This window comes from Hemitrygon akajei, chromosome 1 (genome assembly GCF_048418815.1).
Source record: "Hemitrygon akajei chromosome 1, sHemAka1.3, whole genome shotgun sequence".
In the NCBI taxonomy this organism is placed as follows: Eukaryota; Metazoa; Chordata; class Chondrichthyes; order Myliobatiformes; family Dasyatidae; genus Hemitrygon; species Hemitrygon akajei.
In genome coordinates, this window is record NC_133124.1 from 43,470,805 (window position 1) to 43,542,893 (window position 72,089).

Here is a 72,089-nt window from a genome sequence, read left to right on the forward strand (position 1 = left end):
GCCCCTCTAATCAAGCCTTAGTTACCAGTGTTTGGCCCAAACATTTCCAATCCATGTACCTGTCCAATAATCTTTTAAAAATTATTATAGTACCTGCTTCAACCTCTTTAGCTGATTCCACATAGATATCACCCTTTGTGTAAAAAATATCATCCCTCAAGTTTCTCTTAAATGTTTTTCTTCTTACCTTAAACCTAATGCTCTCTAATTCTTCATTTTCCAACTCTGGGAAAGATTCTGAATGCATTCACTCTATCAATGCCCCAAAGGCATTTATACACATTTATAAGGTCATTTCTTCATGTCCTGCACTCAAATAGAACATAGAACACAGAAGAGTACCACACAAGAACAAGGACCTCTTCCCCCTTTCTACCTATGTCATTGGTGTCAATGTGCAACACAACCTCACTCTCCCCCTTGAGAATATTCTACAGCCGCTCTGAGACATCCTGTACCTGAGCACCTGGCTCCGCTTCCCCAGCCAGAGAACTCCCTGTCTGTTCTCCCAACTATTTAGTCTCCTATCACTATCACTCTGCCTGCTGTTAACCTTCCTTGATGAGCCTCAGATGAGCTGCTGCTGCTGCGCCCCTCCCCCCACCCCCCCACCCTGCCTGCAGTATCCAAAGGATAATAGCCACAGGGAAAGCTTGCACTGACTGCTTATTCCCCTTACTTTTCCTATTGATAACTCAACTACTATCTAAAGCCCCAAAGTCTTTGGGGAATTAAAGTCCCAGCCTCCAAATTCAAAGTAAATTTATTACCAAAGAACGTATATGTCACCAAATGCCCACCTGAGATTCATCTTCTTTCAGGTATATGCAGTAAAACAAAGAAATATAATGGAATCACAACCAAAATCTACATACAAAGGTGACAAAGTAGCCAATATGCAAAAGAAGACAAACTGCAAATACAAAATAATAAATAAATAAATAATGCCAAGAACATGGAGTTGCAGAGTTTTCAGTGATTAGTTCTGTGTTATGGTGCATGAAGTTGTCAACACTGGTTCAGGAGTCTGATTATTGAAGGGTAATAGCTGTTCCTGAACCTGGTGGTATGGGACCTAAGGCTCCTGTACCTTCTTCCTGATGATAGCAGTGAGAATAGAGCATGGCCTGGATGGTGGGATCTTTGATGATGGATGTTGCTTTCTTGTAACAGTACTCTTTATAGACTTCTCAATGGTGGGAAGAGCTTTTCTTGTGATGAACTGGGCTGTATCCATCATTTTTTGTAGGCTTTTCCTTTCTTAGCCAATGGTGTTTCCATACCAGCCATGACACAACCAGTCAGGATGCTCTCCTCTATACAACTATAGAAGTTTGTCAAAGTTTTAGATGATATGCCAATCTGTGCAAGCTTCTAAGAAAGTAGAGGTGTTGGCGTCCCCTCTTTAAAATGGCACTTACATGCTGATTCCTCTGATATGTTAACACCCAGGAATTTAAAGTTAAGTTAACCCTCTCCACTTCCAATCCCCTAATCAGCACTGGCTCATGGACTTCAAAATTCTTCCTCTTGTAATGAACAATCAGCTCTTTGGTTGACGTTGAGTGAGAGGTCATTGTTGTGGCACCACTTAACCAAGTTCTTCTGTCCAATTTCCTCCCATAATTCAGTTCCTCAGGTCTGGTGCCAGCATCCTTGTAAAAATTTTCTGCACTCTTTTCAGTTTACTAGCATCTTTCCTATAGAAATGTGAACAAAGCTGGACACAGCACTCCAAGTGTGGCCTCACCAGCATGCTATATAATCACACCATCACCTCTCAACTATTAAACTCAATGTCTTGACTTAGGAAGGCCAACATGACAATAGCCCTCTACACTATCCTGTTTACCTGGGACTCCAGTTGCTGTGAACCATGTACTTCTACACCAAGGTCTATCTCTTCTACAATACTACCCAGTGCTCTGCCATTCACTGACATAGTCCTACCTGGATTTGACTTTCCAAAATACAACACCTTATGCTTATCTGAATTAAACATAATTTGCCTCATCCCACCTACCCAGCTGATCAAAGTTCAAAATAAATTTATTATCAAAGTACATAAATGTCACCATATAAATCTCTGAAATTTGCTTATTTGTGGGCATAAACAGTAAATCCAAGAAACAGAAAAAGTCAATGAAAGACTGCACCCAACAGGACAGATAGACAACTAATGAGCAAAGGACAATGAAATGTGCAAATACAAAAGAGAGCAAAAAAAGCAATAAATATCAAGAACATAAAATGAAATGTCCTTGAAAGTGATCCATAGGTTGTGAAAACAGTTCAGCAATGGGGTGAGTGAAGTTATCCCCTCTGCTTCAAGAGCCTGATGGTTGAGGTATAATTATTCCTGAAACTAGTTAAGAACAAAATCACAATGTTTGATAATATTCTTCATTGTTCATGATACTACAGTTTCAGAGTCATCTACTAAACTTACTAACCATGCCTTGTATTTCTTAAATAGATTACTGATACAGATGACAACCAACAGTCTGATCCAGCGATCACCTGTGATGCTACCAGTCGTGGTTCTCCAGTCCAAGAAACAATCTTCCACCATCCCCTTTGGTTTTTATCATGTTGTTTACACTGGATGTCAGTCAAAGACTTTGGTACCCATGTACAAAAATTATTGGCAACAAAAAAAATTAAAGTTATTTAGCAGCTTTTTTTAATATTAGAATACTAAAACATCTACACATGCTTAAAACAATGACATTTAAGTTATTCAAATTAAACCAAATTTTTTTTAAAAACTAATTTTTATTTTACCATTTACTCCACAGCCATTCTATCTCATCAATGTCAATAGGCCTACAACTAATCTGGTAAATGTTCAGCAGACTAACCGTACGGAATCTTTGAGGATCGTTGCCTTTCCTCACTGGTCACTAGGGCAGCACAGGTGCTCTAACATCAGCATTTGGCTGTAAGGAATGCTGGACTTACACTTGCACTCAGGAATCTGGAGCCTCTGACATTTAAGACCTTAAGACATAGGAGCAGATTTAGGCCATTCGACCCATTGAGACTGCTCCACCATTCCATTCTGGTTAACTAACCCTCTCAACCCATTTTCCGGCCTTCTCTCATAATCTTTGACACCCTGATTAATCAAAAACCTGTCAACCTTTGCTTTAAATATACACTATGAGTTGGCCTCCACAACCATCTGTGGTAATGAATTCCATAGATTCAATACCCTTTGGCTAAAGAAATTCTTCCTCATCCCTGTTCTAAATGTATATCATTTTATTCTGCAGTTGGGCCTTCTGGTCCTAGAGACCACCACTATAGGAAAAATCTTCTCCACATCCACTTTATCTAGGCCATTCAATATCTGATAGGTGAAATCAATAATTGGGTCATAGCTGTCAGAACTGAATGGTCTTTCAATGGAGGTTGATAAAAATGAGAACTGTTTATGTCAAAAGAATATTCTAAAACTCTGATTATTATTTCTTAAAATTGAATAAATGCTTTTAGACATTTTCAGCACTCTCTATAAAGCAGCAGCAATGAATATGGTATTCAATATGTAGTAAGATGTAGATAACAGTAAGATCTTTATAATCAGTTTAGAATAGATACTATACATTCTACATAGTCTATCAAAATTTTGTGACATGTGCAGCAACATTGTTAAAAAAACATTGTTCTAGTAATGGTTAATGTGGTGAATAACATGACAGGAAGTTGTTTAATCATGTGTATTAAATATTTTATTTTAATTGAGAGAACTTCTTTGGGGTAGAGTTGGATGTGGTACTAAGAACAGAGAATACACACCTATATTTGCTGTTACCAGAGAGTTGAAACAGGAGATAGGATGTGAAACCACTGTTTCATTCTTCTTTGAGAACAGTTTCCTGGACTGAATGGATAGACTTTGCCTTCAAATTGTAGTTGTAACTCAGTGGTGTCAAGGGCTACTGGTGACTCTTATATCAGCTGTTGCCAAGAATGGCAGATAGGTTGTAAAATCAGTTTTATTGGATGGTATTAACTCTTCTTGTCACTAATACTACAATAAAACAATTTCATTGCATAATGACTGGAATCATATAGTATTAAACCAGTGTTATGCAACAAATATATAGGATTCAAATCTCAAACAGTATACACACACACACACACACACGCAAGTATATAGGATTGCTTTGTTCTCGCAGAACAACTTCTGATGTATACTTGGGTTTCTGTGGACAGGAAATACTGAGAATCAGGTAACATTGCTGCCCAGAAGCTGGGGTTTTTTTTTATGTGCACTAGAACTTAGAACACAGAACACAGAACATGGGACCTTTGGTCCATGATGTTGTGCCAACTTTTTAAACTACTCTAAAATCCATTTAACCCTTCCCACCTATATAGCCTTCCATTTTTCTATTATCCCTGTGTCTTCTAACAGTTTCCTAAATGTTCCTAATGCATTTGCCTCTACTACCACCCCTGGTAGGGCATTCCACCACCCTGTGTAAAAAAAAGCTTATCCTTAATATGGCCCCCAATACTTTCCTCCAATCATCTTAAAATTATGCCCCTTTGTATTAGGCATTTCTGCCTTGGAAAAATCCACTCGATACATGCTTCTTATCATCTTTTGCACCTGTTTGGTATATCACTAAACTTGTTGTTTTTTTCTCTTGAATACATTTGTCCAACTCAAATAAATTATAAAAGTGTAACACACTCTAAGGTTTCACTGCTAATGTAATGGTTTCTCTGTAGCAGCTATGTTTGGGTAATGACTAGAGATAACGGGGCTTTGGAATGAGGGCTATCCAATGAGAGGGATGTTGTTCGTTCTTGTGGGTCTGGGAGCAGGGATTTTGCGGTCTTGTGCCGGAGAGAGATGAGGAGAGAAGATGTGAATGGAGAGAGTTGGTAGACCGCCGGATGGAATGGACTTGCAGTGAGGGTCCGGGGGTTGGCTACGCTCGGAGGTCAATGGGAAACTAATGGACTGAACCATGAGCTCCAACGTTGCCCATTAAACTGTTTCATGAGAATGGGCCCTTTTTTTTCTTTTTGTTTCTTTTCTAACCATATTGTCAAATTAAGAATTATAAAAAGCTCAATGGTTTAAGCGCATATTGTGGACTGTTTGTTATTTTGTGGTACTGATTTGTAACAGGGGACACATCGTGCAGCATCCACCCAAACAAGTTTTCCTATGTTTGGCCAGGCTGAGGGCTGTCTTTCCCTAGATTAAGCCGCCAGCCCAACCGAGAGTTACAAAAGCAACAAGCTGAAGCATAACTTTCTTGATCTTATATTCAGTCCCCTGATTAATGAAGGCCACTATCCTATTTATCTCCTAAATAATCTTATCTATCAGCTGCCACATTTATGGATCTTTGGACTTATTCTCTCCAGCCTCTGAACTGAATTTTCTGCACTTCTAAGCAAGCTTATTTCATCAGTTTTCCAGCTGTGACAATGGATCACTCATCTAAAATGTTAACTCTTTTTCATCTGGCTGCTGTCTGCCCTGATTAATCCCAAAAATTTCCTTTTTATCCAGTTTTCAAGCATCTGCGTTTTATTATTCTTCAAGCAGAATCATAACGTTTCTCATATCTTCTTAAGACTTAGAAAGTGGTCATTCAGCATGTTAAGACTATGATGACTTAGTGCCATGCCTCCACTTTTTCTCTGTAACCTATTGCGTGTGTGCCCGTCAATTCCCTGCTGATTGCCTGTCACACACCTACACCAGAACAATTACAATAATCAAATAATCTACTAGCACGTCTTTATGACATGGGAGCAAATAAAACCACCCATGGTGTCACAGGGAGAATCTACAAGCTCAATACAGATTCTAAACACAGGATCAAAGGTTGAGTATGTTAGGACTTTATTCCCTGGAGCATAGAAGAATGAGGGAAGATTTGATAGAGGTGTATAAAATTATGATGGGTATAGATAGAGTGAATGCAAGCAGGCTTTTTCCACTGAGGCTAAGGGAGAAAAAAACCAGAGGACATGGGTTTAGGGTGAAAAGGGAAAAGTTTAAAGGGGACATTAGGGGGAGCTTCTTCACATAGAGAGTAGTAGGAGTGTGTAACAAGCTGCCAGTTGAAGTGGTGAATGCAGGCTCACTTTTAACATTTAAGAAAAACTTGGACAGGTACATGGATGAGAGGGGGTATGGAGGGATATGGTCTAGGTGCAGGTCAGTGGGACTGGGCAGAAAAATGGTTCGGCACAGCCAAGAAGGGCCAACAGGCCTGTTTCTGTGCTGAAATGTTCTATGGTTTCTATGGTTCTATGGACCAACTTAGCCTATAAGGCAAAAGCACAACCAGTTGCAATACTGTTCTAGCCAATTAAGTTACCAAAGGAATGGACATGTGGCAACTTGGAAATCTGAAATAAAAACAGGAAAAGTTGCCAGTCTTGCTTGTTTGGGTTTGTTGAAATTTGTATTGAGTATGGGACCCATAAGTGTCTCATTTGGAAGAAGTGGTTCATAAGTGTTTAATTTTGCTAGAATCACTGATTACACAACACTTTTACTAAGAGGTAATTAAAGAGGTAATGCAGCAGTTCTAGTGGATGTCCTGAGATACTGAGAAATTCAAGATTCACCAGGATTGCTCACAATTAAAAATAAGAGCAAATCTGCAGAGCTGGAGACAAAGTTACACACACAAAATGCTGGAAGAACTCAGCGGGCCTGGCAGCATCTGTGGAAACGAGTAAACCGTCGATGTTCTGGGCCAAGGCCCTCGATCAGGACTGGAATGAAGCCACAATAACAAAGTAGGAGGGCAAGGAGTATCAACTAGCATTGGATAGATGAAACCAGATGAAATGGACGATGGGTGGCTGGGGAAGAGGGGATGAAGCGAGAAGCTAGGGGGTGATGGGTGGAAGAGGTAAAAGACTGAAGAAGGAATCCGATTATTTATTTAGAGATACAGCATGGAGTAGGCCCTTCAAGCCCAGCAACACTAGAACTCCAATAAACCCTGACCTAATCAAGGGACAATTTACAATGACCAATTAACCTACCTGGTAGGTCCTTTGGCTGTGGGAGGAAACTGGAGCACCTGGGAAAACCCACACATTCCACAAGACTCCGTATAGAACAGTTCTGGAATTGAACTCCAAATTATGGAACGCTACGCCGCTGTGACACCCTGATAAGAGAGTGGACCATGGGAGAAAGGGAAGGGGGCGGGTGCAGAAGGAGATGGTGAGCGGAGAAGCAGTAACAGGGGAGCCACTATGGGGAATGGAGGTAGAAGAGTAAAGGAGGGGGAGAAATTTCCAGATGTTAAAAAAATCGATATCATGCCCTCAGGTTGGAGGCTACCCAGACAAGATGTAGGTGTTGCTTCTCCAACCTGCCAATGGAACTACATATATGTAGATGTTCAGCTGTGATTTTTGTATAGTTCCTTTGAATTCCGTCCTGCTTTACAACTCATACCGAAGTAAGGACGTTTTGATTTGAGTCCATGTTGGAGGAAAAAACTTGGCAAAGTCACTTTATCGCTCATAAAGGAAGGAAATTTTCATGCAACCAGCTCCACAGATGCAATTTTGAAAGCTAACGCTAGAGGTATATTTTCACCACCACAGCATGAAGCCGCAAAATGCATCTCCGAAACCTATAGATGGCATTACTTGATTACAAGCAAGAACTGGAATTGCAGGTTCAACAAGCAGTGGCTTGCAAAGCTAGGAATGCGTTTGAAGCGCATATAATTAACAAGTGCTTACGTGTTTTGACCAAAGGTCGCTTGTAAGCCTGACCAGGGTGTTCCGTGTGGAGGAAGAGTGGATTAGTTGCGTGTCTACGACTGAGCAGAATGAACTTTTTCCTGGAGACGCTCTACACGCTCGTGCTCTGGCTGTATTTCAGTCTGGAATTCCTGGTGAAGCTCGTCCTGCCGGCACGGAAGAAGAATGTGAGCGGGGAGATTGTGCTGATCACGGGCGCGGGCAACGGCATCGGGCGCCTTGTGGCCCTCGAGTTTGCCCGTCTGCAAACGGTGCTCGTCCTCTGGGACATCGACGAGGAGGGCAACCAGGAAACGGCGCGGTTGGCCCGAGAGCGGGGAGCCTCCAGGGTCCATACCTACTCGTGTGACTGCAGCAAGAGGATATCCGTGTACGAAGTAGCTGCCAAGGTCAGGGAAATGCATCCCCTCCGAGAACCAAGAATAAAAAGTTGTCTTGTTTCCCGGAGGTGATTGAGCGTGCTGGGTTTTTTTTCAGAGAAGGTGATGTAAGTTGGGCCTTTCATACAATGAATCACTAAAGAAAATTGACACTGGGTAGATGGGGTGGTAATATGAATAAATATTTACTGAACAACAAAGAAAATGTTGGAAGCAATCAGCATGTCGGTTAGAGTATGTAATTAGGGGAAACGGTGTTAATGTTTCAGCTCTATAAGAAAATCTGACTGCACAGCCCCGGGCCTGGAAGATTAATGTTTCTCCTGCTGCAGAATTTTCAGTAAGTGTTGTCACATGTGGCATCAAGAAGGGACAGCTTATCTCTATTGTGAAGATGGTGAAGCTAATGCCTTGCTTTTTCTTTGTATAACAATAGTTTATTTTAGAGAAGTATTTGAAAAGTAGATTGGTAGGCTTGTAATGAACCCCTGCTAGGCTTTGTGGCTTGTGTTTTATAAACCAGAGGTACTGGAGAGGATACAGAACACAAGAAACAGATAAAATGAATACAAAATACTGGAAATATTCATCAAGTCAGTCAGTGTGTGTGGAAAGACACTTAGTTAATGTTTCAGGTCGAACTTCCTTCATCAGAACTGGGAAAGTGAGAAAACAAATTCCTGTTCTGTTGTGGATGGGTGGGGGTACTGATAAATAGAATTAGGAGAATTTCTCTGCGAGTGTGATGCCAGGGTTGCCATAGTGATAGAATAATAATAACAACTTATTTATAGAGCACTTTTCATACAAACAATGCAGTTCAAAGTGTTTTACAAGAGGATAAAGTAGAAATATAAAAAAGTGACAAAACGATGTTAGTTAAAAGCAAGGTTAAGTAAATATGTTTCGAGCTGGCGTTTATAAGTGTCAGCTGAGTCTGTATCTCCTGTGTATTGAGTTCCACAGTTTAGGAGTGTAGTTTTTTTTAATAAAATGCTGATCTGCCAGTCTTCAATTGAGGAAGACTGTTTAAATTTAAGTTACAGGTGGAAGAAGACCTGAGAGCTTGAGTAGAATCATAAAGCAAGAGCAATTCTGTGATGTATCCTGGACCCAGGCCATACGGAGCTTTAAACACAAGTAAAAGTTGATTCTGAAAGATACAGGAAGCTATTGCAGAGTAGCTGTGATGTGAATGATATGCTCCCTCATCCTGGATTTTGTTAAAAATCTAACCATGGCATTCTGAATAATTTGTCAATAGATTGCTTTGGAAGGCCAGTTACAGAGTGCATTGCAGTAAGCTAGTCTATTTGATATAAAGACATGAATTGGTTTTTCGGCATCTTTATATGACAGAAATAGAGATACTTTTGCAATATTTCTCAAGTGTAGAAATGCTGCTGTGATCACTTTCTTTATGTGCATTTTAAAATTCAAATCTGAATCAAATTTCACATCCAGGCTTGTACTTATGACTTACACAAGGACAGCCAAGTTCTCAAGTTTTATAAAGAAATTGGTCTTTTGGCTTGGGATCCAAGTAAAAGTATTTCAGTTTTATCTTAATTTTAGAAAATTATTGCTCATCCATTTGTCTATTACAGCAATAGCAGATGTTGGAGGAGATAGGATGTTATCATCGTCAGGCTCAACCAAGACATACAGTTGTGTGTCATAACTAGAAATCAGGTTTATGCTCTATAATGATGTCTCCTAAGGGTAGCATGTTTAAGGAGAAGAGTAGGAGACCTTTCTGAGATATGAGCAAAACCAATTAAGGGCACTACTACAGAGACCAACCCAGATCTCATGGCGATCTAGGAGAATATGTCTCAATTGTGTCGAAGGAAGAAATCTGATCTTGGAAGATCAGAGCTGAGGCCCTATTGGCATTGGTGCTGAGCCTGAGGCCACTGACAATTTTGGTAAGCGCTGTCTGCATGCTGCGGTTTGCTCTAAATTCTGACTGAATTTTTTCAAGAATATTGTTCTCTTTCAGAAAGTTGTTCAGTTGCTACATTAAATAGAGAAATCAAGCAAAAAGAGGCATGTTACTTTAGTGAAAAGTATTACCACTTAAAAAAGAAGGCAGAGAGGAGTTGGTCTAATACAGGATTTCAAAATTTTGGAAGAGTAAACATGAGTCACTTGTGAGTATGGGCAGCTCAAAATTGAATGATATCAAGAGCAATGTTTTTACCTGTTAAGTCCATGGGCACCTGAGAAATAGTCAGGTTTTCAGCTCAAGTCAGTTTAATTCTATATTATTGGGTTGTTTTTGGTTTTCTAGATTTTAAGTTACTCTACAGAATGAATATTTTCCCACTAGGACCATATCCTTCCATGCAGCATGCAGTGAAGTGCTTGTTTAATTTTTTTATATATATATATGTGTGTGTGTATGTATAGGAACAGATAGAGTGTAGGAACAGATGTATGGGAGAAGGAAGAAAAAGAAGACAGTAAAGTTCTTTGTACTGTTAGAGATAAACAGAAAGGAAGGGGTGGAGAATTTCTTAAATGCGTTTATTTTAATGCTAGGAGCATTGTAAGAAAGGGGGATGAGCTTAGAGCATGGATTGATACCGGGAAATATGATGTTGTAGCTATTAGTGAAACATGGTTGCAGGAGGGGTGTGATTGGCAACTAAATATTCCTAGATTTCATTGCTTCAGGTGTGATAGAATCGGAGGGACAAGAGGGGGGAGGTGTTGTGTTGCTTGTCAGAGAAAATATTACAGCGGTGCTCTGGCAGGATAGATTAGAGGGCTCGTCTAGGGAGATTATTTGTGTAGAATTGAGGAATGGGAAAGGTGAAGTAACACTTAAAGGGGTGTATTATAGACCACCTAATGGGGAGCAAGAATTGGAGGAGCAAATTTGTAAGGAGATAGCAGATATTTGTAGTAAGCACAGGATTGTGATTGTGGGAGATTTTAATTTTCCACACATAGACTGGGAAGCCCATACTGTAAAAGGGATGGATGGTTTGGAGTTTGTAAAATGTGTGCAGGATAGTTTTTTGCAGCAATATGTAGAGATACTGACTAGAGAAGGGGCAGTGTTGGATCTTCTGTTAGGGAATGAAATAGGTCAGGTGACTGAGGTATGTGTTGGGGAGCATTTCGGGTTCAGTGATCACAATGCCATTAGTTTCAATATAATTATGGAGAAGGATAGGACTGGACCCAGGGTTGAGAATTTTGATTGGAGAAAGGCTAACTTTGAGGAGATGCGAAAGGATTTAGAAGGAGTGGATTGGGACAATTTGTTTTATGGGAAGGATGTAATAGAAAAATGGCAGTCATTTAAAGGTGAAATTTGAGGGTACAGAATCTTTATGTTCCTATTAGGTTGAAAGGAAAGGTTAGAAGTTTGAGAGAGCCATGGTTTTCAAGGGATATTGGAAACTTGATTAGGAAAACGAGAGATATCTACAATAAACATAGGCAACACGGAGTAAATGAGGTGCTCGAGGAATATAAAGAATGTAAGAAGAATCTTAAGAAAGAAATCAGAAAGGCTAAAAGAAGATACGAGGTTGCTTTGGCAAGTAAGGTGAAAATAAATCAAAAGGGTTTCTACAGTTATATTAATAGCAAATGGATAGTGAGGGATAAAATTGGTCCCTTAGAGAATCAGAGTGGACAGCTATGTGTGGAGCCGAAAGAGATGGGGGAAATTTTGAACAATTTCTTTTCTTCGGTATTCACTAAGGAGAAGGATATTGGATTGTGTAAGGTAAGGGAAACAAGTTGGGAAGTTATGGCAACTGTGACAGTTAAAAAGGAGGAAGTACTGGTGCTTTTAAGGAATATAAAAGTGGATAAGTCTCCGGGTCCTGACAGGATATTCCCTAGGACCTTGAGGGAAGTTAGTGTGGAAATAGCAGGGGCTCTGACAGAAATATTTCAAATGTCATTAGAAACGGGGATGGTGCCGGAGGATTGGCATATTGCTCATGTGGTTCCATTGTTTAAAAAGGGTTCTAAGAGTAAACCTAGCAATTATCGGCCTGTAAGTTTGACATCAGTGGTGGGTAAATTAATGGAAAGTATTCTTAGAGATGGTATATATAATTATCTGGATAGACAGGGTCTGATTAGAAGCAGTCAACATGGATTTGTGCGTGGAAGTTTGTGTTTGACAAATCTTATTGAATTTTTTGAAGAGGTTACGAGGAAAGTTGACGAGGGTAAAACAGTGGATGTTGTCTATATGGACTTCAGTAAGGCCTTTGACAAGGTTCCGCATGGAAGGTTAGTTAGAAAGGTTCAATCATTAGGTATTAACATTGAAGTAGTAAAATGGATTCAACAGTGGCTGGATGGGAGATGCCAGAGAGTAGTGGTGGATAACTGTTTGTCAGGTTGGAGGTCAGTGACAAGTGGTGTGCCTCAGGGATCTGTACTGGGTCCAGTGTTGTTTGTCATATACATTAATGATCTGGATGATGGGGTGGTAAATTGGATTAGTAAGTATGCAGATGATACTAAGGTAGGTGGCATTGTGGATAATGAAGTAGGTTTTCAAAGTCTGCAGAGAGATTTAGGCCAGTTAGAAGAGTGGGCTGAACGATGGCAGATGGAGTTTAATGCTGATATGTGAGGTGCTACATTTTGGTAGGAATAATTCAAATAGGACATACATGGTAAATGGTAGGGCATTGAAGAATGCAGTAGAACAGAGTGATCTAGGAATAATGGTGCATAGTTCCCTGAAGGTGGAATCTCATGTGGATAGGGTGGTGAAGAAAGCTTTTGGTATGTTGGCCTTTATAAATCAGAGCATTAAGTATAGGAGTTGGGATGTAATGTTAAAATTGTACAAGGCATTGGTAAGGCTGAATTTGGAGTATTGTGTATAGTTCCGGTCACCGAATTATAGGAAAGATGTCAACAAAATAAGGAGAGTACAGAGAAGATTTACTAGAATGTTACCTGGGTTTCAGCATCTAAGTTACAGGGAAAGATTGAAAAAGTTCAGTCTTTATTATTTGGAGCGTAGAAGGTTGAGGGGGGACTTGATAGAGGTATTTAAAATTATGAGGGGGATAGATAGAGTTGATGTGGATAGGCTTTTTCCATTGAGAGTAGGGGAGATTCAAACAAGAGGACATGAGTTGAGAGTTAGGGGGCAAAAGTTTAAGGGTAACACGAGGGGGAATTTCTTTACTCAGAGAGTGGTAGCTGTGTGGAATGAGCTTCCAGTAGAGCGATAGAGGCAGGTTCAGTATTGTCATTTAAAGCAAAATTGGATAGGTATATGGACAGGGTTTGATAATCCATCCACAATTAATGTTTGGTAACTAGGGAGGTGTAAAGCAATAAATGTGGATTAGCAACCCACTGAAAACTCATTTCACGTCAGTGGTTTTTCAGGGCTCCTGAATAGTAAATGGATTGGGAAAGTGTTGATTTCTGAAGATTTCACTGGAGTATGTTGCAAAATGCTACTTTTCTTAGAGCAAGAGGGGTCTTTGACAACAACTTCCAAGTTTTCATATGAGCAGTACAGTGCAAAGACAATTACAGTGCAAAACAATAAATAAATTACAAAATAAATAATGCAAAAAGTTAGGCATAATGGGGTAGAGTTCATGGATCTTTCAGAAATCTGATGATGAAGGCCAAGAAGCTATTGTTGAATGTAGGTCTTCTCTTTCCTGTACCTCCTCTCTGAAAGTAATTAGGAGAAGAGGGTTTGTCCAGAATGGTGAGATTCTATGGTTGATGCCAATGTCTTGAGACACCCTCTCTTGGTAATGTCTTTGGTGGCAGGAAAGATTGTGCCTGAGATGGAACCAGCTGAGTCTACAACATTTGTAATCTTGTATATTGGAGTTTCTATACCAGTCAGAATGTCCTGCATCATATATCTGTTGAAATTAACAAATTACCAAATCTCCTTAAACTCTTAGCAATGTAGAGCTGCCCATGTACCATCAATGTGTTGAGCTTTGGCAAGATGCTTGATGAAGTTACCAAGCAGGAACTTAAAGCTGCTCACTGTCTCGACCCTGACTTCTCAATGAGGACTAGTGCAGGTTCTCCTGACTTCTCTTTCCTGAGTCCACAATCAAATCTTTAGTATTGCTGACTTCGCAAGGTTCTTGTGTCTCATTCATGTACACTGTCTCGTTGCCCTCTGGGATTTTGAGATCCTTAGCAGTTGCATTCATTTAAAAATAACACTGTTTTTGCTAAATTCATACTGGAAAATCTCATGTCACAAATTTGTCATTTCTAAATGTTGTGACACTTTGCCTCATGTTTGCTCCCCTACTTGCCTTTTTTAATCAGATTTGACTAGAAGATGCCATACTTGTTAGAAGTAGCGAGTGCAGGGTGGGAGCCATTTGTAAACTCAAGTTTCATAAAATAATTCCGTTGTATGTTGGAGTGGCCAGACTTGAGCATAGGCTAAAAGTCCTGAGTCTCTTGGAGTCATTTAGTTGATCGTAGAACTTGAACCTAGGAAGTTAGAGTGAAAGATATAACAAATGTAGACAGGATGGTAGCTAAGGCAATGGAATACTTCTCCTCTAAGATATGGAATTGTAGGGTACCTAACAATCTCTGTGATGATGATATCTGCAGGAAGTGCACAAACTTCATCTCCTGACTGGCAAAGCCAAGGAACTGGAGCTGGTGTAGTTAGGACCATCCAAGAGACCGAAAACTTCATAGATGAGAATTATACTGAGGTAGCCACATGGAGAGTGCAGGTTTCAAGTAGTAGATGGGTGACCACCAGGAGAAGTAAGTAAAGTAGACAGATGGTGCCGGGTTCTTCTTAGGCCATTCTCCTCAGCATCAGATTTACACCTTTGCCTACTGCTGGGAGTGGTGCATGGAAGGGTGAAGTCAGGTGCTGTGATAATGATAGGAGATTCAATAGTTAGGGAAACAGACAACAGATTCTGTGGCCACAGAGAAGACACCAGGGTGGTGTGTTGCCTCTCAGGTGCTAGAGTAAAGGATGTCTCAGGGTGGCTGCAAAATATTCTCAGGAGAGGATGAGCAGCCAGAGGTCATGGTGCAGATTGGTACTGATGACAGGACTAGAAATGGGGAAGAGCTCCTGCACAGTGTGTATAGGAAGTTAGGGAAGAGGCTGAAGGGCAAGACCTCCAAGGTAATAACTCCCAATGCCACATGCTAGTCATGGCAGCAATACGATGATAGTACAGATGAATGGCTGAGGATTTGGTGCAGGGGGCAGGGCTTCATATTTCTGGTTCATTGGGATCTCTTCTGGGGAAGGCATGTCCTGGACAAAAAGGATGGGTGACACCTGAACCTAAAGGAACCAATATTCTTGCAGGCAGATTTGCTAGAGCTGTTCAGATTCGGAAGAGATTTAAAATAATTTGCTGGGGGATGGGAACTGGAGTGATAGGGCTGAAGATGGGCATTTGGTGTACAGTGTGCAGTGAGACTGAGGAAGGACAAGAAGATGATGAGGCAAAATTGCAGTCTGGGACGAGGTGAAGTATAACCTGTCAAAATCGAAAAGGGTGATGAATATAGGACTAAAGGTTTTGTATTTGAATGCACGCAGTATGTGGAATAAGATAGATGATCTTGTAGTGCTGTTAGAGATTGGCAGGTATTACATTGTGGGCATCACTGAGTCATGTCTGAAAGAAGATCATAGTTGGGACACTTGCAGGGATGACGGCAGAACAGCAATGGCTGGAGTTTCTGGGACCATTTCAGAAGGTGCAGGATGGATACATCCCAAAGATGAAGAAATATTCTACAGGGAGGATGAGGCAACCGTGGCTGACAAATGAAGTCAAAGACAGCATAATTCTTTGAGGAAATAGCAGGCAGGATAGACAAGTGATAATGGATGTTGTTTACCTGGATTTTCAGAAGGCCTTTAACAAGATGCCACATTTGAGGCTGCTTAGCAAGTTAAGAGTCCATGGGATGATGGGGAAGATACTGGCATGGATGAAGGTTGGCTGACTGGCATATGGCAAAGAGTGGGAATAGAGTGGGTTTTTGCTTGTTGGCTGTTGGTGACTAGTGCTGCTCCACAGGAGTCGGTATTGGGACCACTTCTTTTCATATTGTATGTCAATCATATTGTATGGGTGATGAAATTAATGGTTTGTGGACAACAGGTGCTGGAGCAGTTAGTATTGAGGAAGCAGGGAGCCTGCTGAAGGACTAAGACAGATTGGGAGAGTATGCAAAGAAGTGACAGATGGAATATAGTGCAGGGAAATGTATTGCCATCCATGTTGATAGAAAGAATAAAGGCATAGATTATTTTCTATACTGGGAGAAAATTCAAAAATCTGAGGTGCAAAGGGACTTTGGAGTCCTTGTGCAGGATTCCTTACAAGTTAACTTGCAGATTGAGTCAATGGTAAGAAAGGCAAATGCAAGCGTTCATTTTGAGAGTACTGGAATATAAGAGCAAGGATGTAATGGTGAGGGTTTATAAGGCTTTGCTCACACTGCACTTGGATTACTGTGAGCAGTTTTGTGCTCCTTATCTAAGAAGAAATTTTTATTTTATTTAGAGATGCAGAGTAGATCCTTCTGGCCCTTTGAGCATCACCACCCTGCAACCCTTGAATAATCCAATTTAACCATAATCTAATCACGGGACAATTTACAGGACTGTGGGAGGAAACTGGAAGACTCAAAGAAAAGCCACAGATTCCACAGGGAGGATGTACAGAGAGGCTTCTCACAGAGGACACCGGGATTGAACTCCAAACCCCTACACTCAATAGCACTCATCACGAAAACTGCTACACTATCAGACAAAAGATCTGCTGCCATTGAAAGGTAGTCCAGAGGAGGGTCACAAGAATGATTTCAGGAATGCAAGGGTTAGTATATGAGGAGTTTTTGATGGCTTTGGGCCTGTACTCACTGGAGTTTAGAAGAATGACAGGGGATCTCATTGAAACCTATCGAATATTTAAAGGTCTAGATAATGAGTTTGAAGAGGGTGTTTCTTATAGTGGGTGAATCTAGGACCATAGGGCAAAGCCTCAGTATAGAGGGGTGTCCATTTAGAACAGAGGTGAGGAATTCTTTTAGCCAAAGGGTGGTGGATCGGTGGAATTCGTTGCCATAGATGGCTGTGGAGGCCGAGTCATTGAATATATTTAAAGCAAAAGATAAGTTCTTGATGGATTAGAGTGTCCAAGGTTACAGAAAGAAGGCAGGAGAATGGGGTTGAAAGGGAAAATAAATCAGCCATGATTGAATGGCAGAGCAGATTCAACTGGCTGATAGGCCTAATTCTGCTCCTATGTCTCATGGTCTTAAGTAATCAATGATCTCATTTTACAGATTTCAAATGTGTATCTGTTACTTTTTCTAATGAGCTTGCACATAACATAATGATCTGGAGAAAAAAAGTTAGCTTGGTTTTCATATTTTAGCTTACTGATTTCAAATAAGGTAGATAATGATCAGCGAAAAATATATTTAATGTATTAACCACTTCAGAAATCACAAATGAGTTAAGCTTACCAAGTTAATTTTCAAAGCAACAGAAGAACAACTTGCACTTTTGTGCGAACGTTGAAGTCTTCAAACCTCCAAGTTAGTTCTTTTGCTAATATTTATTTATTTTCCACAGGTGAAGCGGGAAGTTGGAGATGTTAGTATTCTGATAAACAATGCAGGCATTGTTACTGGAAAGAAATTCCTTGATTCATCAGATGATTTATTGGAAAAAACCATGGCCGTGAACATACTTGCTCACTTTTGGGTAAGCAATCTTTAATGCGTATTATATGGAATTACAAAAGTTGACTGACCTACAGTAAAAGTTGTCCAAGAATAATGAGTTAGTCAAAAGGTTAAAATTAAAATTAATTTAATTTTAATTTTAACCTTTTGGCTAGCTCAATTCTGGGATAACTTTTATTTATTTAATACTAATGAGGAAGGATATGACCTCCACATTTCATTATGGGTAACCCAAAGGAGCCTCTTGCATTAAACCTTTTCATGCATGTGGACTAGAGGGGGAAATCCTGTATTTGCAGTATCCGTATAGATAGATCTCTGTACCTGGTTAACTAAGGTTCTAATTACATTGTATAAGCATTCTGAGTTATATTAATATCATGCAAATTACATTGCTGTCAGCTGTCTTTAAAAATCATTATTAATCTTTCTGTAGACCAGTTTCTAGATTCCAAAACCTTCCACATTTTTTAAAATGTTCCGTCTCTCATTTCCCTTAAATATTCCAAATTTAGATGGGCAACCTCTTCCATTGAAAATCATACGCTAATCAAAAAACACATTTCATGCAATCATATTTTTTTTTTAAAGTCAATCAATTTCAAAGATGTCATTTAAACAAATGTATCTTAGAAGTGTTCATGGGTCATGTTATGTTTTGGAACTCAAACAAAAAATAATTGAAAGCAAAATGAGCTGGGAGATAAAAGTGTGAATTTTGTTTTTTTACTTTAAGCAAGGTGTGCACTTACCATATGGTGGCCTGTGACATGTGCCATTTATGTACTTTTACAGATAACCCACAATGCATTACGTAAACAACAAAGAAGGCATAATCAAACAATATGGTTACAATATTGCTCAAATAATACTAAAATATTAAGTGCAGAACACTTCTCCTTACTTGGCTATAAACTCCAACTCAATATAGAATGCATCTCAACCAGTATACAGTATATAATACAACTACTATATAGACATCCACAGCATAGTTGATTTTATTTAGATAGATAGATAGATACTTTATTCATCCCCATTGGGAAATTCAACTTTTTTTTCCAATGTCCCATACACTTGTTGTAGCAAAACTAATTACATACAAAACTTAAGTCAGTAAAAAATATGATATGCATCTAAATCACTATCTCAAAAAGCATTAATAATAGCTTTTAAAAAGTTCTTAAGTCCTGGCGGTTGAATTGTAAAGCCTAATGGCATTGGGGAGTATTGACCTCTTCATCCTGTCTGAGGAGCAGTGCATCGATAGTAACCTGTCGCTGAAACTGCTTCTCTGTCTCTGGATGGTGCTATGTAGAGGATGTTCAGAGTTTTCCATAATTGACCGTAGCCTACTCAGCGCCCTTCCCTCAGCTACCGATGTTAAAATCTCCAGTACTTTGCCCACGACAGAGCCCGCCTTCCTTACCAGCTTATTAAGACGTGAGGCGTCCCTCTTCTTAATGCTTCCTCCCCAACACGCCACCACAAAGAAGAGGGCGCTCTCCACAACTGACCTATAGAACATCTTCCCATTCAGGCCTAAAGATTTAATCACTGTGACAGCTTTCTTGTGGGATAACGAGGGGGTCACTCTGCCTGGCAGGTGACATTTGTGGCTGTGAAAACAATCTCCGGTTCTAGGGCCTTCTCAAGGTGGTTGTAGGAGTTGGCTCTGAGACCGCATGAAGTGGTTCTGACAGCTCTTCTCCTTTTCTTGGTTTTTCTCTCTGGGTGTACTTTGTTTCCTCGCTCCTCTTACAATTCCTATTATGGTTCCGATCCTGCTCATGCTCTCGTTTTTTTTTCTTTCTCATGTTCCTTCTCTCTTTCATGCCTTGGTCTTTCTTTTTCTTTAAAGATTGTACATCTTAATCCTAGGAAGTTGCATTTAGTTCACTTAAGTAATCTCTTAATTAATCCTTCTATTGTTACCTTTACAATCTGATCTCTCCTCTTGTTTCTTGATCCAAAATATCATCTGACAAATCATCTGTTTTCGTATCTCCATTTGACTCCTTTCTTTTTGGTCTTCCATGCATCCAGCTGGGTTTTGGTCTTTGCATCTACTTTTACAGGCAGCTTTTTGTGTCCCACTTGAAGTTCATGCAATATCCTGAATGCACACAGAGATATTCTGGTTCTTTATATAAAAGCCGAGTACTTGCAACTTTCCTGAAGATCTTTGAGCTCTCTTCCAGCTTAAAAACAAGCTACATTTTGGAAGTAACAGCCTAATGAACGTATCAGAAGCTTTTCAGATATGTTGCTGACAAAAGCTGTTGTAGTCGGACCACTGTTTTCATCACTTTCGGGATTCCCCCGAGCAGTATGGTCCGTTCTTGGTCCTATATTCTTTCCAGCCAGAGGCACAGAGGTTAGCACCAGCACCTGTTTGCCCTCTGTTAGGCAACAGCTCATGGTGTACAGCACAGAGACAGCTGTGGCATCATCCAGTACCTTTCTGACTTCACTTTCAGTTGACTGTATTACAGAGGGTGTACAGGCAAATGGTGCATCGATGGCCAATTAAGTTGTAATAGTTTCAGCTACTCACAACCACACAATGCTGGCTATCCTGCTCAGTGTGGCTTCTTGGTTTTTGTATCTCACTGTTATAAATGTCATTTCCACAGGAATGATCTTTTCTCCCGTTTGGATATCTACAGACTACAGTTCAGTATCTGAAAAGCCATTCAAACTCATTTTGTGAAATGATTGAAATAGCCAAGCCAGTGTCCAGTTCCTTTAAATTAATTTGCCTTTCACTTCTGGTGTAAGCCAAATTGCTTGTCTCTTGTTAGTGTTCACATTGTAAGTCTCAAGACTATCCAATCCTACATCACTATCAACATTCAGACTTTTCATCAAGAGCATGTAGATTAAGCCTCTTTTTGAAATTGCAACTTGACTTTTTATCTTTATCTCCTCCCTGTGCAGCCCATTTGTTCTTGACTGCCTGACATGCTCTTTGTATGTGTCCTACTTTGCTGCATTTGCTGCAACTTTTGTCTTTAAACCTGCATTGCCCTGGTGTATGTGAGCCCCCTGCCACAATGTTAACACAGTTTGTTCAGCCAATCCGGTTTCTAAAAGAGATACTGCAGTTTTGTTCACACTCACTTTCAGTCCTGACTGCAATTCAATTGCATCTCTGTTTGCTGTTTCCATTGATAAAGCTATTTCAATTGTCCTTTTAAATATAACCTGTGCTCCAGATAGGAGCTATTTATGAATGCTTTCTTGTAAAATTCCACAAGCTAAATGCTCTCTCTGTGCATCATTAAGCTCATCATTGAACTGGCAGTGCACAATTAATCTCTTCAATACAGCTACATACATTGAAATGGACTCTCCTTCCTTTTGATTCATAGAACGTACATAGTACAGCACTGGAACAGGTCATTTGGCTCACATTGTTGTGCCAAACTAACTAAAAAGCAAATGAAAAACACCCAGACACTAAACCCTTCTATGTACACCACAAGGAAATAACGGATAAACTGAATAAGTATTTTGTATCAGTCTTCACTTTGGAAAACATGAACAATTTGGTGGAAGTTCCAGAGTGTTAGGGGACAGAAGTGTGTGAAGTTGCCAGTACTAGGGAGAAGTGCTTGGAAAACTGAAAGGTCTGAAGGTAGATAAGTCACCTGGACCAGATGGTGTATGCCCTAGTGTTCTGAAAGAGGTGGCTAAAGAGATTATAGAGGTATTAGTAATGATCTTTCAGGATCATTTCTGGAAAACTGGAAAACTGCAAATGTCAAATGTCACTCCACTCTTCAAAAAGGGAGAGAAGCAGAAGAAAGGAAATTATAGTCCAGTTAGCCTGACCTCAGTAGTTTGGAAGATATTGGAGTCAATTGTTAAGGATGTGGTTTCGGGGTACTTGGGGGCACATGATAAATTAGGCCAAAGTCAGCATGGTTTCCTCATGGAAAATCTTGCCTGCCAGATCTGTTGGAATTCTTTGAAGAAATAATAAGCAGGATAGACAAAGGAGAATCTGTTGATGTTGTGTACTTGGATTTTCAGAAGGCCTTTGACAAGATACCACACATGAGACTATGTAATAAGTTAACAGCCTACAGTATTGCAGAAAAGATTCTAGCTTAGCTAAAGCAGTGGCTGATTGGCAGGAGGCAAAGAATGGGAATAAAGGAACCATTTTTGTTTGGCTGCCAGTGACTAGTGAAGATCCACAGGGGTCTGTGTTGGGACCGCTTCTTTTTACATTAAATGTCAATGATTTGGATAATGGAATTGATGGCTTTGGTGTGAAGTTTGCAGACAATACAAAGATAGGTGGAGGACCAGGTAGTTTTAAGGAAGTAGAGAAGCCTTGGATTAGCAGAAAGGACGAAGAAGTACCAGATAGAATATAGTGTCAAGAAGTCTATGGTCATGCACTTTAGAAGAAATGAAAGGGGTGACTGTTTTCTAAATGGTGAGAAATTCAGAAATCTGAGGCACAAAGATACTTGGGAGACCTTGTGCAGGATTCACTGAAGGTTAATTTGCAGGTTGAGTTTGTAGTGAGGAAGGCAAATGTGATGTTAGCATTCATTTTAAGAGGACTCGAATATAAAAGCAAGAATGTAATGTTGAAACTTTATAAAGCACTGATGAGGCCTCACTTGGAGTATTGTGAGCAAGTTTGTGTCCCTTATCTTAGAAAGGAAATGCTGACACTGGTAGGGTTCCACGGAGGTTCACGAAAATTATTCCTGGATTGAACGGCTTGTCATATGACTCTGGGCCTGTATTCAGAAGACTATCTTAATTGAAACCTATCGAATTGTGAAAGGCCTTGATAGAGTGGATGTGGGGAGGATGTATCCTATAATGGAAGAGTCTAAGGCCTCAGAATAGAGGGATGTCCTTTAGAACTGAAATGAGGAATTTCCTTAGCCAGAGAATGTTGTGCCTGTGGAATTCATTGTCACAGGCAGCCATGGAGGCCAAGTCTTTATGTACTGTATATTTAAGGCAGAGGTTGATATATTCTTGATTGTTCAGGGCATGAAAGGATACAGGGAGAGGCAGGAGATTGGGGCTGAGAGGAAAAAATGAACCAGCTGTGATGAAATAGCAGAGCAGACTTGATGGGCCAAATGGTCTAATTCTGCTCCTATATTTTATGCCTTATTTCCGTATACCTCCATCTTCCTTACATCCATGTGCATATCCTAACATCTCTTAAACTCCTCTAATGATTCTGCTTTTAAAACCTAAAACATTTTGCAATCAATAATGGTTTCAGTTCTAAATGTTTCTGCATGACTTTCACGATATCAGCAAAGCTCACTTCAGCTGGGTTGGTTGGACCAGTTAAATTTCTAAGCAAACTGTATGCCTTTAAGCCCAATGCACTCAGCAAAACTGGCACTCATTTCTCATTGCCTATTTCATTTTCTTTAAAATATTCAATTAACCCAGTATAAATGAGCCAGTTATCCATTACATAATTGAGTGCATCTATTTTTTCGAATGTAGTTAGCCTTTTCCACTTACTTTTATTTATGATTATAATGATCTGCTACTCCTGTTTAGGAACCCATGAATTCTCCCACTTGCTTTTTCTTTTAATCAACAGTTCTGTTCATTCCTGAAGAAGCTCATACTGTGCTTTTTTTTTAATCTCAACCACTGCTCACTGTTTTTTTTAAAACTAACATCTCTCTGTGCTTCAACAGGTAGGCAGTCGTCTTGGGTTCACTTAAAATCTCCTTGTTGCCGCTGTAATGTTTTGTAACTCCAAAGCATAAAACTAATTGAAAGCGAAACAAGGAGCCAGAAGATAAATGTGTACTTCGTTTTTACTTTCAGTGAAGCATGCACTTATCATGTGATGGCATACTGACATATGTCATTTACAGATGACCTGCAATGCATTATGTAAACAACAGTGTTTAATCAATATATTTATAATTTTATTCATATTACTGAAATAAAAATATGCAACAGTTCAAATATGGCTTTACCTCAAATATGATATAATAAATAAAACTATTAAAAACTGTGGATTTCCTCATTCACATCCAAGAATAATTTGCTTGAAGTGCTTAATTGAAAATAATTGTCATAAGAACATAAGAAGTAGGAGCAGGAGTAGGCCATCTGTCCCGTCGAGCCTGCTCTGCCATTCAATAAGATCCTGGCTGATCTGGCCATGGACTCATCTACACCTGCCTGCCTTTTCCCCATAACCCTTAATTCCCCTACTATGCCAAAATCTATCCACCCTTGTCTTAAATATGTTTACTGAGGTAGCCTCCACTGCTTCATTGGGCAGAGAATTCCACAGATTCACCACTCTCTGGGAAAAGCAGTTCCTCCTCGTCTCTATTCTAAATCTACTCCCCTGAATCTTGAGACTACATCCCCTAGTTCTACTCTTACCTACCAGTGGAAACAACTTTCCTGCCTCTATCCTGTCTATCCCTTTCATAATTTTATGTTTCTATAACATCTCCTTTCATTCTTCTGAATTCCAGCGAGTACAGTCTCAGGAGAATCAATCTCTCCTCATAGTCTAACCCCCCCTCATTTCTGGAATCAACCTGGTGAACCTCCTTTACACCAGCTCCAAAGCCAGTATATCCTTCCTCAAGTAAGGAGACCTGAACTGCACACAGTATTCCAGGTACAGTCGCAGCATAACCTCGTTGTTCTTAAATTCAATCCCTCTGGCAATGAAGGCCAACATTCCATTTGCCTTCTTGATAGCCGGCTGCACCTGCAAACCAACCTTTTGTGATTCATGCATGAATGAAAGATATATTGTGTTAATTTGTTAACTTGTTGAAATGAGTATTTAGATTCTGATATTTTAAAGGGCCTGGTACTGAAATTAATACTGGTTTCATTCGTGGAATTGTTTAGTATAACTTTTCTAAATGTTATTTTTCCTGTTTCTTTCTTGGGAATATTCAAGGGTCTAGCATTGTTATCTGAAAGATATTCTCTTGGCGACTTAGTTATTTTTGTTGAGAGATGTTTAAATAAAGAGAGACAGAGACATTGCAAAAAAAAATGGTTGCCTCTGACTGGAGTCCTTGGACTACTGGTGTGCTGCAGGGATCGGTTCTATAGGTCTATTATTCTTTCTCATTTATATTAACAATCTGGATGATAATGTGGTGAACTGGATCAGCAAATTTGCCGATGACGCCAAGATTGGGGGTGTAGTGGACAGTGAGGAAGACTTTCGAAGCTTGCAATGAAGTCTAAACCAGCTAGAAAAAATGGGCTGAAAAATGGCAGCTATAGTTTTAATGCAGACAAGTATGATGTGTTGCACTTTGGGGAGTCCAACCAGGATAGGTCTTACATGATGAGTGGTGGGGCACTGAAGAGTTCGGTAGAACAGAGAGATCTGAAAATACTGATCCATAATTTCTTGAAAACGGACTCTCATGTAGATAGGGTCATAAAGAGGGTTTTTGGCATATAAATCAAAGTATTGAGTACAGGAGTTGGAATGTTATGTTGAAATTGTATAAGATGTTCGTGGAGCCTAATTTGGAGAATTGTGTACAATTTTGGTCAACTACCTACAGGAAGATGTAAATAAGATTAAAAGAGTGCAAAGAAGATTTACTAGGATGTTGCCAGGACTTTGGGACCTGAGTTATAGGGAAAGGTTGAATTGGTTAGAACTTAGGATGTAGAAGATTGATGGGAGATTCGATAGACATATGCAAAGTTTTAAGGGCATAGATCAGCTAAATGCAAGGAGCTTTTTCCACTGAGGTTGGGTGAGCCTCAACTAGTTATTATGGGTTAAGGATGGAATGAGAACTGTTTAAGGGGAACATGAAGGCAAACTTATTTACTCAGAGAGTGATGAGAGTGTGGAGTGAACTGCCAGTGCAAGTGGTGAATGTGGGATGATTTCAACATTTAAGAGAAATTTAGATAGGTGCATGGATGAGATGGGAATGGAAAGTATGCTTCACATGCAGGTCGATGGGATAGGCAGATTAATGGTTTGGCACAGACTAGGTGGGCCAACAGGCCTGTTTCTGTACTGTAGTGTTCTATGACTTCTGAACAAATGTAGGAGTGAGGATTCTCTTTTCACCAAATTTATCAAAATTAACATCCTTAAGTTTGAAGAGGCTGTCACTTAAATTGCCTGTCCAGTTTATCCCTTGTCATAAGTGTAGTCACTATGAATTTATTTGTCAATGTTCCTTCACAAAACTTGTTCCTCTACCACTATGCCAAGAATTTGTTCCACGTACTGAAATTCTGTGCACAGCAGAAAAGAACACTTGGGTTCAATTAGAACAAATATTTTAGAGTTTTATGAGGTAGAAATTAATAGCTGTTAAATTCTGTAATTGTCACTAACTTCCTTTTTGGAAAATGCTTTAGGCAGAAATTAATCATACAAGTTAACACAGCAATGCATCCACAGACTAAGCTGTCTATCATTTTTAGCTTATTAGCTCCAGCAGCATATTTCATGTTTCCAACTTAAAAACTACTGGCTTCTTTGAATCAGTCATTAGAGGTTTCCTAATGTGTGTGGGTAACTTCTTTGAATATCTGAGTCTTGCCTCTCCAACATGTTCCCATCCCCCTTCCCCGGCCCAATAATGATACTGATACTAATATGGAAAGTGCAGGTAGTGTGGTTTAGAGGGTTTTATAATTGTAGGGGACATTGGCTGCCCTGTGCTTCGCTAAAGTAAGGCACTTGTGGCTTTTATTTTTATGGTTTCTTCCCAATTGTTTTCCCAATTTCTCAAAAAACAAATCTTGCAACTTTGTTTTTCTGTGCTTTTGAATAACTTTATTCTTCTTAAAAGCTCCAGCCTTGATTGTGGAATTGTTGATGTTTTCTAGTCAGAGTTTTCATTACTGGGTTGAATTGCAAACTGAGCAGATATACTAATTGACAAGATGCTTAAGTAGTATTCTATTAATAAAAATAGAAAGTTTACTAACAACTAAATTAATTTAACTGATCAGCATTGTTCAGAATTATTCATATTCTATAGATTTTTTTTTAAATTAGGACTTAAGAGCTGTGTCCAGTCACCAAGAAGATATTCTGAAGTTGGTTCAATGTAGGCCTGCACAGAAACATTGTGGAGGTTGTGTTTCTCATGATTTAATCCATGGAAGTAATAGAATTATGATCAACCTTTGTGTCCATTAAGTCTGCTTCATCGTTTAAAATGATCGTTTCTTTCAAATCCATTTGTCTCCCATCTGGTTCGGTGCACAAAGATCTATAGAAATACAATGATTCAAAACCATCTGAATGAAGAACTATGTTGTCTTCTCAGTCCCAAATACTTAACTCCTGATCCCTGGCTTTGGACCCTGTAATTGCAAGATTATTGATCTGAACTTGGAATTACAGAACTGCCTTTAAATCACTATGCACCCTAACTTGTTCTGTATCATTTGAAAAACATGTTTCATTAAAAGAAAAACTGGCTTAGAAATTAATGTTGGATTTGTTGCCTGTTTTATCTGCAGTGTACTTTGGATAAATAAATGTACATAACGAATAGTATTTGTTAAAAGCTTAGACAAAAAGAATAACACTGATAGAGTTAAGTCTGAAGAATGAGATGTTTATTATGTTCAATATCTGCATCTCTCAAATGCAAATAATATGGATTTATATTTCCCCTTAGTCTGTATGCTTTAATTACTGGATTCCTAAAATGCTCTAACGCACTCTGTATTTGACAGTTTACTCTTCAATTTCCCCTCAGTGGTTAAGGCGTTGGTCTAGTGATCTGAAGGTCGCTAGTTCGAGCCTCAGCTAAGGCAGCATGTTGTGTCCTTGAGCAAGGCACTTAACCACACATTGCGCAGTGACAACACCGGTGCCAAGCTGTATCGACCCTTGCCCTTCCCTTGGACAACGTCGGTGGCGTGTAGAGGGGAGACTTGCAGCTTGGGCAACTGCCGATCTCCCATACAACCCTGCCCAGGCTTGCTCCCTGGAAACTGTCCAAGGCGCAAATCCATGGACTCTCGAGACTAACAAATGCCTATTATTATTAATATTATTAATGTCAATATTCAGATAAGTGATTGTCCACACAATTTTCAAATGTGCTAATCTTCTCATTATAATCTTAATAATTTTTATAAATTTCACAGTCAGTTATAGTTCCTTTTGTAATTCTGAGATTATATATTTTTAGACCTACAAAGCATTCCTGCCTGCAATGACTGCCAGTAACCACGGCCATCTGGTTAGCATTGCCAGTTTAGCAGGCTACTTTCCATTAAATGGATTGGCAGGTAAGAATCACCTCTTTGGTTACTGATGATTTTCCTTTATCATTATGTTTAAAGAAATATGTGAACTCTGAGGCAGAATAGGTTTAAGTTTGTTGTTGGTTTCTATGCTGTGATTTGTTCATACATTTCTGAAAGTGAAATTCCTACTGGTTTTCCTAAACACAAGTGCGATCCTGCTGTTTTTATAATTATGATCATTATTCTATATAATAATAGTGTACAGAATATATAAAAACTCTCACTTTATTGTAGCGACCCCAATCTGGTTTATTGCATAACCAGTTAGCAAACACAGCAAGGTTACACCAATGAGTTTGTCTTAATACTTTATCTATTAATGGATACTGCAGTGGGACAGTCTATGTAGCAGCAGGGTTTCTCTAATGCATGTAGATTTCCATGTTGAACTGCACAAGCACACTCCAGAAATTGATGTCAGATTTGCATCATTAGAATGATGAATAACATTAACCTCGACATAAACTTTAGACTTTGGAGTACTATTTTATTATGAAGCTGGAGCTACTTGCAGCTGGACAACAAATTTAAACCCATTTAATTGCCATTTAAAGGCTGGACTATTCTAGAGGGAATAATGTATAATTGCAAGCTTTTTAAGTACTTGAGATATTTAACGTGTGATTGAAACCCATAAATAATATATGTACTTTGCTTCAATGGTGGGCAATCCACTTGGAGTTCAAAAATATCACCACTTCAAGCTACCTTAATGCACCCTTCCCACAAGTAATGTGTGCTAAGGTGGACCTACACAGTCCCTCTAACTGTACTAATGTAAGTACAACTTTAAGTGAGAGCAGCTCCAATGCCAACAAGTGGCTTTTGTTTTACACTATTACAGGAAGTGGGTTGAAATGATCTGTATTCAGTGCTCTAGACAATTGAAGCCTGAGACAAAGGGAATTTGTTTCTAGATGGGCAAAGTTACCAACCAAACTATAAAAATAATTCATTTATAAATATTATATCTGGATCCTTTTTCTCAGTTCTAAAACCATTATAAGAGGAGTGGTTTAATTTGCAGTAGTTGAATTTGTGCCTGGCACCAAAATAAGTAACTAGGGTTCTTTGTTCACTGCAATTGTTTGCATGATTTTTTTTCTTTCTCTTGCGCATCAAATGTTTGTCTTTTACATTAATTTTTATTCTTTCCTTAACTGGATTATTTTGGGTTCCGTGCTTTGTAGCTACCTGTGAGCAAGCAAATCTTATGGTCGTATAATTTATACATTCTTTGATAATATAAAAGAATTTTGAAAGCCAAATAACTCAACCTAGGATTGCAGAGAGTATTTACTCAGCATAGCATCCTATGCTGCGCTTCCTACTACTGCGAGCTACATTTCCATATGCAGTTCCTTAGAAACAAAGCAGTTTGTGCCTGCATGCAGCACGGTGTAAATAACATTCAGGTTTGGGCTGGAAGTAACTTTTTCACCATGCAGAAGCTGGTGAGCTCCTCCAATAGAAGAGAATCTCAACTATATACAGTGATATTACCATTGTCATTATTTTTTCAGAAACTAAACTGGTCTTGGTACCTAAATCTATAAAGCAGTTGACACACCATCACTGGTTTAAATATCAAGTCCTTCAGTTTCCGGTGGACATTTAGTGGAGTCTGAATCATCTATCGAATCCACTGCAGCAACATGCCAATACTTTATTAGCATATCCCATAGTTGTGAGAAGCCACCAAAAAGCAGAAGTAGTATGTGCATGAAAGTGTCATCACATTTAAGTCCCCCTGGAGGAAAAAAACTCTCTGAGTCATAAAACATACTGACATGGCACTGATGTTCTTTCCTAGTGCTTGTTGAAAATAATGGAATTTCTTATCTGCATTTTTGAAAGTATCTTCTCTACACGAGCTGCAGTGTTTTAATAGTGCAGCTCATCACAGCCTTCTAGCTAGGTTTAGCAAGTAAATGATAGTCTTGTGGTGAACACCCTTACATGAGGACATTTTTTCCCCTTAAACGTCAATTCCATTGTACCGCTGACCGGTAATTCTAAATGTCTATGTAGACGGTGAATAGCAGTCTCGGAACAGAATGTCACGGGCACCTCCATCCATCTCCATCTGCTCTTGCTGATTTTAGTGGAAAAGGAAGCATGATATTTAAGCAGGGAATACCTTTTTATTTTCAAACCAGATTGTATTTGTACTCCAAATTAAAGAAGGGACAGCACTTGCATTTTATCCTCCTCGTAAGCAGTCATTAAAGAATATTTACTCTCAAAGTCACAGCTTTTAGTGGCTAAATCTGACTTTGCATGTTGTAGTCATTTGCTTTAACAAATCCAAATATTGCGTAAGCATATCACACAAATGCAGCAGAGTTTGAGGTGAAGAACCTTTCGGCTATTGGACAATAGTTCAATGTAATATCAGAGATTGTGTACAATATACAACCTGCTCGTTGCAGACATCTCTGAAAGCAGAAGAGTTCCTCGCAGAATGAGTGACTTTAGAACGTTAGAACCTGAAGCCCCCTTCCCACACGCAAGCATCAACCCTCCCCATCCCGTCCCCCACATCAGCAACTACGACCTACTATGCAAGCAAAAGCAAAGACCCCACAAGCGAGACAGTGAAGCATCACAGATTTTAGCTTACAAATTTTTCACCTGCATGTTTGATCTTTTTACTACTGATTTAATTTCCTAGAAATTTCAGCACAAAATGACCCATAACATTTTTTTAAAAATGGCTGTTCATTAGGTACACCACCTGGATACAAAATGTGCAGTTGAGTGTATATATAAACTCCTACTTATTAAAAAATATATGCTGCAAAATACCTATTGCAACATGTATGTATGTTCAAAGTAACTTTATTATCAAATTACAATAATGTCATTGTACAAGGGGTGATTGATAAGTTTGTGGCCTAAGGTAAGAGTCAATTTTAGAAAACCTAGCACATTTATTTTTCAACATAGTCCCCTCCTACATTTACACACTTAGTCCGGCAGTGGTGGAGCATATGGATATTGGATCTCCAGAAAGTGTCCACAGCAGGGGTGATTGATAATTTCATGACCTAGGGTAGAAGGAGATGAGTTATACAGCTCTCTTTACATGCACATGCAGTTCAACTCTTTGAGTGATTATGCAGAAAATTTGAAGTTAATAACTCATCAGGGGTGTTTGATGTTCGTGGCCTAAGGTAGAAGGAGATGCAAAGCCAATAAATTGTGCAAACACAAAAAGAAAATAAACAATAAATATTAAGAACATGAAATGAAGAGTCCTTGCAGGTGAGTCCATAGGTTGTGGGTACAGTTGAGTGATGGGACAAGTGAAGTTATCCTCTCCGATGCCAGAGCCTGATGGTTGAGAAGTAATAACTGTACCTCAACCTGATGGTGTGGGACCTAAGGCTCCTCTTGTGCCTTCCTGATGGCAGCAGCGAGAAGAGAGCAGACAAGGATGGTGCTTCTTTACTGTGACAGTGCTCCTTATAGGCGTGGTCAATGGTGTGGGGGACTTTACCTGAGATGGACTGGGTAGTATCCACTACTACTTGTGACTTTTTCATTCAAGGACATTGATGTTTCCATACCAGGCAGTGATGCAACCAGTCAATTTACTCACCAAGGTGTACTGATGGAGGTTTCTTAAAGTTTTAAATGACATGCTGAACCTTTGCAAACTTCTAAGAAAGTAGAGGTGCTGCCTTCTTTGTAATGGCAATTGGTGGACCCAGGGATGGATCCTTTGAAATGATGACACCAAACACCAAGGAATTGAAAGTTGCTGACTCTCTCCAGCAACTCTCTCCCCTGATGAGGACTGGCTCATGAGCCTACAGTTTTCTCGTCCTGTATTCAATAATAAGCACTTTGGTTTTGCTGACAAAAGAAGTTGTTGTTACGGTACATTTCAACCAGATTTCAATCTCCTTCCTATATGCTGATTTATCATGATCTTTGATTTGGCTAACAATAGTGGTGTCATCAGCAAACATAAATGTAGTATTGGAGCTATACTTGGCCTCACAGTAGAGCAGGGGGCTAAGGACACAGTCTTGTGCCAATAGTGATTATGGAGGAGATGTTGCCCAGCTGAACTGACTGGAGTCCGCAAGTGAGGAAATCGAGGATCCAGTTGTACAAGGAGGTATTGAGGCTCAGGTCTTGGAGCTTGTTGAATAGTGTTGACTACAGCTTTGCATTCAATGAAGGGCATCTTGATGTATGCATCTTCACTGTCCAGATGGTTCAGGGTTGAGTGAAGAGTCAATGAAATGATATCTATTGTTGGCCTGTTGTGATAGTCAAGTCAAGTCACTTTTATTGTCATTTCGACCATAACTGCTGGTACAGTACATAGTAAAAATGAGACAACGTTTTTCAGGACCATGGTGTTACATGACACAGTACAAAAACTAGACTGAACTACGTTTAAAAAAAAAACAACACAGAGAAAGCTACACTAGACTACAGACCTACACAGGACTGCATAAAGTGCACAAAAACAGTGCAGGTATTATAATAAATAATAAACAGGACAATAGGGCAAGGTGTCAGTCCGGGCTTCGGGTATTGAGGAGTCTGATAGCTTGAGGGAAGAAACTGTTACATAGTCTGGTTGTGAGAGCCCGAATGCTTCGGAGCCTTTTCCCAGACGGCAGGAGGGAGAAGAGTTTGTATGAGCGGTGCGTGGGGTCCTTCATAATGCTGTTTCCTTTGCGGATGCAGCGTGTAGTGTAAATGTCTGTGATGGCGGGAAGAGAGATCCTGATGATCTTCTCAGCTGACCTCACTATCTGCTGCAGGGTCTTGCGATGTGAGATGGTGCAATTTCCGAACCAGGCAGTGATGCAGCTGCTCAGGATGCTCTCAATACAACCCCTATAGAATGTGATGAGGATGGGAGGTGGAAGATGGACTGTCCTCAGCCTTCGCAGAAAGTAGAGACGCTGCTGGGCTTTCTTTGCTTTGGAGCTGGTGCAAACTGGAGCAGATCCATGATCCTTCTCAGGCAAGAGTTCATACATTTTATCACCAACCTCAAGGCACTCATCACAGAGGACACAAGTGCTACTGGACAATAAACATTGATGCAGGTTACCACATTCTTCTTGGGCACTGCTATAATTGAAGCAGGTGTGTACCAAAGACTGCTGAAGCAAGAGGTGAAGATAGCAGTGAATTATCACAAGGTCTTCAGTAGTTGGCCAGATATTTTCTATGGTTTCACCCTCCTGAAGTATGCTCTCACATTGGCCTCAGAAACTGAAATCACAGGGCCGTCGGGGGCTTTGGGAGTTTGTGAAGGTGCCTCCATGTTTTATACTGGTGTGTTCAAGTATAACTGTTAAGAAAAGGCTATTTCTTGAATAGAATGTATTAACTTAGTGGAAATCTGTAAAATTAGTGTTGAAATGTACATTATATTTCTATTTAAAGAAGGTCTAATGAATATATATGTTAGAAGTCACTAATAAATTCAGTAAGGAGAAGTTTCTTTACTCAGTGTTGAGAACATAACTTGCATAGTCTCTCCAGTTTATAAAACACTTGTCTTTTAAGGGAAAGCCAGCTAAATACACAATGTGAAATGTAAATGTGTTGATTGAGTGGCTGGGGCATTTTAGAAAGATGAAACAGTAGCATGAGCCAATGGAGCCAAATGGATTTGTATGTAAGCTCTTTGTAATTAAAGTGATATTTCTTCACCTGATATACTTAATAAATGAGCTTTCCAATTTGTGTCCTGTTTGTTTCATTAATCATAGCACACAAAATGTGCCTACATAACTATGTAAACTCATCCTTTTTAGTGCATCTGATTTGATATATCCTTCACTCAAGAAAAGTAAGTATTATCTAGCTTGATACTTGATATCTAGCAACCTACTTGAAAGTGCCCACCACATACATTTTGCCTGGTCCTGCTGAAAACTAAACTTGGATGTTATTTAGAGGGGGTGGGTAGTATGTGACTCCAAATATGTTTTATTTCTGGGTACTGAATGATGTGAGGACAATGTAACATCATTGCTAATATTATTAAGAATATTAAACTCTCGTACTTTTTTATCTTGAAAGTATGAAATAAACTTTGAAGAATTCCTAAATACATCTCCTCAATATGAAATTACTAGAATCATAATCATATTTACTTCAAGGTTATTAAACATTGGAAAGTATTCAGTAGCGTTGATAAACAGTGTTACTTTCTTCTCTTGCAGATTATTGTTCAAGCAAGTTTGCAGCAATTGGTTTTGCGGAGTCTATTGCACTAGAATTGTTAGTTTCAGGAAAAAATGGAATCAAAACGACCATTGTTTGTCCATACTTCATAAACACTGGCATGTTTAATGGATGTAAAACCAAGTAGGTTTTTTTAAATAACTATGTTTATTCATTAAATGTGGGGCCAAGCTAAGTACGTAGAGTGTCTCTAAATTATGGAATGAGTTATTTAAATTATACAGTCCTGAAAAATTGAAAATCAACTTTGTAATTTCTAATAAATATTTCATGCATACTAAATTTGAATTATCTCAAATAAAAGCACTGAGATACAAAATTCAATGGATAATTTTACATGTTAGAGTTTTAAACTGACAGATGCAAACAGAATTTTCAGTTTGGTAGAAGAAAAGGCAGGAATCCAAAGCAAAGATAAAAGTAGTATCAATGAGTGATTTTTTTTTTAAATGATTGGATTGTTGGCAGTTTCTGGTTTAATTAAGGATGAGAATAAACTATGGATGATAGGAGAATGAGAGTTGGATTTCAGTGATAAAACTTGACAATTTAATATGTCAATTTTTTTCTATGGGAAGGGAAAAAAGAAACTCAAAAGGAATTGTTAAAATTTGTTTTTTTTTCTAAATGGGTTTATGGACTATTTCTAGACAACCAAAGTATTACAGGTAACCTTGATGACATTTTTATTTGTGTTTTTAAACTAAATAAATAAATAAACCTGAGGACTCTCTTTTTCATGCACTGTTGGGATACTCAAGCAGCATACTAAATCAGGCTACTATTTATGAAGCATCCTAAAGAAAATATACACGGGAGTATATACAGTACATACTCCCTCTACTTACGCAGAGAATTTGTCACATTTTGAGCATTTAGGACTCAAGAACCTGAGTTATAGGGGTAGGTTGAATAGGTTATGACTTTATTCCCTGGCTCATGGGAGAATGGGGGGGGGGGAGGGGGGGAGATTTGATAGAGGTATATATAATTGAGTATATACAAGCTGAATTTTCGCCCTGAGGTTAGATGAGACTAAACGAGGTCATAGGGTTCAGGATGAAAGATGGAATATTTAAGGGGAAGCTGAGAGGGAATTTCACTCTCGGGGTGGTGTGAATGTGGAAGGAGCTGCCAGCGGAGGTGCTGGATCTGGCTTCGATTGCATTTGGAGGAGATGGGTGTGGAGGGCTCTGTCCAAAGCTGCAGGTAGATGGAATTAGTCAGATTAAGAGGTTGTCAGAGACTAGGTGGACTGAAAGTCCTGTTCCTGTGTTGTAGTGCTCTGTGATTCTATGACACAGCTTGGAGCTTGAAAGGTGACTAAACAGTTAACATATAAAAATATTAAATGTTACTGGGGCAGGAAAAGCACAGCTGGGTATCACTGCGGCTAATGATGGTGAGAACATCACTCTTAGTCTGTACCTCCCGTCCTTCTTGACTATGTAATTAATACCTGAAGAGGCAGAAAAATTAAAAACTAGGAAATCACAATAAGGAGATTTTTTTCTGAATAATAAATCATGTCAAATTTATGATATCATCTAGCTTTATAACCATATAACAATTACAGCAGGGGGAAACAGGCCATCTTGGCCCTTCTAGTCCATGCCAAACGCTTACTCTCACCTAGTCCCATTTACCTGCACTCAGCCCTTAACCCTCCATTCCCTTCCTGTCCATATACCTATCCAATTTTTTTTAATGACAGAATCGAACCTGCCTCTACCACTTCTACTGGAAGCTCATTCCACACAGCTACCACTCGCTGAATAAAGAAGTTCCCCCTCGTGTTACCCTTAAACTTTTGCCACCTAACTCTCAACTCATGTCTTCTTGTTTGAATCTCCCCTACTCTCAATGGAAAAAGCCTATCCACATCAACTCTATCTATCCTCCTCATAATTTTAAATACCTCTATCAAGTCCCCTCTCAACCTTCTATGCTCCAAAGAATAAAGACCTAACTTGTTCAATCTTTCCCTGTAACTTAGGTGCTGAAACCCAGGTAACATTCTAGTAAATCTTCTCTGTACTGTCTTTATTTTGTTGACATCTTTCCTATAATTCGGTGACCAGAACTGTACACACTACTCCAAATTTGGCCTCACCAATGCCTTGTACAATTTTAACATTACGTCCTAACTCCTATACTCAATGCTGTGATTTATAAAGGCCAGCATACCAAAAGCATTCTTCACCACCCTATCCACATGAGATTCCACCTTCAGGGAACTATGCACCATTATTCCTAGATCACTCTGTTCTACTGCATTCCTCAATGCCCTACCATTTACCATGTATGTCCTAAATTTATGCAAAGATTTAAGTGATTACTTATCTCAGCCAACAAGAAATTTTGTCTGTTGATGAGTTGCTGAGAGGCTTTACGTTTTCTGCAGTGATGACACTTTAGTATTGCCCATTTGTTCATCTGTTTATTCGAACCAAATCCTCAAGTCTTTTTCACACACCTTCCATTAATATCACAGATATATTACTATGTTCGTGTATATATACCACATAATTACTGTTTTCTGCAAGTAGATCTTAGACAAAATAGCATTTTAATACAATCTTGAAGAATTTATAATGAATTATTTTGAGTGGTTACTTGAGAATTTTTTATGACAGTTAATTTTGAACAATTAGGTAGTACCTTTGCATTCTAATTTACATTTGCATCCCTCTTTCTGTAAAGGTGGCCAAATTTTATTCCCGTTTTGGATCAAAACTATGTTGCCAAGAGGATTGCAGATGCTGTTTTACGGGAACAAGCATACCTTGTGATGCCACGGAGCCTGGTTTTCATGCTTGCTATTAAAAAGTAAATATAATTTTATCTCCGCACATTTTTAATGCAAATAGTCTTAACTCTTGATGTGATTTTTTTTTATGTACTGAATTCTTTTCATTTTGGGTAAAGATTTCACGTAATATCTATTGCATATAATAGTATATGAATATAGCATTCAATCAATGTGTAACAAATTTCAAAACTTTGAGTAGCTGATGTAATCCCTGTATATGGAGTTTATACATAATTAAATCGTTAAACTATGTAATTACATAATTGCTGTGAAGCGCATGCATCTGTGCAATTGGGAAAAGCTAGTTCATTGGCTTATTGCTCTAATGCAAACTATAGCACCATATATTGTTGCCCAGTAGTTGTTAAACCTTATTGGCATAGGTGAAGAAGCATTTGTTTAATATGCCTGACATGCCAAGTCAGCAAATTACAAAATTAATGCTATCAGATTAATTACAAGATTTAAAGCAGAATCAAAGAAAGAACTTTGCTGTAATTAAACTTATTCTTTTGCAGAAACCATTTTAACATTTAAGATCTTGAACAAATGACTCTTAACAACCATGAACAACACATACAAGCTCGCTAAGAATGCCCAATTTCCGTTTAGAAAGAAAATAGGAAAAACTTGCATTGAACTTATATATTTGTCAAACACTACAAATAAATATACATTCTATAAAATACAAATTCACCTGAGGTTCAGTGTCCACTTCAAGTAGATCAGTAGTTTATGTGAGGATAGCATTCTAAATGTCCCTTCATTTCTGACTGGGGTTTTACCCTGTAAGTTTGTGTCTCAAAATGAGTTTTAATGTGTATTGGATTGCAAAGTGAGTGAAGTTACATTTATTTGAACTGGTACATCAAAACAATTTCACTGACAGTAAAACTTAGAAAATCAAGACAATCATAGCCGTTAGGAAATCCTAAACTACTTCAAAGTTGTTAACCAGAAGTTTTTCAAGTGCGCTCTATCATTGGACCAACCCTTAATGACAGTGTTAACTTCCTCTAATTTGCTATATTGGGACATATGAGTCTGCAATTTGTTAGAATGGAAAGGAAAAGCTGCAAGAGAGAGAGAAGTAATTTCAGGTTATGTTTTGAGTTAATTAAGTTTACAAAAATGTCATTTCTAAAGTTCTTTATTGCTGTTACAAGTTTTTAAAAACATTTTATAGGACATTTTAATTGATTTTGAATATTGGAGACATTTGTAAATGTTCCACTATTCTTCTCTTGAAATTCCAGACTTCCTTTATTGCCTACTTGCACCACCTCTGAAAGTACCTTTTGTTATTTAAGGTCTTTAACACAGCCAGTTGCATTATCATTTTTGTCAGTTCTCTTTCTTGCCTCCATCCTATCACAGACCTTCCATTTTCTTCTCTCCTCCTACATTTCAGCTTAAAACTTGTGTTATCTTGAACTGTTCCAAACTCTGAGAAGTCGTCAGCTTGAAAACCAACTTTTCTCTCTACTCAGATGTTTTCTGGCCTGTGATGAATTTCCAGCATTTTCAGTTTTTATTTCAAGTTCATGTCTGCTATAACAGCTACTAAAGCCCATGGGCATGGTTTAACAAGCTTTCAATGAACATGTGTAGATTGAGGTTGTTCAGATCCAATATCCACAGCATGATATTATTTGTTACTGGAAAGCCCTACAAGGTCTCACAGACCAGATTGGGAGTAATTTTGTTTAGATATTGCTATCACAAAGGGGCATCTTTAAACGTATGGATACACCAGGCTATGGAGCAATGAAATATTACAGGTATCCTTGATGACATTTTTATTTGTGTTTCTAAACTAAATAAACCTGAGGACTCTCTTTTTCATGCACTGTTGGGATACTCAAGCAGCATGCTAGATCAGCCTACTATTTATGAAGCATCCTAAAGAAAATATACACGGGAGTATATACAGTACATACTCCTTCTACTTACGCAGAAAAATTGTCACATTTTGAGCATTCAGGACTCAAGGACCTGAGTTATAGGGAAAGGTTGAATAGGTTAAGGCTTTATTCCCTGGCGCATAGGAGAATGGGGGAGATTTGATAGATGTATATATAATTGAGGAGTATATACAAGCTGAATTTCCGCCCTGAGGTTGGATGAGACTAAACGAGGTCATAGAGAATTTCAAGATGTTCACTTTAACTTCAAATGGCAATAAAATTAGAAGTCAAAGTTAAGATTAAATTAAATTGATTTTTCTCAATTAAAGATAATTGGTTATTTCATTTGTGCTAATCTGTTTTTCTTTCCCCTTGGTTATTACATTGTAAGAAGAAAAGTTATCTTTTTTTCTTTGTTTTTTTTTTAAATAGCCTTCTTCCAGTGAAAGTTGGAGCTCTTTTTGGACGGTACTTTGGCATTTTTGAAATCATGGATAATTTTAAGGGACGCATTAAGAAGGATTGATGTGATTGCCAGCAGAAAGCTAAAAGCAACTGCTTTATGTTTGGAAGGAAATTGTGGAATAAAATATCATTGCAATATATTGATGTTATTTTACCTTGCTATTTTAATGCAATTCTACCAATTTAAAATATTAATGTTTACAGATCATTTCAAGTTTGTGAGAAAATGATCTTATTACAGAATATTAGGCAATGAAGTCTTTATAATTCAAGACCTGATAAGTCTTAATAAAGTAACACATTAAGAAAATCTAACTTGGCTGCATTTTTGTAGCTTTTTTTGCTTTGTTAAGCTGAGGAAATCGTTACATTTTAACAATGATAGCAGTTTAAAATCAGCAGAAAACTGGAATATAAGCACAAAATAAAATGTTAAATTAATGAGAAATTTAGATGGAGTTACTTGTTAATTATTATGCAGAGGAAGGGAAGTTTAGATTGAACTCCATTTCCTTCAAAAGGCATGACATTCTATTGTATAAAGCTATTTTGCTCCTGTAGTTAAAATGGCTGACAAAAAAAAGAACATGTATTTTGAATAAAAATTTGTGAATATAATGCCCAATTGTTGATTGTCAGCACCGCATGTCAACACCAAGGCTGCATTCATGATAGATAAACTCATTGTCGAATTTGCTATGCTCACTGGAATTTTAATCAGAGCAGTAAATTTATGTTTAGCAGCATTTTAAATGTAAACTCTTGTACCTCACAAAGATTGTGGAAACATTTCTCTTGAGAGATGTAAAATAATTGAAGTTGAATGTTTGTGCAGGTGCTTACATTGAAACAGATGTATGATTGGCTTTAGGATGCACCAGTGTGCTCTATAATTCTCAGCTCTGATCACTAGTGCAGTGATACTCCTGTTAATAGATGCAGGAATTATGTAATCAAGTAAACAGAATTCTGACTTGGACAAGGGATTGAAGAAAAATAGGCCAAGCAATTATTGAATGGGCCATTACTGGAATGTATCCAACAGAGATAGAAACTGGAGGAATGGCGTGGAGTTTTGCAGAAGCTGGTGAGCATATGCATAATATTGACAGCTATACCCCACAAACAGTGGAGAAACTGTCATTGCTGGATCTCAACGCCTTCCTCTGCAATTGGATACTGGACTTCTTAACAGTCAGTCTGTGAGCAGCATCTTCTCTTGTCCCACTACGTTGAACACTGGCATTCCCCAAGGCTGTGTGCTCAGCCCACTACTGTTGACACTGCCGATGCATGACCGTGTCACAGGATACAGTTCAAACAGTGTCATCAAGTTTGTGGATGACACAACTGTGTTGGCCTTATCAAGAACGATGATGAGACTGAGTATAGAGAGGAAGTGGAGTGGCTGGTGGATTGGTGTGCGAAGAACGACATAAGCCTGAACCTGGAGAAGGCAAAGGAAATCATTGTGGCATTCAGAAAGGTGCAAACCGTCCCCTCTGCGAAGACATGGCTCCTCTGACGAGAGTTAAGTGCACCAAGTTCCTGGGAGTTCACATTACGGATAGGCTCACCTGGTCCCTTAATATCATCTCCCTGAACAAGAAGGCACAGCAGTGTCTCCACTTCCTAAGAGGATTGAGGCAGAGCAGAGATGGCTGAAGTTTCTGGGAATAGTTCACAAGGCACAGGATAGACAGAGAAAGAAGTTCTCAGATCGCAGGGGTAGTTAAGTTCGTCCATCGTCATCGATGAAGACCTCGACACCATTAGTACTTTTTACGAGGTCAAATTGACGCTTGACGCTCAACCCTGCATGGATGGAGAGCGTGCAAGGGAGCCGGCTTGATTTGAGCTCGGGACCTCTCACCCCGAAGTCCAGCGCTGATGCCACTGCGCTGATGGGGTTGAGACTAGCTCTTGATTTGGATTTAAGTGAGGGAGAGTTGTGCAGCGTCAGCCTCACTCTGTCTTCCCAATTCCCAACCCCACTGGATCCTGTGGCAAGACAGGAGTCGAGATGGCTGGAGATGGGACTAGGTGCAGTGGATGACTAGGACATGTTCTGTGTCATTGTGCTCTAACGCATTCCACGACACTTGCAGAGATGGTCTACTTGGCCGTTGGACCTTCCATTGGTCTCGTTCACTCAATCCGCCCGAGTCTGTCTTCACAAGCTGAGATAGACAACTCCCTATCTCACCGAGGGTTTGAGACCCGTCGGCTACCCTCACCTGGTTTAGCCGGCTTGTTGAAGCCGTTGCCTGGGATGTGGTCACTGTCGCATGCAAACAGCTATGGGGAGCCACAGGTGAGAGCAGAGTGCCAGGTGGGGACCAAAGGTGGACAAACAGCCTGAAAAGGACATGACATGCTCCCCCAACAGAGGTGCTACCCCTCCCTGACACCCCATGCACCCCTAAGGACTACATAAAAGCCAAGGAAAGGGCATATAAGGTAGCAAAAGTGAATGGGAAGTTGGATGATTGGAAAACTTTTAAAATCCAACAAAAGGCAACTAAAAAATCTGTAAGGGAAAATGTATGAGCCAATAATGTAAAGCAGGATATTAAAAGTTTTTTCAGTTATATAAAAAGGGAGGTGAGAGTTGATATTGGACCACTGGAAAATGACGCTGGGTGAGGTAGTAATGGGGGGAAAGAAATGGCAGATGAACTTAATTAGGTACTTTGCATCAGACTACTAGCAGTGTGCCAGAGCTCCAGGAGTGTCAGGGAGCAGGAGCAACTTCCATTGCTATTACAAAGGAAAAAGTCCTAAGCAAACTGAAAGGTTTTTAAGGTGGATAAGTCACCTGGACCAGATGGACGACATCCCAGAGTCCTGAGAGAGATTGCTTAAGAGATAATGGATGCATTGGTCATGATATTCCGAGAATCACTTGATTCTGGCATGGTCCCAAAGGACTGGAAGATTGCAAATGTCACTCCACTCTTTAAGAAGGGAGGAAGGCAAAAGAGAGGAAATTATAGGACAGTTATTCTAACCTCAGTGGTTGGGGAAGTGTTGGAGTCTATTATTAAAGATGAGGTTTTGGGGTACTTGGAGACTAATGATAAAATAAGTCGAAGTCAGCATGGTTTCTGCAAAGGGAAATCTTGCCTGACAAATCTGTTGGAATTCTTTGAGGAAGTAACAAACAGGGTGAACAGAGGAGAGTCAGTGGATGTCATTTACTTGAATTTTCAGATAAAGTGCCACACATGAGGCTGCTAAACAGGATGAAATCTAATGGCATTACAGGAAAGATACTGGTATGGATAGTAGAATGTGTGAGGTTCGCATTGAAACCTACCGAATGTTGAAAGGGCTAGATAGGGTGGATGTGGAGAGGATGCTTCCTATGATGGAGTTATCCAGAAGTAGAGGACAGAACCTCAAAGCTGAGGGGCAAGCTTTTAGAACAGAGATAAGGAGGGATTTTTTTAGCCAGAGAATAGTGAATCCGTGGAATGCAGTGGAGGCCAAGTCCGTGGCTATATTTAAGCTGGAAGTTGATTGTTTCCTGATCGCTGGGGGCATCAATGGATACGTCGAGATGGCGGGTGTATGGGGTTGAGTGGGAGCCAGGATCAGCCATGATGAGCAGACTTGATGGGTTGAATGGCCTAATTCTGCTCCATTGTCTTTTGGTCTTAACTGTGTTTTACAGGAGCACCATTAAGAGTATCTGATAAGTTGCATCTCCATCTGATATGGGAGCTGTCAAGCATTGGACTGGAGTCCCTACAAAAGACTGTGAGAGCAGCTGAGAGGATAATAGGGGTCTCCCTACCATCCAATGGGGACATTTATCAGGAGTGCTGCATAGATAGATAGATAGATAGATACTTTATTCATCCCCATGGGGAAATTCAACTTTTTTTCCAATGTCCCATACACTTGTTGTAGCAAAACTAATTACATACAATACTTAACTCAGTAAAAAAATATGATATGCATCTAAATCACTATCTCAAAAAGCATTAATAATAGCCTTTAAAAAGTTCTTAAGTCCTGGCGGTTGAATTGTAAAGCCTAATGGCATTGGGGAGTATTGACCTCTTCATCCTGTCTGAGGAGCATTGCATCGATAGTAACCTGTCGCTGAAACTGCTTCTCTGTCTCTGGATGGTGCTATGTAGAGGATGTTCAGAGTTTTCCATAATTGACCGTAGCCTACTCAGCGCCCTTCGCTCAGCTACCGATGTTAAACTCTCCAGTACTTTGCCCACGACAGAGCCCGCCTTCCTTACCAGCTTATTAAGATGTGAGGCGTCCCTCTTCTTAATGCTTCCTCCCCAACACGCCACCACAAAGAAGAGGGCGCTCTCCACAACTGACCTATAGAACATCTTCAGCATCTCACTACAGACATTGAATGACGCCAACCTTCTAAGGAAGTACAGTCGACTCTGTGCCTTCCTGCACAAGGCATCTGTGTTGGCAGTCCAGTCTAGCTTCTCGTCTAACTGTACTCCCAGATACTTGTAGGTCTTAACCTGCTCCACACATTCTCCATTAATGATCACTGGCTCCATATGAGGCCTAGATCTCCTAAAGTCCACCACCATCTCCTTGGTCTTGGTGATATTGAGACGCAGGTAGTTTGAGTTGCACCATATCACAAAGTCCTGTATCAGTTTCCTATACTCCTCCTCCTGTCCATTCCTGACACACCCCACTATGGCCGTGTCATCAGCGAACTTCTGCACATGGCAGGACTCCGAGTTATATTGGAAGTCTGATGTGTACAGGGTGAACAGGACCGGAGAGAGCACGGTCCCCTGCGGCGCTCCTGTGCTGCTGACCACCGTGTCAGACCTACAGTCTCCCAACCGCACATACTGAGGTCTATCTGTCAAGTAGTCCACTATCCAATCCACCAGCATACGCTGGGCCCTTAGTATTATTAAGGATCCCACTCACCTATCCATCAACCTCTTGAGTTTCTACCATCAGGCAGGAGACTGATGCATAAAAGCAAGAATGGTCATGATGAGAAACAGTTTCTTTTCCCATGCTATTATGCTTCTAAACTTCTGGCTGTATCGTATTGAAAGTCTCACTGGTTAATCTGTTCTGTACCTTACAATATTTAATATTAATGCTCTTTAGTTTATTATTTATGTATGATTCATCTGTAGACTTTATCCTTACTTCCTTAAGTTATCATGTGTTAGTATTTTACACCCTGGTTCAAAGAAATGTCTCATTTCTATATATATTATATATGTTATATACATGTATGTAGTTAAATGACAATAAAATTCACTTGACTTGATAATGTTAGTGCCAATCCTATTCCCTGATCCCTTCCCTTTTACAACATTTGAAAGAGATAATTTGCTCCTCAGCACCCTGGAATTGCAATATTTTTCCACTGTGATTTGCATAGGAGTTCCAACACCCATACCATTTCCTCACTCACTCACCAGTAATCTAAGGGCCCAATCTCTCCGTGCAGGTGAAATAGTAATTTTCTACTACTTGTGGTTGATTTTACTGTATTTGTGATTCACAATGTGGTCTTGCAGAACACCCTGATTCCATCTGCTAGTGTGGCCATGAGTTTTCAACTGCTTGTGACTTTTAACTTTTCATTCCATTCCAGATGGAACCCTACTAGCAGCCATAGAACAGCACTTTTCAGACATATTACAGTAACCAACATTCAACTTAGAGTTCAGCAGTCTTAGGTTAAAATGACTACCTTTATTTGGCCATTACTGATACTGTTTGTTTTACTGTTCCTCCAGTAATTAATTTTCTCTCAATACTCAAAAGTTGCTGATCCTTTTCTGCCTTAGTGCTTTTCTTAAAATTTACATATCTCTACAGCCAAACCTATGGATCATATTGTCAACTAGACCAGCTGTCATTCTGCCAAGAAAGCTAAGATATATGCTAATGGGGTGAGGTGAGAAATACCAAATAATTTCTGTCAATCATAGAACTGCCCTACCATATTATACCAGTGATAGTTGTTTGATCAGACCTGTTATTTATGGACTTTTTTGTGGAAGTCAATAAACGAATACAGAACAAAGTTGCACTTTCACTGTTCAGCTGAATTTAGCAAATTCTAGAACATCATTCATGTTGGAGAAGTCATAGAAGTTTCACTTTACAACAACATCCTGTGGATAAAAGGAAGGGGTGTTACTCCCATCAATATACAACTGTAATCATTCCACCTTCGTGCAAACTCATTGCATTTGATGCTGCTTCATACAGTTGTGAAATAACTTAAATATCAGTGCAAAAACACAATGGACAATGCAAAAAAAAGCTAATATTTTTTTCCAAAGAACATGAAACAAAAAATTTTGTTGATGCCATTGACTTCTAAACTTGTCTTTCAAATCCAAAAGCTATTTTTTTTTTAAAAAACATAATTTGCACACTGTGTTTATATTTAATATTTTTTCCACAATTCTTTTGGAAGGGTTGTCATTATTTGTAATGGATCTGTACAAGTTGAAACGCAATGAATGAATATTTTTCAGTGATATGGAAAGAAGATGAGATCATTTATTTTTGCTGTGCAAAAACATGGCACTCTGAAAGTGACTGCACAAGTTGATATGGTGGTAGGGAAGGTGTATGGCATGCTTTGTTAGTCAAGGCACTGAGTTCAAGAATCAGAAAAGTATTTTGCAGCTTATAAAACAGCAGCTTCTGGTAATGTGTTCCCCCCCCCCCCCTTCACCATTCCCCATTCCCATTTCCCTGTCACCATCATCCCTGCCTATCATCTCCTCCCTCTGGTGCTCCTCCCCCTTTTTGATTTCCCCCTTCTCCGGCCCTGTATCCCTTTCACCGATCAACTTCCCAGTTATTTACTTCACCCCCTTCCCTTCTCCCCCAGTTTCACCTATCAGCTTGTGGTTCTTCCTTCCCCCCCCCCCCCCAACTTCCCCACTTTCTTACTCTGACTCATCTTGTTTTCCAATTCTGATGGAGGGTTTCATCCCGAAATGTCAACTGTACTCTTTTCCATAGATGCTGCCTGCCCTGCTGAGTTCCTCCAGTATTTTGTGTATGTTTTTGCATTCAGTTCTGGCCAGTACATTGTAGGGGAATACAAGAAAGGGGCATGAGAAGGCCTTGGCGAGTAGGGTAAAGGAAAACCCCAAGGCATTCTTCGATTATGTGAAGAACAAAAGGATGACAGGAGTGAAGGTAGGATCAATTAGAGATAAAAGTGGGAAGATGTGCCTGGAGGCTGTGGAAGTGAGCGAGGTCCTCAATGAATACTTCTCTTCGGTATTCACCAATGAGAGGGAACTTGATGACGGTGAGGACAATATGAGTGAGGTTGATGTTCTGGAGCATGTTGATATTAAGGGAGAGGAGGTGTTGGAATTGTTAAAATACATTAGGACGGATAAGTCCCCAGGGCCTGACGGAATATTACTCAGGCTGCTCCATGAGGCGAGGGAAGAGACTGCTGAGCCTCTGGCTAGGATCTTTATGTCCTCATCCACGGGAATGGTACCAGAGGATTGGAGGGAGGCAAATGTTGTCCCCTTGTTCAAAAAAGGTAGTAGGGATAGTCCGGGTAATTATAGACCAGTGAGCCTTACGTCTGTGGTGGGAAAGCTGTTGGAAAAGATTCTTAGAGATAGGATCTATGGGCATTTGGAGAACCATGGTCTGATCAGGGACAGTCAGCATGGCTTTGTGAAGGGCAGATTGTGCCTAACAAGCCTGATAGAGTTCTTTGAGGAGGTGACCAGGCACATAGATAAGGGTAGTGCAGTGGATGTGATCTACATGGATTTTAGTAAGGCATTTGACAAGGTTCCACATGGTAGGCTTATTCAGAAAGTCAGAAGGCATGGGATCCAGGGAAGTTTGGCCAGGTGGATTCAGAATTGGCTTGCCTGCAGAAGGCAGAGGGTCATGGTGGAGGGAGTACATTCAGATTGGAGGGTTGTGACTAGTGGTGTCCCACAAGGATCTGTTCTGGGACCTCTACTTTTTGTGATTTTTATTAATGACCTGGATGTGGGGGTAGAAGGGTGGGTTGGCAAGTTTGCAGATGACACAAAGGTTGGTGGTGGTGTAGGTAGTGTAGAGGATTGTCGTAGATTGCAGAGAGACATTGATAGGATGCAGAAGTGGGCTGAGAAATGGCAGATGGAGTTCAACCCGGAGAAGTGTGAGGTGGTACACTTTGGAAGGACAAACTCCAAGGCAGAGTATAAAGTAAATGGCAGGATACTTGGTAGTGTGGAGGAGCAGAGGGATCTGGGGGTACATGTCCACAGATCCCTGAAAGTTGCCTCACAGGTAGATAGGGTAGTTAAGAAAGCTTATGGGGTGTTAGCTTTCATAAGTGGAGGGATAGAGTTTAAGAGACACGATGTAATGATGCAGCTCTTTAAAACTCTGGTTAGGCCACACTTGGAGTACTGTGTCCAGTTCTGGTCGCCTCACTATAGGAAGGATGTAGAAGCATTGGAAAGGGTGCAGAGGAGATTTACCAGGATGCTGCCTGGTTTAGAGAGTATGGATTATGATCAGAGATTAAGGGAGCTGGGGCTTTACTCTTTGAAGAGAAGGAGGATGAGAGAAGACATGATAGAGGTGTACAAGATATTAAGAGGAATAGACAGAGTGGACAGCCAGCGCCTCTTCCCCAGGGCACCACAGCTCAGAACAAGAGGACATGGCTTTGAGGTAAGGGGAGGGAAGTTCAAGGGGGATATTAGAGGAAGGTTTTTCACTCAGAGAGTGGTTGGTGCGTGGAATGCACTGCCTGAGTCAGTGGTGGAGGCAGATACACTAGTGAAGTTTAAGAGACTGCTAGACAGGCAAATGGAGGAATTTAAGGTGGGGGGTTATATTGGAGGCAGTGTTTGAGGGTCAGCACAACATTGTGGGCCGAAGGGCCTGTAATGTGCTGTACAATTCTATGTTCTATGTTCTAGGGAGAATGTGGAGGTTCTCGCTTGGGTTCAGAAGAGGTTTACCAGGATGCTGTCTGGAATAAAGGGCATTTGATATAAAATTAGTTTAGATTAACGAAGAGTTGTTTTCTCTGGACTGGTTGGAGCTGAAAGGAGCCATGATAGAAGTTTATAAAGTTATGAGAGACATAGACTAGATAGCCTCTGTATGTGAGTGTGAGGTTGAAATATCTAATGCTAGATGGCATTTATTTAAGGTGAGAAGTGGAAGGTTCAAAGGAACTGGGTGGGGGGCAAATTTTCTGCACATTGGTGGGTCCCTGAAATGTGCTGCCAGGGTTAGTGATGGTGAAAGCAGCTATAATAGAGGCTTTTAGATAGGCAGATGAATATGCAATGAATGGAGGGATATAGACCAAATGCAGAGAGAAAGGATTTGATGTCATTGGCCTAATTCTCACCTAGATGGGGTCAGTGGTGCTGTGAGGATTACATTCCTGGACTTCTCTAGTGCCTTTAACACCATCCAGCCCAAGATCTTAAGGCACAAACTAACGGAGATGGGAGTAGACTCTCACATGGTGGATTGGATAGTGGACTACTTGACAGATAGACCTCAGTATGTGCGGTTGGGAGACTGTAGGTCTGACACGGTGGTCAGCAGCACAGGAGCGCCGCAGGGGACCGTGCTCTCTCCGGTCCTGTTCACCCTGTACACATCAGACTTCCAATATAACTCGGAGTCCTGCCATGTGCAGAAGTTCGCTGATGACACGGCCATAGTGGGGTGTGTCAGGAATGGACAGGAGGAGGAGTATAGGAAACTGATACAGGACTTTGTGATATGGTGCAACTCAAACTACCTGCGTCTCAATATCACCAAGACCAAGGAGATGGTGGTGGACTTTAGGAGATCTAGGCCTCATATGGAGCCAGTGATCATTAATGGAGAATGTGTGGAGCAGGTTAAGACCTACAAGTATCTGGGAGTACAGTTAGACGAGAAGCTAGACTGGACTGCCAACACAGATGCCTTGTGCAGGAAGGCACAGAGTCGACTGTACTTCCTTAGAAGGTTGGCGTCATTCAATGTCTGTAGTGAGATGCTGAAGATGTTCTATAGGTCAGTTGTGGAGAGCGCCCTCTTCTTTGTGGTGGCGTGTTGGGGAGGAAGCATTAAGAAGAGGGACGCCTCACATCTTAATAAGCTGGTAAGGAAGGCGGGCTCTGTCGTGGGCAAAGTACTGGAGAGTTTAACATCGGTAGCTGAGCGAAGGGCGCTGAGTAGGCTACGGTCAATTATGGAAAACTCTGAACATCCTCTACATAGCACCATCCAGAGACAGGGAAGCAGTTTCAGCGACAGGTTACTATCGATGCAATGCTCCTCAGACAGGATGAAGAGGTCAATACTCCCCAATGCCATTAGGCTTTACAATTCAACCGCCAGGACTTAAGAACTTTTTAAAAGCTATTATTAATGCTTTTTGAGATAGTGATTTAGATGCATATCATATTTTTTACTGAGTTAAGTATTGTATGTAATTAGTTTTGCTACAACAAGTGTATGGGACATTGGAAAAAAAGTTGAATTTCCCCATGGGGATGAATAAAGTATCTATCTATCTATCTATCTATCTATCTATCTATCTATCTATCTATCTAATTCATTAGGCACAATATTGTAGGCAAAGGACCTGTTCCTTCATTATACTGTCTTATGTTCAATGTTCTATTAACTTTAGTTTATACTCTAATGCCCAGAGGAACATGTCTCAGGTTCAGTTCCCTGCCATGGTCCAATAACTTTTAAAGTATTAAGAGGAAAGACAATATCAAACTCAATCCAGTATGAACAAACTAGCTCAATGGCTGATCACACGAGGAAATCTGCAGATGCTGGAAATTCAAGCAACACACACAAAATGCTGGTGGAACACAGCAGGCCAGGCAGCATCTATAGGGAGAAGCACTGTCCACGTTTCGGGCTGAGACCCTTCGTCAGGACTAACTGAAAGGAAAGATAGCAAGAGATCACTGTTTCTGATACTGCTCATCCTGCTGTGTTCCTCCAGCAGCGTTATTTTGCTCCATCTTCTGGCATCTGTGATCTCTTATGCCTACAGTCTAACATGAATTTAATTGGTTTCATGTTTCAAACCATTAATTGATCTAACTATACTGACATTCTTTATTAAAAAATGTCTATGCTAGTCCAACATATTTGGCTATCTGTCCAGATTAAATTTCTCTCCCAAGCAGTCTGATGCAGATTGCAAGTTTACGTTTCTTTTTTGTGTGGGAGGAGGGATTTGGGGGCTGATGTGTCTCTTCCATTTTTGATTGTGTTTTTTTTATGGGGAGGGGGATTTGGGGGTTAATGATTGTGTTGCTTTTCTTTCTTGGTTTCATGGCTACCCAGAGAATTGAAGAATGTCTGAGTTGTATACAATAATCTGATAATAAAATGAACCTTTCAACCTTTATCACAGTTCCCATTGCACCACAAAAGTGTTTCATCTACTTTGTCATACTCTTCCAATTCTTTCCATACCTTCTCACAATTTTATAGGGTCCAATTTGATCCAAATTACTGCCTTGTTTGGTATTATTGCAAATGAAGATATAACTTTAAATACTCCTAACCTACAGGTTTTAGTTTTTACCTCTCTTTTAGCAATAAGATCAATCTTGCTTAAATGGAAGGAGTCTACCCCTCCTACACATCTTCAATGGCTAAGTGATATTATGTCTTCCAATTCTTTATGTCAAAAAAACCTTCTTATATTCACATTCACTATCAAATGTCCTGATTATTACAATTTTTATTTATGCAGCACTCTTGATATAATACATCATCCCAAGGCACATTACAAAAACATTTTCAAAGTAAATTCTGACATCAAGCCATATATGTGAAGATATTAGACCAGTCAACCAAAAGCTTGATCAGAGGTAATTTTTTTGTGAGAATCTTTGCAAAATGTCAGGCAGAAAAAAAAACGGACAGGTTGTGGGGCATATTCCAGAGCTTGTGCCTTGGAAATACAATGATGTAGTCGCTGAATTGAAAAGCAACTGAAACACTAGAAATGTAAGATACCCAAGGAGGTTATTGACTGGGAAAAAGTACAGAAATAGAGAGAGGCAAAATAATAGTGTAGTCTGAAAACAAGGGTAGGGTTGGGGTAATCCTAGGGATTTTAAAACAGGGTTTGCCAATATAAGTCACTGAAGGGTAAAGGGGTGAAAACTGAGACAGACAAAAGATCTTGATATGATCTCAAGTTTACAGAAGGTGGAATAAGGGAGGCAAACAAGAATTTGTCTAGAAAAATAAACATGGGCAAAAGTTTCAACAACATTTGAGCTAGGTTGATATAGGAATTAAAAAGTAAGTATTCTTAATGACGCTTGTAATCAAAAGCTGTTGTCAAAAATTAGATTTAATACTAAATCAGTCATCTGTCGGTCCTTTTCATACAGCTGCCAGGAGAGGGTTAATCTCAGAGGTTAGAGAACAGAGGTGATGAATAACACAGATTTCACTTTTGAAAAAATATCAATTAGAGGACAAATTCTGCTTTGCCAATAATCTATGTTGGACAAATAGACTGACAATTTAGAAACAAGAATGTGTTAAATAGACCGCTATGTTGATGGATTGTTGGAATGCACATGCTAATATTATTGACAATTTCTTGGATTCCTATAGCTGATATTGTAAGTAGTACTCTCCCCATCAAAAATACAACCATTACTCTGATGTCCCTATAAATTATCATACCATCCTCAATTTCCCTTTTCTCTTTGAAAGTGTTAAATAAGTTAGCACTGTCCAGATCTGTGTAACCTTTTCCACAATTCCATTCTTGAAACCCTTCAGTTAAGTTTCCACTGAGGTCTTCCATGCATCTGTTCTGGGTGTTCTTATTCAGTTCTTAATGTTATGGTTTAAAAAAGTGGGAGGCCCAGTAATTAATTTACATTTGTGGGTTCTTCAGTGTGTTGTCCTGGCTTTTTATAGCCCAAACATCCAGAATCTTTGTCTATCAGCCAAGAACACAGGAGGAATTATCAAGGATAGAAAAGGAGCCAATAATCATTGAAAGGATGATTTCAAAGACCTTATTGGTAATTCTGTCTTTGATGTGAGCACCTTGGACTCTGTCCTCTTGCTGTCACACCTCACTGAAGTTGATGAAGCAATATCTTAACTGAAAATAAAAGGCTTCAGAAGCAGAGAGCATCCCATTCAAAATCAAAATTCAGACTGAAGAGTGTTGTGACTGATCAAAGTCACAGGAGAGACTTGGAGTCTCGTGATATAGATGTCTTTATTCATCACAACTGGCAGGCATTCTCAAGGAGACATGCTCGGTAGAGGCTCACAAACTCCAAAATGCATCACATTTTGATACTCTTACGATCAAAGGTGAATCAATACAATTTCAATTGTTACAATGATTCAAAGTACATTCATTATCAAAGTATGTATGCAGTATACATACTTTAATGTATACATTAAAGATCCTTCAATGTGTGCAGCAGGATGCTAGAGATCTTTTACCAGTCTGTTGTAGCGAGTGCAGCCTTCTTCGTGGCTTTATGTTGGGGAGCAGCATCAGTGCTGGTGATGCAAAAAGACAAAATAAACTCATCAAAAAGGCTGGATCTGTCCTTGGCTACAACGCAGACTCCTTTGAATTAGTGGTGAAGGGGTCACTAAGCAAACTGTTATCCGTTTTGGACAATCTAGCACATCCTCTCCATGATCTACTGAATAAGCAACGATCACCCTTTCGAACAGACTCATTCAGCTCCATTGTCATAAGGATCGTTACAGAAAATCTTTCCCACCAAATGCAATAGGCAGATACAACAGTTCATCTCTATGCGACAGGAGAACAAACATCATAGTACAGTAGTTTATGTTTTATTATTTTGTACATTATTCTGTGCTTTATTAGTGAATGTTAGTAGTAGCATATTTATTATTATTATTTTTGCTAAGTGTGTTTTATATATTGCTACTGTAATGCAATGATTTCCCATTCAGGATTAATAAAGTTATTATTATTATTACTATTATTATTAACCCTGAGATTCATCATGGAACCCATTCAAAAACATCAAACACCCAACAAGCCAAAAAAAAAGAACAAATTGTGTAAACAACATAAACTGAGCAAAATCACACAATATTAAACATCAAATCACAGACTCCTTGCCACAGTCTAGGATTTTGCTGTTTAATTCAGACCAGTTAAATTTAGCACTTTGTCGTTTGTTGACTGCAGACCACAGAGGCAATCCACTCCGATCAAAATCACTCAAAATAGCGATAAAAAACAAGTAACCAGAAAACCAGAACCTTGTACTATATGAATTGCAGAGTCCTCTAAAAATGAGTCCAATCCTCAAACCGTGCCAATCAAACCTTGCCCATGTCCCACGACTCATGCACCTTCCCTCACCTCGGTAGCAGCAAGTGAGAGGGAGAGTGGTCAAACACAGGCAGACAGTACTGAACATCCGCTCGCCTTCCGTTCAAGAATCGGATCTGATTATGGGTTCATGCTCCACCATTAGGCACACTCCATTCTCAACCTCACACTCATCCACGCTGACTTCCCTCGGACACAGCCAAAGCCCCAGGTCTCTCAGGTGGCCCAAAAACAGACTATCAAGATGCAAATTACAGGGCTGAATTGCACACAGATTAGTAGTCAAGGTATACATAAAAGAAGAAGGAGAAGAAGTAGTTTTGTGAACTGCCTGCAGGACATTGTAATTAGTCATGTTGGCTGTTGGCACCATCTTGGAGAAGTTTAATATTGCCATTGTTTACTTTAATAATTTGGTTTGGCAATGCTTCCTTTGAATTACATTTCTACAGTGGGAGGCACCTCTGAATGTTCAGCCACCTTTGTCATAAAGTGATTCTCGCAAATAGTCTAAATGCTTCTGGGGCCAGAAATTGCAGACATCCATAATTAACATTGTCAGGGCTGTCCCTGAGTACACGAATATCGAAAGTATACAAAAAACTATTGATTGCTAAGTTACGTCAGTCTGTTTGACCAGTTTGAACTCGTCACAATGGTGCAAATAACATAGCTTGTGTTGCCTGTTTTGATGCATATCCAACTAACAGAATTCCATTGTCTTAACCTTTGGCTGATGCATATACAGTACATAGATCTCATGATCACCATCTTGCAAACCATATCTCTTAGTCTGTGGGCTGTTAAGTTCTGTTTACTGCTTGTAATTTACAACAAAAACTGAAGACTGGTTCTTGCTTGAATTAATAAATATCTGCTATATTTGCAAAACTCCAGGATACTCCCTAACAAAGAGCTTCAGTCAAAATCCAAAATTTCATCATCTTTATCTGGGAGGAGAAGGAAATATCAGGGACCTCAAATATGTCATAAACATGACCACCTTCAAGAAACAAAGTTATCTGCAGGCCCCTCCTCAATTGCTTCCTTCCAGTGACCAGAGTCTATTCCAGAATGGCAATATGAGTTAGTTTCATCTAGATACACAGCAGGCATGATCTTCACTGAATCTTGACTTCATGGAAAATTAAAGGAGCAGCACCAGCCTCTAGAAATGGCCTTTATCAATCTTTCATAAGCCTTTACCTCTATTAACTGCAAGGGATTATCAAATTTGGCTGCCCTTAGAAACCAGTCTCTATGATACGTTTGACATGGAAGGTATGATCTCAACCATCAGATCTGCAACTGAGCCAATATAAGTGAAGATTCACCTCAATAAAGTTGTGTTAATTCCTCAGACTTTCTTTTCTCAATGCTTCAATTCACCTTCAACAAATTTCCCTCAAGAGTAGAACTAATGGAGAACTATTCAATCAAAGCAACTACAGTACAGAACCAAGGTCACTGCAGCCTCAGTAGCCAAGCTTGAATCTGCACAGGTCTGGAGTCTGAGCTCTGAGTCATTGTCCAAATGTTCACTGAAGCATACAAGGGGATTGAACTAACCTTCAATATCCATATGAAAAATGTCCTAACCTGCCACCTCCATACAAGACTGCCTTCCAAAAGCCACTGGAAATTGAGGACGACTTGGTCTCCTCCAGATGAAGGCAGACTTTGATCTGATTGCAGCACACAAAATGTTGGAGGAATTTAGCCGGTCTGGTAGAATCTGTGGGAAATGGACAACTGACTTTTCAGGTCAAAACCTGCATCTAAACAGTAATTCCAAGTACCTACCTTTGTCAATTTATGCATCTTGCTTTATATTCCATTTCTCTACAAATCTGCACCATATATTACTCGCAGCAATGAATACCAGAAATGGGAATAAAGCTTGTTCCTTGCAGCTCAAATACCCCACCTACAGGCTGCTAAGCTCGCTACACCAACAGTTAACGTAAAGAGCAGTTTCATAATTCAAAACTACCAAGTAATTCATTTACAATAAAAACTTGCTGAGATAAATGAAATTTATGGAGTAAGTGCAAATTCTTCCCTTTTAATTTGGCATAAGTCCCCTGAAACTCACATACAATCCTATAAATTACTGTATATATCCAAAAGTACTTTTTAGTCAATTGTATTTTTGAAACCTGGATGCTGAGCCAAGATATCGTCAGAGTCTATTTCCCATGGTAGTGACGTCTAGAACTAGAGGACATAAATTTACGGTGAGGGTGAGAAACTTAAAGAAGATCTGAGGAGTAGGATTTCTTCATGAAGGGTGGTGATCATCTTGAATGAGCTACTAGAGGATGTAGAAGAGACACAATTATACTGCTTGAAAGCATTTGGACAGGTATCTCACCAGGAATAGTACAGAGGGATATAGGCATGACACAGCAAATGGGATTAGTGCAGCCAGCATGGCTGAGGGTGAAATGGCCCATTGCTGTTCGGTTCTATGATTCTGTAAGAAATATAGCAGTAAATGTGTGTATACCAAGATGCCATAAAGCAGAAAAATAAAGTCTATCTAAATTATCCATTTTAAAGTACGTTGATTATGGAATAATTATTCCGGCATTCTTTTAAATTAGTGCCACAGTTTTCAAATTGATCTGCCTCCTCCATACAAGACTGGATAGTAGTGGGTTGGTTAGCACAATGTTTTACAGTACGGTACAGTTACGTGTTCATTTCCCACCACTGCCTGTAAGGAGTTTGTACGCTCTCCCCCTGACCGCGTGGGTTTTGTCCGGGTGCTCCGGTTTCCTCCCACAGTCCAAAGATACACAAGTTGATTGGTTAATTGATCATTGTAAGTTATCTCGTGATTAGCCTCAGATTAAATTGGGGGATTGCTGCGAGGCGTGGCTTGAAGGGTCAGAAAGGTCTAATCTACGCTGTATCTCAATAACCAAATATAAGAAAGAAATATTTACTTTCACCTGACTGAAAGTAGATGCAGCTACAGTGCAGATGTCATCCCACAAGATGCAACTGTGCCAGGATAGTGCTGCACCATTGCACCAGCCTGGCTTAGAACATTGACTGTGTCTGTTTCTCACTAAAGATTGAAATTCTGGCATGAACGTTTCACTGTAACTTCTTGGAATGTATTTGCCAATTATAAGCAGTGTTCTCACTTCCTCAGAGCGATGACTATGTTATTACTGACTAATACTGAGCCACATGGAAGTTGAAACTGAGAAATATAAAAGTCTTTATTAACACAGCAGATCTTCTGAAGAGAGAATTGAAGAGGATCCAAGAGAATCATTCTCTTCCAACATCTTTCATATCTTTTAGACACAAAGAAAACAGTTAATTACAGTTTTAAAGCTATAAACACTTTAACATTTTGAATATAGTCAGGATATTTACTATACTGTAGATGTATATCCTAACTCACAGAACTCCTTTGAATATTCAATACTGGTGTCTGTTCTTAAAGCTCCTAAGTACTAACTCCAAATAACCAAAATACACCTCTTTTGTTAAATGTTAATGATGACTCCCTGAATATACAACTAGCCAGAAAATTAAATGACCAAATAGAGCTGACTTGCACAATAAGTGGCAGACGTACAACTTTCAGGAAATAAAACTTATTCTTAATTTAACTGTCAGCTGCTAATTTACCAATGTGCTAATACAGGAGATGGTCACTTAATGCCTTCTGTCAACATCTCAGAGTATTTATCTGGGACTGATATATTGAAGAATATATCAGTCCCAGATAAATTATGAAGAAGGCACACCAGCAGCTATACTTCACTATAAGTGTGAGGAGATTTGGTATGTCACCAAAGACAAGCAAATTTCTGTAGATACATTCTATCTGCTATGGAAGTACCAGTGCACAGGATCAGTAAAAGCTGCGGAGAGTTATAAATTCAACCAGCTTCGTCACTGAGAGGTAAGTCCAGTGACTGGAATGTGTCCGTCTTGTTGGAGATATGCAGTCGACTCAGGTGCTTTCTTCAGTTGAGCATTCAGTATCTGGTCCACATACTGTCTCCATGTCTGATCTCCAACCTCCACTGTGTACATCAGTGGTCCAGTTCTTGGAGATACCTTACTGGGTGTCCACTTGTCTTCTCGGTAATCATGCTCTAGGATTTCCTGTCCAATCTTGAAGCTCCTTGCTGCTTCACTGGGCAACTGGCTGAACTGTTTATTCTGCACTTCCCTCTGGAAATCTGGTTTCAGGAGGTCTATACAAGATCTCAGATTCCCGTTCATGAACAGCATTGCTGGTGTTCAATTTGTCCTCACGTGAACAGAGTTCTGATTCACAAAAAGGAAGTTGTCTACCTTGTGCTGTAGAAAAAGGTCCTCCTTGTCCATCACTTTAGTGGACTTCTTAAAGGTTTGGATAAACCTTTCAGCTAGCCCATTCATTGTCAGGCAGTGAGGAGCTGACTTGAAATGTCTGATGCTATTTTTCTTCATGAGTGATCGGAATTCTTCTGACATGTATTGTGGTCTGTTGTCACTCACAATTTGTTCGCGTTAGCCATTTCTGGCAAAGATAGTTCTCAGAGCGGATACAGTCTTTGCTGAGGTGGTTGACTTCATTGGTATAACCTCCAGCTACTTTGAATGAGCATCCACAACAATCAGAAACATGAATGGCTCAGCAAAATCAATATGTACTCTTTGCCATGGTGAAGACGGTCCCCCCCATGGGTGCAACAGTGCCTCTCGGGGTGCATTTTGAACTTTTTGGTATCCCGAACAACTTTTGGACAAGTTTTCAATCTGTTTATCAATTCCTGGCCACCACACATAGCTCTGGGTGAGACTCTAGATCAGGCATGGGCAAACTACGGCCCGGGGGCCATATGCGGCCCGTTAAGCTTTTTAATCCAGCCCGCAGAACTTGATGAAATTATATTAATAAACCTTGTTAACGTTTTTTCCCCGCAATTCTGGTGTTTTCCCAATAGATGACGCACTCTATATACATTGACCTTTGTTGAGGTGCAGCGTATTATTCCACATTTGCGCTTTACTCTTTGACCTCTCACCCCTTCTGTAAAGATGAGTGGAGCTAAGAAAAGAAAAGTGGATAGAGAATGTCGGGTGTTTAATAAGGAGTGGACAACTAAATATCTTTTTACCGATCACCGATCAACTGCTGTATGCCTGATATGCCAAGAGACTGTGGCGGTTTTTAAAGAATATAATATCAGCCGTCACTTTGCCACAAAACATGCCAACTATGCTAGCAACCAGTCAACGAAAGAACGGGAAGCTAATGCTCAGAGGTTGGCAGCTAATTTACAGGCTCAACAAAATTTTTTTCACCGTCAAACTGCCATTCATGAGTCAAGTACCAAGGCAAGTTTTATGCTGTCATTCAAATTAGCAAAGGCCGGCAAGCCTCTGTCTGAAGGCGAGTTTTTAAAAGAATGTATGGTGGAGACAGCAGGTGTATTGTGTCCGGAGAGCAAAGACAAATTTGAAAAAATCAGTTTATCACGCAGGACAGTGACTCGCCGTGTGGAACTGATAGATGAAGATATAACCAGCGACTTAAATAAAAAGGCAGAGTCGTTCACGTTATATTCATTAGCACTGGATGAAAGCAATGATGTAAAAGACACTGCTCAGCTCCTCATTTTTATCTGAGAAATTAACAATACTTTTGAAATAACGGAGGAGTTTTTGACAATGGAGTCTCTGAAAGGAAAAACACGGGGAGAGGACTTGTATGACCGGGTGTCTGCTGTCATCGAAAATATGAAGCTCCCTTGGAGTAAACTTATCAACGTCACCACAGATGGATCTCCTAATTTGACAGGGAAAAATGTCGGCCTGCTGAGGAGAATACAGAATAAAGTGAAAGATGAAAATCCTGACCAGGATGTTATTTTCCTTCACTGCATCATCCACCAGGAATCTCTATGTAAATCGGTATTACAGCTGAATCATGTTGTAAATCCTGTCGTAAAACTTGTCAACTTTATACGTGCAAGGGGACTTCAGCACCATCAGTTCATCACGTTCCTGGAGGAAACTGATGCGGATCACCAGGACCTACTTTATCACTCCCGTGTCCGCTGGTTAAGTTTGGGCAAAGTGTTTCAACGAGTATGGGAGCTCAAAGAGGAGATCGGTGCATTTTTGGAGTTACTGAGGAAGGCCGGCGAATTTCCTGAGCTGAGCAACAAGAGCTGGCTTTGTGACTTTGCGTTTGCTGTGGATATATTTTCACACATGAATGAACTGAACGTGAAGCTACAGGGGAAGGATCAGTTTGTGCATGACATGTACACAAACGTGAAAGCCTTTAAATCCAAGCTGGCTTTTTTCTCCAGGCAAATTTTGAATAAGTTATTCACTCATTTTCCCACACTAGCCACGCTGGAAGAGGCCGGCGCAAATGTGAAAAAATACAGCGAGTCACTGGATGCGCTGCACAGAGAATTCTGCCGTCGCTTTTCTGATTTTGAAAAAATTGACAAGTCACTTCAGTTGGTGGCCTGTCCCCTGTCACAAGATCCTGAAACAGCACCAGAGGAGCTACAGCTGGAACTGATCGACCTTCAGTCTGACCCCGTCTTAAAAGAGAAGTTCAACTCTCTTAAACTGAATGACTTTTATGCTTCACTTGGTAAAGAGGTGTTTCCAAACCTCTGGAGGACGGCACAGAAGATGCTGGCGTTGTTCCGCTCGACCTATTTGTGTGAACAGGCGTTCAGCGTCATGAACATCAACAAAGCCAGCCACAGATCCAAGTTAACTGACCAACACCTCAGATCCATCCTGAGAATCGCCACAACAAAACTAAATCCAGACTTTGATGCGCTGGCTAAAAAGGGAGACCAACAACACTGTTCCCACTGAAATTAAAAATAAGTTTCTTCGTTGTGTTATGTAAAAAATGCATTTGAAAATATTTTTTTCAATAAGCCTTACATGTTACATGTCATTTCTGTTAAGTGATGGACATGAGTAGTGCGCAGGTGCACGTACGTTCTCAAAATAAAAAATGCGCTCCAGATCAAATAACGCGCTCCACATACTGGCGCGCTGTCACTGTTCTGTCCTTGTGCTGGTCGTTGTTGAGTTTTGGCACAGGGGACAATTGAATAAGAAGGAGCAGGACAAGTAGACCTGCATCTCCTACCGTTTTTGAAATAAAGACAGTCAGGAGGAGAGTGATGATGATAATATCTTGAAGGATAACAGAATTTTCAGTGCTTTAAAATAATAACTGTTACTATTAAAAAAAGCTGTATTTTATTCATTTAATTTTCAGTGTTTTAAAAGTCATTTCAATATATAGTTAAATACCATGGGACTTCAAAGACAGATATTTTGTTGTAATGCATTTGTTCATTTTCAATTGAAATTAAAGCACATGTTTTCTACATATCCCATGATATTTTATTTTCTCTTATGAGGTGTATTACCAAAACACTCCATCCATCTGCTCCTGGTCCGGCCCCCCTGTCAAATTTTAGAACCCTTTGTGGCCCACAAGTCAAAAAGTTTGCCCACCCCTGCTCTAGATCATATGTGTCAAACACAAGGCCCGCGGGCCATATCCGGCCTGGCGTACAATTATATCCGGCCCGCGAGATCATTTTAGATAGATCTATTATTTTAATTATTAATGGCCTGGCGATATGAAGCGCTGATAACACACAAACTACAGATCCCATAATGCAGCGCAACAGCTGCCGATAGGCTACCCGGGAACATTCCCGCGTCAAGCGTCTGTTGCTGTATACAACGCTATTCTGAAGTCAAAGCTAACCCCTAACAATGGCGAAGAGAAAAGTGAAGGCATTTCAAGTGAAGCTGCTCTTATGGGAGACACAAATGCACCAGTGCAACTTGCCTCATTTTCCCTGTTGCCAAGTAATGTTGAACCAGGTCAGCGCAATGATGTTCCCAAATGCGCACTTTGCTGATAAACTGAGCGCACTTCGCACTGAGTTCGCACGGCGCTTTGGTGACTTTGAAGCACAAAAAATTAATTTTGAGCTGCTTCGCAACCCATTTGCCGTCGACGTGGAAACTGCACCTGTACAGATTCAGATGGAGCTGATAGAGCTGCAGTGTAATGGGACACTAAAGGCAAAGTACGACACTGCAGGGCCCGTACAGTTTATTCGCTCCATTCCTGAAGCAATGCCTCAGCTCCGTCTACATGCAGCTCGAACCTTGTGCATGTTTGGTAGCACATATCTGTGTGAGAAGCTTTTCTCAGTGATGAAGATTAACAAAACATCACACAGGAGTCGTCTCACTGATGAACACCTGCAGTCCATCCTGAGAATCTCCACAACACAGAACCTTACATCAAACCTAAACGAACTTATTGCCAAGAAAAGATGCCAAGCATCCAGCTCTGACAAAACGGCATAAGAGCAAAGAAAATCTGAGTGTTTTGATTTGTTGTTGTTTTAACTTTTGCTGAAAAGCACAAATTTTATTTATATTTTCAGGGGGTTTTTTTGCAGCATGCTCATATTTCTAACTTGTATAATACTGACAGGAGATATTTTTATGGAGAGCAAAATATTTAAGTTATTTAAAATTTTAGTTTATTTTTTCTGGAATAATATTCCTGTCTGTTTTTATTCATATTTATGTTCAAAAAATGTTTAGTTTTAGTGTGTTCAATAAATGTTTATCCTGTTCAGCCCGCGACCTAAAGTGTGCTTTGAGTTTTGGCCCCATGTGCAATTGAGTTCGACACCTCTGCTCTAGATCTTAATTATACCCCACTGTCCTTCATGCATACTTTCTAACACTCTGGTGTACAGTTTAGAGGAAACCACTTGGGATCCACACATCAGTATTCTTTAACATACTAACAGTTGATCTCATCTCTTGGCGTTACTCTCTGTAACTCCCTTGAAATCTTCTTATAGTGAAGATTATATCCACTCTGCCTCTGCAAGATTGGACTCCATACTGTAATTTGGAGAGCTGCTCTTCAGTTACTGGGAGGAAAAGTTTGAGGAAGACCCTGTGATGTCTTTTCCTGTGGTTGACAGCAGGGAAACCACTTTGTCTTTACAACAGTCAGAAATCGTCTTGAAAATAGTCATAATTAAGATACTTATAATCATATAACCATATAACAATTACAGCACAGAAACAGGCCATCTTGGCCCTTCTAGTCCGTGCTGAACACTTACTCTCACCTAGTCCCATTGGCCTGCACTCAGCCCATAACCCTCCATTCCTTTCTTGTCCATATACCTATCCAACTTTTTTTAAAATGACAATATTTATCCAATTTTTTTTTTTGACTTCTGAGGTGCACTTGCGTATCGGCCATGAGATTGTGCCTGATGTTCTTTACTGCTGAGATTTAGAACTTAACTGCAGGTGCTGTCTGCTCTTGGGCCCTATGATACTTTAGCTTGGATATAACCCATGCCTCCATGAGCTAACTTCAGTGAAGACTTCTGTCAAATAAGCCATAATTCACTCTTAACTGGAGCTTAATTCAACATCTACTAGACCAAGGTTCTCTAACACCTTTCCCCAACTGTACAACACTGTTACATGACAATAAAAGATTATAGTAAATTCCTGGAATACTTAAACCATTTCTCATATCTTGAAAAATACCATTCAATGAAGGCAGATTTCAATACTGAAATGCACCATTTCTTCAATGCATCAACAGGTATTTTGGCTTATTGAGGAAAAGTGCATTTGAAGATCAAGAACTCAAACATGGCATACAACTCATGGTCAACCACTTTTGTACACCCCTCGGTGTGCTCCTGAGACTTATACCACCTAGACCAGGCACCACAGGACTCTGAAAAGATAACACCAATGCTGCATTGTGAAACATCGTAAATTCACTTAAGGATAATTGAATCTACATGAGAGACCTTTCCCAGGCACTGAGGTATGAATAACATTCAGTCCACTCCTTTAATCAAGTCATGTTGTATGGAGATCCACCATCAAACACTAAAACACTCTGTATCAAACTGCTGGAGGAACTCCACAGGTCAATCAGATCGGAGTGGGATGAGGGAAAATCAATATTTTAGGTCAAGATTGATGCAAAGTCTCATCTTGAATATTGACCATCCCCCTTTCCTCGACAGAGGCTTCTTGAGCCGTTGGTTCTTCGACTAAACTGTATTTAGGTCTTCGATTTGCAAGACTCTTGCTCTGTCATGAGAGACGATGAAGCTGGTCGACAGAAGAATCAAAAATATCCTGATAACCTCCATGAATGAAATCAACATCCCCATTGACTCTGGGAATCCCTAACTCATAACCGTTCCATGTATAGGAGTGTCTGGAATGCTACCAAAAGCCTTGTTGAATGGTGCTCTGAAATCAAAGCAATGAAACATTTTATTATGACTATCAGTTGCATTTGAATCATACTCATTTAAATCCTTATTGATCTTTTAAATTTGTCTAGTTCAAATTCCATGGCATTGCTCACAGGATAAATGAACAGAACCTTATAAAAACATATCCAAAAGATGGTAAAGGTACAGATCAGAACTGTTTGTCAACAAATGTGGAAGAAAACAATGTTTTATTGAAATATTGAGAGCATAGCAGAAAAAATACAATCAAACATTATAAACTTCAGAATATTAGAAAATACCCAGTATCCAGAAGTGAAGATGCTATGAGCAGCTCGACTGAACCCACTTTACCATCCAGTGGGCTAATGTACAAATATAAGAATAACTTCTCATGATTTAGAATCTCTATCTATCACTCTTGTGGCTCTTTTCTATTGCTACTTACTAGGGCAAGAAACATGTATAGAGCTATTAAACAGGTTTAATATCACTGGCATATTGATTAGCTGCAAGAGACCACGATTAGTAGCAAGAGACCACCACACAACATCCAGGAGACTGAGGGAGGAGCAGTGCCTCCAATCGCCTTTATACAGGAGTCCTTGGGAGGAGCCACAGAAGCAGTCAGCAGAGGGGCATGTCCAGACAGGTATATGTAGTTCATCACACATATATCGCGAGATTTGTTAACTTTGTGGCAGCAATAGAATGCAATATATGATAAATAGAGAAAATAACTGAATTGCAGTAAGTATACGCATATATGTATATTAAATAGTTAAGGTAAAATAAATAGCGCGAAAACAGAAATAAATAACAAAAAAGTAGGGAGGTAATGTTCATGGGTTCAATGTCCAATTAGAAATCTGATTTCAGGGGGGAAGAAGCTGTTGCTGAATCGCAGAGTGTGTGCTTTCAAGCTTCTGAACCTCCTTCCTGATGGTATCATTGAGAAGAGGGCATGCCCTGGGTGGTGGGAGTCCTTAATGATAACCTCCTTCCTGATGGTATCATTGAGAAGAGGGCATGCCCTGGGAGGTGGGAGTCCTTAATGATAACCTCCTTCCTGATGGTATCATTGAGAAGAGGGCATGCCCTGGGTGGTGGGAGTCCTTAATGATAACCTCCTTCCTGATGGTATCATTGAGAAGAGGGCATGCCCTGGGTGGTGGGAGTCCTTAATGATAACCTCCTTCCTGATGGTATCATTGAGAAGAGGGCATGCCCTGGGTGGTGGGAGTCCTTAATGATAACCTCCTTCCTGATGGTATCATTGAGAAGAGGGCATGCCCTGGGAGGTGGGAGTCCTTAATGATAACCTCCTTCCTGATGGTATCATTGAGAAGAGGGCATGCCCTGGGAGGTGGGAGTCCTTAATGATAACCTCCTTCCTGATGGTATCATTGAGAAGAGGGCATGCCCTGGGAGGTGGGAGTCCTTAATGATAACCTCCTTCCTGATGGTATCATTGAGAAGAGGGCATGCCCTGGGTGGTGGGAGTCCTTAATGATAACCTCCTTCCTGATGGTATCATTGAGAAGAGGGCATGCCCTGGGTGGTGGGAGTCCTTAATGATAACCTCCTTCCTGAGGCACTGCTCCTTGAAGATGCACTTCCAAATAAATAGGAGAATCCCTCCTACATTGGTGTCTAAAAACATTTCGCTTTGCCTCAAAAGACCGGGTTATTTCAGAATTAGAATCAGGTTTAATATCACTGGCACGCTGTATGTTGTGCAATTTGTTGTTTTGCAGCAGCAATACACTGCAATACATAATAATAAAAGCTATAAATTACAACAAGAAGTATATTACTAAATTAAATAAGCAGTGCAGAAAGAGGGGAAAAACTGAGGTAATGTTCATGGGTTTATTGTCCATTCAGAAATCTGATGGCAGAGGGGCAGAAGGTGTTCCTGACTGTGTGTCCTCGGGAGAAAAGGGCATGGGGGTGCTTAATGATGGATGCCACCTTTTTTGAGGCATTACCTTTTGGGGAGGCTGGTATCCATGATGGAGCTGGCCGAGTTTACAACTTTCTGTCACTTTTTCCAATCCTGGGCAGTGGCACCTCTATACCAGATGGTGATGCTACCAGTTAGAATGCTCTCCACAGTACATCCATAGAAATTTGTAGACACACTAATTATCCCCAAATTCCTAATGAAGTATAGCCGTTATAATGCTGACTTTGTAACTTCATCAATATGTTGGATCCAGGATAGACCCTCAGGGATACTGATACCCAGGAATTTGAAATTGATGATGTTTTTCACAACAGACTGGGGTATACTATTGATACACGTACTGGTTATGGTGTTCTGAAATGAAAAAGTAGCTGCATTAACCTTTCAATTGTACAGGAACATCATTCAACATACACATTTTTGTCACTCAGAAAATAAATTACTCTCCAAAGGATACTCAAAATGCAGATGATTCTAAGTGGACTAACCTTCACTTCGGGACATCTCATTAAGATTTGAATTTCTGGTTTGTCTGAGTTGTATCCTATGATCATCTCTGATTCATACCTTCAGATGCCACTGCACCGAGACTTCACAAGATCTAAAAGAGGCGGGTGAGCAGCCAGACGTCTTGGTACATATTGGCACCAACAACATACGCAGACAAGGTGAGAAAGTCCTGGAGATAGAATTTAAGGAGCTAGGTAGAAACCTGAAAAGCTGTACCTCCAGGGTAGTAATCTCTGGATTACTGCCTGTGCCACACACCAGTGAGAATAAGAATAGAATGATCTGGCAGATGAATGTGTGGCTGAAGAACTGGTGCAGGGGGCATGGGTTCAGATTTCTGGATCATTGGGGTCTCTTCTGGGGAAGTTACGACCAGTACAAAAGGGACAGGTTACACCTGGTTTGAGAGTGTCAGGAGGACAGAAGTGAGTGAAGTTGCCATTACTGGGGGAAGATGCTTGGGAAACTGAAAGGTCTGAAGATAGTTAAGTCCATTGGACCATATTGAATTGGTCCTTTACCTCTTTCACCAATCTACTTCCCAGCTCTTTACTTCACTCCTCCCCCCTCCCAATTTTATCTATCACCTGCCACCTTGTATTTCATCCTTGCCTACCCCCCACCTTCTTACTCTGATTTCTCATCATTTTATTCCAGTCTTGATGGCCTGAAACGTCGACTGCTTACTCTTTTCCATAGATGCTGCCTAGCCTGCTGAGTTCCTCCAGCATTTTGTGTGTGTTGCATGTATTCACTAACCTTCTGTTGGTCTCCATTACACATCCCAAACTTGTAAGTCTCAAAGATATCAGAAAGCACTCATCTAACACCCCTTACCAGTTTTTTACAATGTCCATGAAATAGACCCATCCATAAACTGACCGGCTTCTCATAAATATCATCCCTACCAACAGCCAACACTTTGACTTTCTTCCTTCATGTGTTGTCACATTGCCACATTGTTCTGTTCTCCTGGGTTGTTGATGATATTATTTACTCCCAAGAACTTCTCCACATGCTCTGGGTACCGGATAAATAGCTGAATCTTCTCATATGCTTGATTACCATCACAACCACCAAGTCCAGTGAATTCCTTATGTAGAGACCTCCCGTTTGGTTAATATCATGTTGCTTCCTTAAGCATTGATGTAATAGTATTTATGTAATTTATGTCCACTGAAGAAAGTAACAAAAATGCACCTTCCAACATAAAATATCACCAAATCTTGGGGACATAGCCTCAAGATTCAGGGGAGTAAATTCAGGATTCAGATGAGCAGAAATTGCTTTTCCCAGAGAGTGGTGCATCTGTGGAATTTTCTGCCCAATGAAGCAGTGGAGGCTACCTTAGTAAATATATTTAAGACGAGGTTGGATCGATTTTTGCATAGTAGGGGAATTAGGGGTTATGCGGAAAAGGCAGGTAGGTGGAAATGAGTCCATGGCCAGATCAGCCATGATCTTATTGAATGGCAGAGCAGGTTTAACAGGCCACATGGCCGACTCCTGCTCCTATAAGGTATGTTCTTGTGTTCTTAAAAAGTAGTCGCTAGTACAGCAATATATCAAAAGTCATACCATGTGCTGCAGAAGTATCTCAATTACTGAAAACATCTCCCATAATTGAAATGTGGTGTATTGAGTACAGTTGCAGATTTGGTCACAACAAGTTCACGTCCATGGCTTTTCCCTTATATCTATATTACTTTTGTTTTGTCCTATGTAAAACCATGGGGTTTCAATTACTGCAAGAAAATTAAATACATTTTAGAGTGCAACTCCAAAACATCAACTGAATTCCGAAGTACAAAGCAATGTAAATAAACGGTAGTGTAGTTGTTAGCACAACACTTCAGAGTACCAGCGACCAGCTGCCTGTAAGGAGTTTGTACGTTCTCCACATGACTGCATGGATTTCCTTCAGGTGCTCTGGTTTCCTCCCACAGTCCAAAGACATAATAGTTTTTTAGGTTTATTGGCCATGGTAAGTAGTCCTGTGATTAGGCAAGGGTTGAATCGGGGATTGCTGGGTGCTGGAAGGGTTAATTCTGTTCTGCATTTCAATAAATATTAATAAATAAAACATATTCAGTCACCACAACCCAGTTTAGTTTACCACTTTACCTTGTAATTATGTATGTTGTCACTTTCATTATAGGTTATTTTCATCATGCTGCCTAGGGTTTAATTAGACAATTACACATTTACCTTTAGTAGTAAAATCTAGTTGGACACTTGCGACTATTTCATACTATTTGCCTGGCTTTTAGAACAGACGCCAGTATTGAACAGTCAAAGGGGTTCTGCTAGTTGGGATGTGCTGCCATTGTAAATACGTAATTCTGTAAATTTACCCGATTATATTCGAAATGTTAAAGTTTGTTGGTAATTATGGCAATTGAAATTGTAGCTAATCATTTATTGTTATCTTTGTGTTGAAGAACTATAAAACATCATTTCAGGAGAGTGATATTCCCCTGGATTCTCCTGGCCTCTCCCTCTCCTGGAGGCTTATTGTGCGAATAAACGTGTCTATAATTCCTAGTTCCAGCTTCTGCGTTGCTCATTTATCGTCGCTCACAACAGATCAATAATTTACTCTTTCCTTACTTGTCACTGAACTCAGTATAAGCTGTTTTCATAGAACATAGAACATAGAAATCTACAGCATATTATAGGCCCGTTGGCCCACAATGTTGTGCCAACCATGTAACCTGTCCTAGAAACTGCCTAGAATTCCCCTAGTGCATAGCCCTCTTTTTTCCTAAGCTCCATGTACTTATCTAAGAGGCTCTTAAAAGACCCTTTTGTATCTGCCTCTACCACCTTCACTGGCAGTGCGTTCCATGCACCCTCCACTCTCTGAGTGAAAAACGTACCTCTGACATCTGCTCAGTACCTATTTCCAAGTACCTTAAAACTATGCCTCCTCATGTTAGCAATTTCAGCCCTGGGAAAAAGCCTCTGGCCATCCACATAATCAATGCCTCTCATCATTTTATACACCTCGGTCAGGTCACCTCTCATCCTTCCTTGCTCCAAGGAGAAAAGGCCAAGTTCACTCAACCTATTCTCATAAGGTACGCCCTCCAATCCAGGCAACATCCTTGTAATCTCCTCTGCACTCTCTCTATAGTATCCACATCCTTCCTGTAGTGAGGTGACCAGAACTGAACACAGTACTCCAAGTGGGGTCTGACCAAGGTCTTATATAGCCATAACATTACCTCACGGCTCTTGAACTCAATCCCACGGCTGATGAATGCCAACACACCATATGCCTTCTTAACAACACTTTCAACCTGCGCAGCAGCTTGAGTGTTGATGGACATGGACCCCAAGATCTCTCAGATCCTCCACACTGATAAGAATCTGTCTTTAAATTTGACCTACCAAAATTAATGACTTCACACTTATCTAGGTTGAACACCATCTGCCACTTCTCAGCCCAGTTCTGCATCCTAGCAATGTCCCACTGTAACCTCTGACGTCCCTCCAGACTATCCACAACACCCCCAACCTTTGTGTCATCAGCAAACTTACTAACCCATCCCTTCTACTTCCTCATGCAGATCATTTATAAAAATCACAAAGAGGCGGAGTCCTAGAACAGACCCCTGTGGAACACCACGGGTCACTGACCTCCTTGTAGAATGTGAACCATCTACAACCACCCTTTGCCTTCTATGGGCAAGCCAATTCTGGATCCACAAAGCAAAGTCTCCTTGGATCCCATGTCTCCTTACTTTCTGAAGGAGCCTTGCATGGGGAACCTAATCAAATGCCTTACTGAAATCCATATACACTACATCCACTGCGCTACTTCATCAATGTGCTTTGTTGCATCCTCAAAGAATTCAATCAGGCTCGTAAGGCACAACCTGCCCTTGACAAAGCCATGCTGACTATCCCTAATCAGATTATATCTCTCCAAATGCTCACAAATCCTGCCTCTCAGGATCTCTCTAACAACTTGCTCAGTATATATTCATTAGTTAATAACTCATCAGGGTGATTGATAAGTTTGTGGCCTAAGGTAGAAGGCGATGGATTATTAACTTCAGACTTTTGGCATAATCACTCAAAGAGTTGAACTGTTTGCACATGTAACGAGAGCTGTATAACTCATCTCCTTTTACCTTAGGCCACAAACTTATCAATCACCCCTGCTGTGGACACTTTCTGGAGGTCCAAGATCTGTATGCTCCACAACCGCTGGACTAGGTGTGTAAATGTAGGAGGGGAAATAAATGTGCTAGGTTTTCTAAAATTGACTCATTCTACCTTAGGCCATGAACTTATCAATCACCCCTCGTATATCTTCTTCATAGGAAAGGCTCCTCTGTACAGCTTCATTAAGATCTCCAGGATCCAGGCAGATTCTCAGCTTCCCACTTCATTCTTCAACAAGATACAACTGTGAAGATAGACTCAAAGTTCAAAGTAAATTTATTATCGAAGAGTGTACATGTCACCATAGACTACACTGAGATGAATTTTCTTGGAGTCATTCACAGTAGAACCAAAAAAACAGAATCAATGAAAAACTACACACAAAGACTGACAAACAATCAATGTGCAAAAGAAGACTCTGCAAATAATCAAGTAACAAATAAATAATACTGAGAATCTGAGTTGTGGAGTACTTGAAGGTGGAGTCATAGTTGTGGAACCAGTTTAGTATTGAGATGAGTGAAGTTACCCATGCCGGTTCAGGAGCCTGATGTTTGAATAGTAATAACTGTTCCTGAACCTGGTAGAGTGGGATGTAAAGCTCCTGCACCTCCTTCCCAATGGCAGCATTGTGATGATTGTATGGCCTTTCAATTCTCATGACTTAACTCAATCAATTACATCACATAATCCATAATCACAAATGTTGGTTTTATTTTTCATGGAAAAGCGAATCTATAAATCCGCAAAACTGCAACTATCTCCAAACAATATTAGCTTTATTAACAACATACCAAAGGATTCATTTTGAGCCTTACTTTCAACAAAGAATGACTATTGGTGAACATTTTGATTTTCACATGGGTTCTGATGTGCTTCTAAAGTATCCAATGCATTCTCTGTGGTTCCATGGATTGGGATAATTCTCTTCCCTTGTAAAAATGAGATGCATGAATGCATTTAAATTCCTTCTCTTCAAGCTCATTGTCAAAGTCAGTTAAGTACATAGAGTGATCTAAACACGTTACAAGCCTCCATATTCAATACTGAATCCATAATATCAGATAAAAAGCCTTTCCTGTCTACAATGGATCTGGCTAGTTTTGGTGCAAATACACTTACCTGTAACCAGTCGGGTACTTCCCATCTTCTCCTTT

General features: G+C 40.0%; 1 protein-coding gene across 1 annotated transcript; it reads left to right on the forward strand.

The window, feature by feature from the left end:
• Positions 1–7,656: 7,656 nt before the first annotated feature.
• On the forward strand, positions 7,657–40,208 carry sdr16c5b (short chain dehydrogenase/reductase family 16C, member 5b). The gene is made up of 6 exons (XM_073042053.1): positions 7,657–8,159; positions 17,770–17,901; positions 28,061–28,160; positions 34,385–34,529; positions 37,110–37,235; positions 39,558–40,208. Exons 1-6 carry the CDS (start codon positions 7,839–7,841, stop codon positions 39,649–39,651), a joined length of 918 nt encoding a protein of 305 aa, XP_072898154.1. The 5' UTR covers positions 7,657–7,838; the 3' UTR covers positions 39,652–40,208.
• Positions 40,209–72,089: the final 31,881 nt, after the last annotated feature.

Bases quoted from the DNA above. Each gene is read 5' to 3' on its own strand.
- sdr16c5b (XM_073042053.1), top strand. From the start codon at position 7,839: ATGAACTTTTTCCTGGAGACGCTCTACACGCTCGTGCTCTGGCTGTAT. The intron at 17,902-28,060 runs GTAAGCAATCTT...ATATATTTTTAG, and splicing joins ACATACTTGCTCACTTTTGG to ACCTACAAAGCATTCCTGCC. The intron at 28,161-34,384 runs GTAAGAATCACC...CTTCTCTTGCAG, and splicing joins TCCATTAAATGGATTGGCAG to ATTATTGTTCAAGCAAGTTT.